The 70,697-nt window shown below is 50.4% G+C and overlaps 1 protein-coding gene across 1 annotated transcript; it reads left to right on the forward strand.

The window, feature by feature from the left end:
• Window positions 1–1,409: 1,409 nt before the first annotated feature.
• VDR (vitamin D receptor) lies at window positions 1,410–59,461 on the forward strand. The gene is made up of 11 exons (XM_066368848.1): window positions 1,410–1,523; window positions 12,836–12,958; window positions 21,851–21,932; window positions 25,291–25,438; window positions 36,113–36,243; window positions 44,544–44,728; window positions 44,978–45,098; window positions 48,322–48,499; window positions 54,886–55,037; window positions 55,233–55,349; window positions 56,674–59,461. Exons 4-11 carry the CDS (start codon window positions 25,293–25,295, stop codon window positions 56,931–56,933), a joined length of 1,290 nt encoding a protein of 429 aa, XP_066224945.1. The 5' UTR covers window positions 1,410–1,523; window positions 12,836–12,958; window positions 21,851–21,932; window positions 25,291–25,292; the 3' UTR covers window positions 56,934–59,461.
• The last annotated feature ends 11,236 nt before the right edge of the window (window positions 59,462–70,697 follow it).

A 70,697-nucleotide genomic window follows, 5' to 3' on the forward strand; every position in this document is an offset into this window, starting at 1 on the left:
AATTCTTTGGGCAAGAAGATTCTTTTACTTTCATCACAGATGAAAATCCATCCAGCAGACTGGCAGGACCTCCAAAGGGGCACATTCTTCTGTTTCTCCAGATAGATGGCCCATTCCGTAGTTCAATCAAACAATGTGTCTCTCTTCTATTTTGTTAAACCTTTCAAGAGAGAAAGTTTACAGGATACTCCCTTAATCAACTATTTCAGTGCTTAGCAATCTTCACTATTTGAAGGTTCTTCCCTCTGTTTAGACTCAGTCCATTTTTCTTGATCCAATTATTGAGAGTTTGAGAGGGGTTGGTTATCATACAGTCTAGCATAGCTGTCCCAGAAACGGTTCAAAGGCCACTGCACCAGAATTGGTGGGCTATAGTACTGTCCTTCATCTGAGTGATGAAATCACTTAATCTCTCAATTTCCCACCAGCTCAGCTTGACCACCTAAGCCATTGTTAAAGGCAATAACTTCCCTGACTAGAGGAGGTCACCAGCTTTGATTCTGGGTGACTTGGTGGGCACCTTTATTATAGAACAGTATGTTGTAATTACTATTTATGTATACAATCTCCCACTGGACAGTGAACTCTAAGAAGGAGGGAACCACATGAAAAACAGATGTTTTTCATCTCTCCTCTAGCATCTGGAGCAGTGCCTACCTAACACATAGCCAAAATCTTCTATGGTGAATTTTCCGTATCCACCTACAATTCCAGGTTTCAGGATGCACTCTACCTCTGACCTTCTCTTCACGTCAATGTCAGATGGGATGGAAGGCGGGTGACCGGGGACCAGGGTCCGAGGAAGCTAAGGCTTAGTCGCTGGGTAGAGGTTCGCGACGAGCCAGGAATGTGGTCAGCTGGGGTCGCGAGTAGGAGACCATGTTGCAACTCCACTTCGGCCACGTTTTCCGTCGTTTGCTCTTTTATTTCAGCGTGTGCGGTCGGGCTGAGCTGCCCGGCGCTCTGCAGAAGTAACACAAAGGCGAGCGGCGTCCAGGATTTCCCAGAAGCGCGTTGAGAACGTTTGGTGCCGGTGGCAGGCGCCCCCCAGCGCCCCAAAGACAACGAAGTTTTGGCGGGGCCAGCCCAGGTGGGGGTGACGCACCTGAAGAGACGTCGCAGCAGGCTGGGTAGAACCAACAGCAGCAAGGAATGGGGGGACAAATCGCAGAGGGTCGCAGGCAGAAGCGTTCATCTACACACACATAAACATCGAAAACTCTCACGCACGGAGGACAGGAGCATGCTTTGCTCTGTGGACCGCAGTCGTGGAGGGCTACACCGGGCAGAGTCTCACAAACCACAGTGCAGTGGTTGATTCCAAGTCCAAGATGGTTGCAGCACGGATGGAGCTCTCGGCAAGCTAGAACTGGACCTGTGGGCGGGGCCTAGGGCGGGGCGGGTCTGTGGGCGGAGCCCCGTGGGGGCGGGGCCAGGTGCCGGGCTGTCTCTGCTTGTCAAAAGGCAGCAGCCGCTCCGGAGGCGCCGGGAGCGCCGAGCTTCGCGCCCACCCGCCAGACCAGGTGCGGACCCGGGAGCGGCGGGGAATGGGGTCCGAGGATCGGAAGTAGACCCGGGGTGGTGGCGTTGGGGATACCAGGCCGGAGAGCCCAGGTGCAAGCACTAGTGTCTAAGTCTCAGGGGCAAACTTGGCGACTAAGATCCGGGCTGTCGTGCCATGAGGCTGGGGCACTGAGAGGACAGTGTGGTCCGAGAAAGAGCAGAAGTTCGTGCCAGGCTAGCAAGGAAGCAGGGACGTCTTCGGTGTTCAAGCAGCTTAACTCAGAAATGCTCTGCTAGCACAGTGCTAAGCACTTGGGCAACAAGAAGCATTTGCTTCCTTCCTCTGTCCGGGCACCTTGGCATGGAGTGGAGGAATAAAGGCGGAGACTGGCAGCTGATGGTGCTAAGGTCTCTTGGGAGTGGAGTGTGTGTAGTCTTATTATCTTGTAGGACCCAGGTATGGTCACCTGTCTTGGTGGAGCTGGATCTTTTAAGCAGAGTTATTTTTCTTTTCTTGACTTTTTTTTTTTTATTTTAAACCACCAATGATTTTAGACGTAGTTGACCCAAGGACACTAAATTTATTTTTCAAGAGATGTCCATACATGTCCAGCAGAACTCAGGGGCAAGCGTCTAATAGAGGAGGGGGCTCTGGGGGTGGTTTCTGTGTGGGCAGTTAGGAGCAGCGGCTGAGCAGGATTCAGGAGAAGTATCTAGGAGGAAACATGTGGTCTCAAGGGAGCAGTGGACACTGCCCACCTCCCCCATGGGCCACGGAGGCTGAGGCCCAGGCTGCCTGGGCTGGGAGAGCCCTCGGTCTCTGAGCCCAAGCCCTTCCCGCATCTCCTCCTCCTTCTTCTCCTCCTCTTCCTCCTCCTCCGTGTGGTGAGTGAGTCAGCCTCCTGTCTGGGCTCAGTTGCAGCCAGAAGGGCCAGAGCCCAGGCAAGCAGTTGGGCAAGCATTTTCGGAGCATTGCTGGAGCTCTCCTGGGCAGAGTTCAGCTCTGCTCCAGCTCCCTGCTGGAAGGCTGTCTTCCTCATGGCCAGTGGCGGCCACTCCTGTAGGAAACACCCAACACAGCAATGATTACGGGATGGCTATGATATGATTCCAGAAGGGATTGACAGGGAAAGGATTATGACCTTGTGGTAAATCCATATCTCTTCTAGGATCAGGAGGTACATCCAAGTACTGCAGACTTTTCCAGCCCCTCATTCCATTTCTGCCTACTGATCTGATTAGCTGCCCACCTCAGTTAATGAGGTGGGTGTGCACAAGACAACTGGAAGGTTCTGGGACTAGGGAAGCCATGATGTTGGCAAAGAAGGTTTTAAGTTAGGTTGGGAAGTGGGGGTGGTTTGCTGAGGCAGAAATGAATTATCTGGACACTGGAGCCTCAACTCTATGAACCAAAAGTGTTGTATAGTGGAGGGCTTTCTTAATCCATGCCTTGTCCAAGTGTTGGAAGGGATTGTGGGTCCTTCCTGAATGGTGTCAGGACCTGCATGCAGTCAGACCTGGAGGTAATAAGACTGTAAAAATTTCTCTGGCTGCTGTTTTGGGTGCTTCATTCCTTGAGCACAAACAGAGGCCCCAGAGCCCATTGCCCCTCACTCATCTGGCCTTTCTGGACCCATGTGAGAAGATTCCACAACCAGACTGGGGCTGTGGAGCTGACTCAAGCTACAAAAAGCTGGGGAATTCGCAGTCTGTACTCTGGCTGGTCCTATGGCTTCTGTTTGTCTGGTCCCTCATAGCCACAACTTACCTTTCCATGGTAAAGGATAAGAAAAGAGGGGAGAGAAAAACGATAAGGAAAGAGGAGAGTGGGGTAAGGAGGGAAGGAAAGGAAAAGAGTTAGGAAGTTTTCCTGACCCCTCACAGCTCTTCAGCCAAGACTTTATATATAAGTATTGTGAAAGATCTGACGCTGTTCGGGGTGCACTGGTTGTTGGTGTTTAGAGTTTCTCAGTCTTGTTCCCCTATTCAACCTCAGGACTGATATCCTTTTGGGACCAAATCCCAGAGGAAGCACCGAGAGGGCCTCCAGGACCCCCAGCCCTCACTCCCAGAGCAGCTAGTGTCTGAAGCCAGTGTGTTCCATGTTTGGAGAAAGGCCTGGGACTCAGTGGACCAGATCAAATGGTTATCCAAAACAGGAGAAGGCATTCCAGTTGTTCAGTTCTTTACCCCACATCGTAAGGAAGCCATGACCATTCTGGCCGAGATCTGCCTCTGCTAGGAACTTGCTGTTTCCAACATGTAGCAGTGGGTTCTAGTGGCCAGAGAGCCCGAGTCAGGAGTTATGATGGCATTCTGGTTTGTTACTGGACAGGATGAAGCATAGGACTTCAGGTTTTTATTTGTCACTGCTGCAAGTCTGTTTTAGATGCAGGTAGAGACAAGTAAGGAAATGTCAGGATTTGATTCAGAGCCCCTTATATGCCCAGCATGGTGCCAGGCCCTCTGAGAGGGGAGAGAAAGCAGAACCTACCAGACCAGGCCTTCTTCTGGAATGGTCTGAGTCCAGGATGGGCAGCCCTCTCGCCACTACTCTCCAGTTCTGAGGGGATCCAGCTGGGCAGAAGCAGCCTGGCTGCTGCTCTGGACCCCCAGGGCCTCACTTCTAGTTTGGCTTTTCTCTGATTCCCCCTTGACCATCCTGTGGCAGTGCCTCCTAGACGTGCTAGGGAGTGACCGTGTAGTGCATTGTCCAAACTGGGAGACTGTTGAGTGAAAGGAGGTGCTGTTACTAGTTATGTCGGGACAATAAACCAAAATTGTCATTCTAGTGAACATCACTGGAGACCTAGTGGAGGTCACAGAGGTGAAGATGGGTGGGAATGCGCTTAATGAGGAAGAGAAAATGGGGGTGGTGCTTAATGAGGAGGGACATATGGAGTAGCTTAATTCTGAGGGCAGCCTCAGCCTCCCTCTCCCATCCCAGCCTGACCCTTGTGTTAGCAGCCAACTCAACTCACCTCTCTGAGGGCAGCACTGCTTCCCGCCACCCTCTCCCAGGACCCAGCCTGCCGCTCATCCTGGTGGCTTCCTTTCACCCTTGACTTGTGACCAGCTTCACCTTCGGTTTTCCTGCCAGACCTCTACTTCAGACAGGGACAGGAAGGCCTGCCAGTTCCCCTTCACCTGCCCCTGCGGGAATCGGATTTATAAGAGCCAAGACTCAGCCCCATGCTTCCTCTTCCTCTTCCCCATTTCTGCTTCCCAGATCCCTGGGAACCGCACCATTCCATGGGAAAGTCCAGCTCTAAATCAGGTAAACAGGCAAGAAGGGAAGGGTCGTCAAACCTTGCCCGTGTGGAGAAAGGGCACAGGTCACTTGTAATCAGGTTCCGGGGAAATGGTAAGCAAAGTGTAAGCCAGAGTCAGAGAGAAGCTGTGTAGCAGGAATGGAGTCAGCTCCTTGGCCACTGGAGTTTGACTCTCTGGTCCAGTGTGACTATTGGGGAAATGGTCCAGGGTGGGGACAGGCTGTTCTTGCTCAACCCAAGCCATATGCGTTGGTGGCAGTGACTGCATCTTGCCCTGGTGACATGTGGAAAAGAAACTGCCCTCCCTGCTGTGTCCTTGGTCGTTGTGGTTCAGATGTTCAGGGTGAGCCCCCTGGAGAGTCCCCAGGGGAGTTGGAGGGATTGGGGCACAGTGCAGAGGGGTGGAGCATCCTTGATGACAGCAGTGATTCTATCTACCCTGGCAGGAAGGAAGTCATTGTCATCACCGACAAATGACAAGGGCAGGTGAAGACTTCTTGGGAAGTCCCACCCTTTGAAGTGACTTATGGGGAGGTGGGAAGAGGAGAGAGCCCCCTGGGCCGGCAGGGGGAGGATGCAGGGCTGGGCAGTAGATGGCAGGAGAGGTGAATGGCAGGAGTGAGAGGCAGAGCAGTAGGCTTCTGAGTGTGTGTCTGAGTGTGTGTCATGCCTTTGCAAACCTGCCCTGCAGGTCCTGTGCCAAAGAATAGACCAAGCAGTGTTCCCAGAACCAGATGCCACACAAAGTCCCCATTCTGCACAGGGGAGAGTCGTGATCCTGAGCAGGGCGTGGGCAGCTGCACCAGCGGGAAAGTGGAGTTTGGGCAGGACCCAGCAGCCAGTTCCTGGGAAGCTGCTGCCTCTCACTGGCCTGACAGCAGGTTGAAGCTCTGAGGTGTTATACAAGGTGTGACATTCAAGGCACTGTGGGGCACCCATGCGGCCTAAGGCTTTGCTGGTAACACATCCAGTGTGTGCCACCTGCTGGCACTGGAACTGTAGCTCCAGGAACAGCTATTCACTGAGCACTCAGAGCAGTTGTAGCAGGTGCTGTGCTAGGTATGTGGTGTGCACAGTCTCCCGGGCCTGCTACAACCTTGTGAGAGAGAACCACTGTTGTGATCTTTTTACAAATGGGCAGTGGAGTCTCAGTGAGGTTGAGAAACGTGCCAAGGTGACACAGCTGGTGATTGTGAGTGTCAGGACTCACACTTGGGTTTGTCTTAACCCCTTGGAGCCATACCACCGCTGCATTTATGGATAGCCACAGGGCATTCAGGGTCATGCCATGCACAGAATAGGCCTATACTAAATGTTTGTGCACAGCAGGGCTAGATTCACTAACTAGTTTGAACAAGCTGACCTCGGAACAAGCTTGGCTTGCCCAAAGGTTACTCTGGGGACAGTGGCCTCTCAGAAGGAGGCTCCCTGTGCCAGCACCCTCGGGCCTCCATGCCTCTCGAGCAGTCCTGGGTACATTTCTTGGATAAAAATAGCTGACAAGAACTAGAGAGAGAGAGCTCTGAGCAGAGTGGTTGCAGGGGAGCAAATAAGACTTGAATGGTCTGGAAGGCAAGTAAGAAATACTTTCAATTTCAAACAAGCCACTTAATTGATAATCTTCTATGAGCTAAATATACCAAGAAAGAAAAGGCCATTGTCCCATTGTCACCTGGGAGCTATTCTCACCTTGTTTACCTCTTCCTCTCCTGGCTATCCCTTAAGGAATTCTCTGGAACCTAGCCCACCTGGAGGGAGAAGTGGACTCTCCCTTCACCTGCTAGCCTCTGCTAGGCCTTGTGCTCATCATTTCGCTTGTCTCCTTCCATCATCACAGCTCCTCCTTGGAGTACGTTACTGTTATTACCTCCAGCCTACATATGGGGAAAACCAGGTTTAAAGAAATGCAGTAACCTGCTCATGGCTGCAGAATTAACCTGTGACCACTGCTCTGCAATGCTAGCTGGTGCTGGGCCAGGCCTTACAAACCACTCTAAGTGCCAGAGCCCAGACACAGAGGTCTGGAGAAGGAGGAGAAAATGCTCAGTACCGACCTCAGCTCTGGTTCCTGGGGTTCCCTGTATATGACTGAGATTTTAGTCAGTGCTGTTGGAAGCTGTGCCAGCTGTGCTGTAGGAAGCTGGTGGGATGGGAGAAACACAGGGTTTGCATTAGACACGCTTGGGGTTCAAATCCTGGCTTGATCACTTTCTAGCTTGTGACCTTGGGCAAGTGTCTTAATCTCTCTGAATCTCAGTTTTCTTATCTGTAAACCGAGGGTTATAATAACTCCCTTGTAGATTTATGTGTGAGGATTGAAGACAGTGTAAATCAAGTACCTGGCATGAAAAAGCCCTTGAAAAGCATGGGCAGACAGTCATTCAGTAGATATAAGTCGAGGGCCCACTGTATGCTAAGCACTATTCAAGACACTGGGAATTAAAGAGTGAAAAGAAAAAACTCTTATAACTGTTTTTTAAATGTACTAGACCAGAAACTCATCATTGTGAGAGGTCCCTTAGAATCCAGGAATGGCTGTCTTGGCTAAACTCAGATTCAGGAATTGATTTCTCTTTCTGTCATCCATTAGCTGATGAGCTTGGGAAAGTTATTTAGTTTCTCAGAATCTTCAATTCTTCTTGTTTATTTTTTTAACTGTGCAATATATCATACATACATGAGTATATAATATGCTTCTATATGGACCAAAGAATAATATAATAATATATCCTGTTCCCAACACCTAAGTTCAGAATGGAACATTTACAGTACCTTAAAAGCCCCCTTTCCCTGTCCATTTGCACCCCCTTCCTCACTCTTTACCTCATAGCAACTAATATTTTGAACTTTGGTTAACTACTTCCTTGCTTTTCTTTCTAAGTTATCATCTATCTATGTTTTATAAAACAATATGTTTAGTTCTACCTGTCTTTGGAGTTTACATGCATTATGTCCTCTGTGGTTTTTTTTGCTCAATATCATCTTTCTGAGCTTCATCCATGTTGATACACACAACTGTAGCTCATTAGTTTTCACCAGGGTGTAGCATCCCATTGTGAGAATACATTTGTATGTCTTCCCTCTTGTTGATGGACTTTTGGGGTGTTCCCACTTGGGTGCTATTATGATGAAAGAATACTGCTGAGAATACATTGCTTGTCTCCTGACGCATGTGTAGGCATTCTCTAGGGCACATGCCTAGGAATGGAATTGTTCACATGAAATTCTATGTTTGGCATTGCTCTATAATGCCAAACTGTTTTTCCACAGTGGTTGTACCAAAACAAACAAACAAACAAAAAACACTCCTATAGTAGTGACTAAAAGTTCTCACTGTTTTCCATCCTTTCAATACTTGATACAGATGTCTTTTTTTTTTTAATATATTCATTTTATAGAGGAGAGAGAAAGAAGGGGAGGAGCAGGAAGCATCAACTCCCATATGTGCCTTGGCTGGGCAAGCCTGGGGTTTCAAACTGGCGACCTTATCATTCCAGGTCGACACTTTATCCACTGCGCCACCACAGGTCAGGCCAGACTTCATTTCTAAAAGGTGTACTAGATGAGTTTCTGAAGTCCCTGTCAACTAAATAATTGTATCATCCTCACCTTAAGGACCTGGTTCTGGCTTATGTCTCTGCCTGTCTGATGTGTTGTACTCAGGTGGCCCCAGACATGCCACAGCCTGATTGAGAGAGCCCTGTGCAGGGTCTCAGGGCAGAGTTGAAGCCCTTCTTCACTGGGTTTCCACCAGAAGTGGGTGAGGGATCTCATAACTCCACAGCCTCCCTCACACTTGGTGGTCTGTTCCATTTACCCAAGAGTCTGGTGTCAGTGCTGAGCACATACTAGGTGCTCAGTTAATACTCACTGGATTGCATTTTTTCAAATGCATTGAGAGGGATGTATATTTTCCCTAAGCATCAATTTTGTGAATAGGACATGGAAGTAACAGAACCACGTGTGGGCTAGCTAATCAAAGCGTGTGGGGCTGGGGATGGTGATGGGATTTATGTTTGTCCAGGGTTTCTTGATCATTTCAAGGCTCCAGGTGAGATAAACCAAAGTTTAATAGTCTCCACTGACTGATTGTTCAGAGACTGGCCTTGTTCTTTGACCGTCTAGCTTGTTCAATCTGAGATGCAGGGAGTGGCTGGAGGATAGGGATGGGTGGATATCAGAGGCAGTGCCATGTGGACGGAGCAGAGTGCCCACAGATAACCCCTTTTCCTTCCAAGGGTTAAACACTGTTCCTGGCGGTGCTGGGTTTAAGAGGCGTTAGATATACCCAGTGTCCTAGCAGCCAAGCTGTCCACTCACGGGACAGAAGAATGTGGCTGGCTGGGCAGTTGCATGTGCCACCCCAGTCCACAATCCTGTGATTACTCATCTAGTCTGTGCCTGTCAGCTCCAGGGCAAGGGAGCACCTCTACTCGGGGCCTCATCTTGGTCACCAGGCTCATGCTGGGCTCAGTGGCAGGACCCCACCACCTCTTCAGCCATCCCTCACTCCCAACACTGTCCTAGTGTCTCTCTCTGTATCAACCTTTGACCCTCATGAAATTTGTATATCATATAGTAGCTGACGGTCATAATAAAATAATGATGATTCTAACTACATTCTAGACACTGTGTTAAATGTTTTCATGCATTTCTCTTTTATGCCTCTCAATAATCTTACGAGGTAGATGGTATTAGTTTCCCCATTTTACAAAAGAGGAAGCTGAAGTTCAAAGAAGTTAAGTGGCTGAATTTCTTGTCCAAAGCCATCGAGCTCCTAAATCAGAACCAGAGCTTACGTTCAGATCTTCCGAAGTCCTGGATGTACGTCCGTTCTTTGCCTACTCACTACCTTTCCGACACAGTGTCCAGTTCAGTGTCCCCCCCCCCCCCCCCCCCCCCCCCGTCTAAGGAGGACTGGAGAAGAGGCAACAGCCGCTGCCAGTGGAGGCGAGTGGGACCGTTCCAGGCTGGCCCCGATGATACTGGAAAACACCTGTGGGGCAAAGTTCTTTGTTCCAAATGGCCCTGAATTTCCTGGCCTCTGCCAGGGGAGGGGAGTTACTTCTGTCCAGCCTATTTGGCAAGCACACCAGCATCTTGGGTGCCATAATGTTAAGAAGTGGGGGATGGGTTGCCTCAGGTAAAATTCCATTATAATGAACTTCATCTGAGATCTAAACAGCTTTGTTGAAATGAAATTATGTTCACCTGTACACAGTGGAAGAACCCGATTATGCAGTCTGAGACTCTGGAGGTGAAATGGAACTAATGTGCCATTGAGTGTCTCTTAGTGAAGCTCAAGAGCCAGGGACATCCCCAGTTTCTTCTTGAACACTAAGCTCCTGGTCAGGGCAGGGAGAAGAGAGCTTTGTGCTTAACTTCATCTGACAGGGCTGTGATTATCCAACCTCTGCTCTGCTGTGCACCCCTAAGAATAGGTCTAAAACCCATCTGTCAAGTGTCACCAGTCAACACAATACCTAACCCATCACAGAAATGCACAAGAGGTATTTATTGGAATCAAATATGTATTTAGGTAGACTGAGTCCCCTGAGCTAGAAAGGGCATTTGAAAACAATTGCTTCGCTTGGCTGAAACATCTTTTTTTTTTTTTTTTTTTCATCTTTCTGAAGCTGGAAACGGGGAGAGACAGTCAGACAGACTCCCGCATGCGCCCGACCGGGATCCACCCGGCACGCCCACCATGGGGCGACGCTCTGCCCACCAGGGGGCGATGCTCTGCCCATCCTGGGCGTCGCCATATTGCGACCAGAGCCACTCTAGCGCCTGGGGCAGAGGCCACAGAGCCATCCCCAGCGCCCGGGCCATCTTTGCTCCAATGGAGCCTTGGCTGCGGGAGGGGAAGAGAGAGACAGAGAGGAAAGTGCGGCGGAGGGGTGGAGAAGCAAATGGGCGCTTCTCCTGTGTGCCCTGGCCGGGAATCGAACCCGGGTCCTCCGCACGCTAGGCCGACGCTCTACCGCTGAGCCAACCGGCCAGGGCTGAAACATCTTTTTTTAAGAGAGGCAGGGAGAGAGAGAGAGAGAGAGAGAGGGAGAGAGAGAGAGAGAGGAACATCGAGCTGTTCTGTGACTGGGGAATCAAACTGACCACGTCCACACTCCAGGAGGATGCTGCAGCCAACCGAGCTATCGGGCCAGGGCTTTATTGATTTTTAGTCAATAGAGAGGAAGGGAGAAAAAAGGGAAGGGAAACATTTGTTGTTTCACTCAGTCGTGCATTTTTTGGTTGCTCCCGTGTATGCCCTGCCCGGGGATTGAACCCACAAACTTGTTTCGGGACAACGCTCTTAACCGACTGAGCTAACCGACAAGGGTTGCTAAAACATCTTTAAAAAGCTGGACTGCAACTCAGAGGAGTTCTCCCCAGTTACTGAACCAATGGTGCATAATAACAAGCACTCACCTTTACTGAGCAGGTACCTGGTACCGGGCACTAAGCTAAGCACTTTACACGCACTATCCCATTTAATCCTCAGACCTATGAGGTATTTGTTATTTTTCTCATTTTACAGGTGAGGAAACAGAACCTTGGGGAGCCCAGATCATTGGTTCTGTTCACACAATGGAGAGGGAGGGAAGGTGGGGTTCACACCCAGGCAGTCTGTTCTCTTCACCGTGTTTCTGTGACCACAGAGCTCCACTGTCACTGTGGGCTGGTTCTGTGGGGTCGGGCCAGGGGCTGGAGGGATGCAAACCCGGGGGGGGGGGCCAGAGGCACAGCTGGTCTAGGGGGCAGCCCTATCTCAGGCCAGCAGGCTTGCCACCAGAACTATAGCCCAGTGTGGCCAAATTATCTAATATTTTTTAAATAGGAAACTAGACATCTAGATATTTTTTAAAAGTGCATTATCTCTACTTATTAAACAGTGACAACTAATTTAAAAATGTATAATTACTGGTGGTGATTGCGGGGGTGGGGGTGGCAAAGGGAACACATCCTAGTGGGGTTCAGCCAGCAGGCCTCTGGGGCATCCTCTGGTCCTTTCTTTCTTTTTTTTTTTTGTTTTTGTTTTTGTTTTTGTTTTTTACAGAGACAGAGAGAGAATCAGAGAGAGGGATAGACAGGGACAGACAGACAGGAACGGAGAGAGATGAGAAGCATCAATCATTAGTTTTTCGTTGCGCATTGCAACACCTTAATTGTTCATTGATTGCCTTCTCATACGTGCCTTGACAGCGGGCCTTCAGCAGACCAAGTAACCCCTCGCTCGAGCCAGAGACCTTGGGCTCAAGCTGGTGAGCTTTTGCTCAAACCAGATGAGCCCTCGCTCAAGCTGGCGACCTCGGGGTCTTGAACCTGGGTCTTCCACATCCCAGTCCAACGCTCTATCTACTGCGCCACCGCCCGATCAGGCCTTTCTTTCTTTTAACAGGTGTCTTTACATAGAATGGCATCAGCGATCACTGTCCCTGGGTACTTTATAATGCAGAGTGTTATTTTCTCTGGAGAATTAGAGTGAAATCTTTCAGTCTAATGATAGTTTGTAAATGTATCCTCCCCTTTCTTCCTTCCTTCCCATCCAATCTCCCTCCCTCCCTCCCTCCTTCCCTCTTTCCTCCCCACTCTGTTTTCCCAGTCAGTTATTTTCTCATATTTATCAGAAGAAAATTCTTAATAGAGAACTCAAAAGGTGGCTAACAGTCTAATAGTAAGGAAAGGATCTCTAGGTAAAAAAAATAAGAATAAAAAGTAGAATGTGTTGAGGGCTGGGGGCAATGAATGGCACTTCCCAGCAGGTCTGCGCTCGGGCCTCCCGCTGTCAGGACCTCAGCTGTCAGGGAAACCAGGCTCCGTGGCATATTCAGAATGTTTTCCCTCACCCTCTCCACCTGATTCTAGTCCTCCTCCTTCTCTTAAATAGCTGCGAGAATAACAGTAAACTCATCACTAATATTTTTATGGAGTGTTTCAGTTTCTATAATATACTTTAACTATTTCATCTCCGCTAATACAAAGCCCCGTGAGACCGCACATGGTGCAGAGTCCCCTTTCGAGGCTTGGTGAAGCAGCAGGGCTTTCCTCCTCTTCCATAGGTTCTGTAAGAGACCAGCAGGCGTGGAGGATTGAAGCCCCTGGTGCAGGGAGCACCGGGCGCCCTCAGGCCTTCCCTCACCTTCCAGGCCAGCCTCGCTCCTCATCTGGGCCCACAGGTGGAGGTAGGTGGGGCAGCCGCAAATGGAGCCCCTGACTGAGGTCCCCACCTCCCTGAAAATCCCGATCAGGGGGAGTATGGGTGGCCCTGGGAATGCACGTGCAGGCACAGGCCAGCCCACAGTCTGGGCCTTTCCTGGGAAAGGCCCTAAACTGACACTGGGCGGCCAGTGGCCTGCCTTCTCCCAGGCCTTCCCCTGCCGCCTGTCCCCCTGAGCTATTGTTCCCAAAGCTGGGCAGAAAATAGCTCACTAGGGAATTATTTTTGCCTCTGTTAAACTTCAATCCCAGGCTCCCGAAGGGCCTGGCTGTACAGTTGTTTTTCAGGTCAGGGGGAGTTCTGGGAAAAGTAAGGAGGGGAGGGAGCAAAGGGGAAGTGGTGGGTGGAGGGGCTGTCACCTCTCCCCGCAGGGTGGCAATGGGCCACGGCCCCTGGCCTCTTCCCTGCTCATCAGGCTGCCTGACTGGCTGCCACTCCAGCTGACAGAGTGCAGCCCGACCAGCCGGCTGGAGTGCAGTTTCACTCCCAGCTCCTTCTACTGAGCAGGCTCTGAGCTGGTGCATGGGGTCCCTTCCCCTGGAGAGGGAAGGGAAAGAGTTGAGTGAAGGGAGTAGGAAGTCTGTTGCCCCATAAGAGGGCCCAGGTGGGCAGCGAGGGTGGGGGAGGGGGCAGGCAGCGGGCTGTTGAGGAAGCAGAGAGGAGCTCCTCTGAGACCCTGCTGTCTTGCTCCCTAAGGCAGCGCTGAATGCTGCTCTGTGTAGCAAATCTGTGCCATCTTTGCCCCTGGGCACCAAAGAGACACAAGGAAGAGGAAGATGGCCAATGGATAGGGCCGGAGAGGGGGTTTATAGTTTGGAGAGAGTTCACAGATTACCACAAAGGCAGTTATATCATACCACTTGGTGGCCCTGGGGAAGGATTCTCCTGACACATAGGACGTTTTGTCCTGAGACACTGAAAAGAAAGGTTATCTTCTGTCATAGCTGAGGGGAAGGCTGGGCTTGTAATCCACTGGCCAGCAGTGAGTGTGGACACCCTGACTCAGACTGTGGGCTGGCCTGTGCCTGCACGTGTAGGGGACTTCCCACGTGTGTCCATGATGCAAGTTGTTTGTGACCATTGTGCATTTGTAGCTGAAGCCCTTCCTTAGAGCGATTCCTGGAAACGAGGAAGTGACCTTGTTGACCGGGAGAGAGGAGTGGGCCCTGTGGATCTGTGGAATCAGGTTTGGGATTGGTCGGCTGTGTGGTCGCTCAGGTCTCCCTGTGCCCAGCAACCGTGTCTGGTCACCCTTGACAGAGTGATGCATTCAGTAAGGATTGAACTGCTGGTGATGTGTAGCCGAGCTATTCACCAACTTCCTTCTGCCCTGTTGAACCTTTTGTTCTTTCTTTTGATTTTCTCTCAAAGAACATAGTTTTTCCTATTCAGCAGGGCTGTATTTTCCGGAACTCTCTTCTACACCTGTCTTCCAATTCAATTACTGATGGCCCTATTGCCAGGGTGAAGGATGCCCCCCCACGGAGGACGGGGTGGTGGTGCCGGGTATGCAGCCGGGACCTGCCTGTGCTGCTGCAGAGGGGCGCTGCTTTGCTGACCTTGGTTCCCTTTCCAAGTGAGCTGATGGGAGAGGGACCCATTTTCATTTTCTTTTCTTTTTTTTTTTTTGTATTTTTCTGAAGCTGGAAATGGGGAGAGTCAGACAGACTCCCGCATACACCCGACTGGGATCCACCCAGCACGCCCACCAGGGGCGACGCTCTGCCCACCAGGGGGCGATGCTCTGCCGCGACCAGAGCCACTCTAGCGCCTGGGGCAGAGGCCAAGGAGCCATCCCCAGTGCCCGGGCCATCTTTGCTCCAATGGAGCCTTGGCTGCGGGAGGGGAAGAGAGAGACAGAGAGGAAGGAGAGGGGGTGGAGAAGCAAATGGGCACTTCTCCTATGTGCCCTGGCTGGGAATCGAACCCGGGTCCCCGGCACACCAGGCTGACGCTCTACCGCTGAGCCAACCGGCCAGGGCCCCCATTTTCATTTTCTTTACGACACTCAAGGCTGACTCAGGTTGGAGTGAGGATATGAATGGCGTCTGAGAGTCTTTAGTTTCAAAATATTATTACAGTAATTTAAAATTCCTGGTATTCAAGATTCAATGGGTTTACTAAGTACTCAGTAGAAGAAAGAATAAAATACACTTCCTGTAAAAATGGTTGGTTGATTCATCTCTTCCTGGTGCCCTCCCCCCCCCCCCCAGTCATGTGGAGTTAATTTCTGTGCCTCGAATACACTCTTTCCTTTTTGCTGCTTAGCCTTTGCCATGTACTGTCTCCCCGGGACCTCTGTTACCCTTCTTACCACTGCCATGGTAAGCTTTGATCCTTCCTGTCTCAGTCGAGAAGCTGAGGAGTCACCTTCCCTAACAAACCTTCTTTACCTGCCAACACAAAGCCAGGTGCTCTCCTGCCTGCCCCGTTCACACCTGTGCTTACCTGTATCATAGCATGGACTATACTGAATTGTAGTTTCAGTTGATCGCCTCCTGGTAGACTGTACCCTTTAAGAGGGCAAGGTTGTGTGGTACTCGCCACTGTGTCTGTGATTTCTAGTACAAGGCTTGCCACATAGTCAAGCGCTTAAAACCAGGCAGGGGTCACTGTCCACAATAAGGTATCAGAAGCCAGAGCCAATGCCCACCACTCTGGGTCCAAGAAGAAATGCTGTCGCTGCCCTGGCCTTCTGAGGGGGTTCTCGAGAGGAAATCTACACAAAGGATGCTGGAACCTGACAAAACAGAAGCTCTAGAAAAGCTCTCGAGGGGGAGGAGTACTGGTGTCACCGTGGGGGACTGCTCTGGTCTCTAACGTGAGTGGGGACCTCCCTGTTTGGCCTAGACCCTAAAAGTGTCATGAATACATAAGGAGTGCCCACCCCTTACTAATAACCGAGAAGATAGAGAGGATGCCTTTGGGTACCTCAACCCCTATGGGACAGAAGCTGCCTGGTAGGAGTTATCCCAGCCCTGCCCATCTCAGAGGACCCAGGTTCCTGTACTGATTCTGATATAGGCTTCAGAATCGATCCTATAATAAGTGAATGGCCTCCAAAAGCTTCTAAGAGCTCAAGGCAACCAGGAGTCCAGACCTGCTGGGCCAGAGCCAGTGCCAGCCCAGAGTCTAGGTTAGGGGCCACAGCAAGGCCACCCTCGTGCCAGGGCAGCTTCAGCTCTCACTGCCACCTCTGGGTTCCAGCCCCCTGGGACTCTCCCTTTGAGGCACCCCACCATGGCCTCCCCAGTGCTCTACCTTCTGCGGCCTGTGTTGATCAGTGGGAGTGGGGGGGGCACTGCCCTGATGACAGGGGAACATCACGGGATTGCTGAGCTTCAGGCCCCATTAGCAGAAGAACAGATGCGTGACAGATGTAAGACAAGCTCTGGGTGACGTAGGAGGTAGGAGAGAGATGGCACTGGACTAGAGAGGGAAAGGAAGGGTGACGATCACAGGAAGCGCTTGTTATCAGTGACGCCTCAGGAGCCACAGCCTTATCTTCCCTGTAGAGGAAAAGTCCAGATGTGTGACTCAGCTTCTCTGCTTGTTGGAGAGACAGTGGAACGATCCATTTCTCCCCACCCCGAGCAACCAGATTTTTGGAAGCCACAGGCAGTGGGTGGGGCGGTCAGTTTCTTCCCAGTTCAGCAGAAAGGTGGCTCTCTGGGCCATGTTGTTTAGGGTGGAGTGTGTGGGACTGAAAGCAAGCTTCCCGGCTCCACAGCACCTCTCTGGGCCTGTAAGTCTTCTCATTACCTAGGCCCTGAACTCACTGCCTATTGTACCAACAGCAGCTATCGTTCTAATGAGAGCTACAGTGTGCCAGGAGCTGTGCTGAGAGCAACCCGGATATCTTGGTCCCTACAATAGCCCTGTGATCGGGGCACTCTCATGTCTCAGGGATGGAATTTGGGGAAAGCTGGGCAGTGGTCAGGTAGCCCAGGGCGTCAGCTGGCCATGCTGGTTGTGACGTAAGCAAGGGATATGATGCCAAGGACCTCGTGTATCTCAGAGCTGATGGGACCGGGGGGGAGGGCTGGGCACAGGCTGTCACACAGTGCAGGAAAAGTCTGCGTGAGTCAGAGATTGCATTGGTCCCAGAAGAAAGATGAGGAAAAGAAGGCTGGCCAGGGTGGATGTGGGTGGGGTGGGCCTCAACATCATCTGTCTGAGAAGGGTTGGGCTTGGGCCAGGCGGAAGTGGGCTGGGGGATGCTTAGCCTGGGAAGAGGCCCCCAGGGGGCTAAAAACTGGGCTTGGCAATCACTTGGAAAAAAGAAGCAGCTCTCTCCGTTCTTCTGAGGTCACTGGGTTTTTTGGGGGAGAGAAACCCATTTGGCCATCAGCTGCATCAACAATAGCAGGGGTGCAGGTCTCCGCAGAGGAGGACTGGACCCATTCTCCCTGTATTCCTGGTGCTCTACAGGCTGCCTTGCTTTCCATTCCTTGGTCTCCAAGTTACTGGACATGGAGCTTCCCTGTCCCATCAACTTTTGCTTATAGCAGATAACCCAGGGAAGTACCCTCATCCTAGTATCCCAGGAAAGCAGCCTAGAAGAGGGAGAGAGCGGCTGGGCATATTCTACTTCCCTCTAAAATATTCCCTGTCTTGAGTCCTAGTCCAGTTCCTCAGGCCACTGAGGCTGGAGCTGGTCAGGCAGGGTGAGGGGAACCCTCAGCCCCTCTTTCTTTCTCTGTATTGCTTGTAAGGATGGAGTCCATGTTGGGTGGTCCCACTACAGTCAAGGCCTCTTCTGTGGCCACCCACAGATCCCCTCCTCTGAAGAATGAAATTCCCCCACTCCCAGTGGCTTCTCTCCTGCCCTGCTCTCTGTTCCCCGGAAACTGCTCAGGCTGGTGATGAGAAGTCTTGGGATTTGGCCAGGGTGGAGGAGGAGAATCACTCTTCCTTGTGAGGCTTTGGACTAGTGGCTTCCCCTCAGTTTCTTCAGTTGTGAAACCAGAGATATTGGGCTGCAGCTTATGAATGGGCTGATTTCTATGCTTCACTGGCCACTGTCACTGCCCACACTTTCCAGCAGGGCCAGGCAATGGCTGTTACCTGGAGAGCAGTAATCAACCCAGAAATCTTGTTGACAAAGCTCAGGGCAGAGTTTCCATTGGAAAAAAAGCAGCTTGCAAGAATAATTGTTGAAGATAAGAAATGGAAATATATGAAAGTAAGCCATGTATCTCCTGCCCCGTGGCCTGGGGCCTCGTGGGTTCCTGCCTGTGGCTGCTGCTCAGCTCCAAGAAGCTGTCTTGCTCCCAAGAGTGTCATGTCAGGACAGTCGGCCAAGAAAGAGTTCTGGTGAATGGCCTATAGGGTGGGAGTTTGTAGCCTGGTTTCTTGGCAGTATGGGGCATTTATCAGGTTCTCCAAGGTGATGTCTTAAGAAGCACCTTCAGGGCTAAACCCCTCTGTGCAGCTGCTGGATCATCGGCCATTTCCTTTCCCATCATTCAGTCAGTCACTGGATACTTTGGCACACCTTGTGCGTGTCCTTAGTGCTGCAGCCCTGGGGCCAGCCTACCGTGGAAACGGTGGAGCTGAAGATGGAGGGCAAGAAACGGTTTGGGCAAGTTTGGTTTATACAGAACCCTTCTTCTCCCCTTGCCCTCATTTCTGCTCTATTCCTCCTCAGCTTCTGCTAGGAGGTAATGCTGCGATTATTCTGGAAAAAGAATGGGGGTACATGTTGGGGCTAGTGGCGCAGGAAAAAAGGACACCAGCCTAGCTGGCCATGATATTGCAGTGTCTAAGTTACACTAGTATAGAAAGATGACAGATAAAAAGTAAGATGGCTCATGCAGTGTTCCACACTCTACAAGCAGAACCGAAGGGATGTTGAAATGAGAAACAGCCCGGAAAGGGCGTGCGTGCACATGTGCAGCGTGGCTGGCATCCACCCAGGTCAACCTACTCCAGAGAGAGCCCCACGTGTGGTTGATTCTGTGTGTACCAGTGAAGCAGAAGAATTTTCTCCCTTTCTGCTGGGAAATCATTCAGCTTTCCATTTCTTTCTAGAAGGAAGGGGAGCTTTGGAATCAATGTCAACAATTGGAAAGTCCAGTTTTGGTCACTCTAGTCCCAACCTCTGGACGAGAGTCCAGTGAATGTGGTGGAGGTAACCTGAGCCCAGCAGCCCTTTGAGCCTTGTCTTGCCGGGACTCTGCCTGGGACACCCTGCAGCCACCACTCCGTGAGGCTGTCTGGGTTGAGACTGCCGGGGGATGCCCATTTACCGCAAGCCGCTGGTAGATGGGGTGCCTGTTGTGTGAGCCTACAGGCAGCTGTGTAGGAGAGGCAGTGGTTTGGGCTTGGATGACTGGAAGGAAACATGTTATCTATTTCTTGCTAAGGCAAGGTCAGGCCTGGGGTCAAGTTCAGGCAGGGGTTTGATGTGGGTAGGATGCGGACACTGGAGGAATGGAAGCCAGGGCCTTTCTGCAGGGCTGAGCTCCGCCCCCTCTGCTTCTCTGGGGCTCTGTACTGGGGCTTCGGGTATTTCTAAAGCAGAGACAGGAGGGGTTGCTCTGGGGACAGCCCCAGCAAAAGCAGTGGGATGTTCTGTGTACTCAGAACATGAATTGGGGGCGGGGGTTATGACATGACAAAGGACACTGGTATTAAGTGGTGTTTTTCCACTTGCCCTTTTTTTACCCTGGGTCTTTGCCGCACTTTCCATTCCCTTGGACCTATAGGCTACATCTAAGGTGATCACTCTGACAAGGGCTATCAGTAGTGCACAATGTCATGGGGAGGGGAGGCCGGTATAGGGAATGTGGAGTATTTTCCCAAATAGGAGGAATTGGTTGACAGATTGGGGTCCTGGCTAAGGCCTGCCATGCCTGGGTTTTGGGAGCCATGGGAGGAAAGGACATTTTCCCCTCATGGCCTGGGGATTATTCTCTCCACTGCTTCCTGACTCAGTAGAAGTGAAAGGCGCCCAGGGTTTAGGGTTGGGGAAATGACAGGCATTTCCCTTTGGAAAAGTAGCAGAGCAGAGACTCGGGACTAAGATGCCTAGGTTCAAAGCTGAGCTCCAGAGACAACTGACTTCTCTGTGCCTTGGTTTCCCACTCCTAAAATAGGAATAACAGTACCCGCCTGCGCGGTTGTTGTGAGGATTAAGTGAGTGAGTGTACATGAGGAACTTGGAGCAGGGCCCGGCTCAGAGTGATAGTGTCTGTGCCGATGGTTATCGCTGGAATGGGAGGCGTCAGTGGGAGGTAAGGGACGCACTGGGGCATGACAGTCAGCCTGTCCTCGTTTGGCCCCGGCACCACCGGTTGCCTGGCCATGGAACCCTTGAAAAGTCACTCAAAGTGCTCTGGACTTTGCTGTTGCCATTCGCAAAAGGAGGCTTCTGCTCATCTCACAGGGTGTTACCAGGCTCACGTGAGATCATATGTGTGAGTTTATCAAGCTGGAACATAGGACGGAATCCATACTCATTATTTTTTGAATTCAAGACTGGTGTTGTACTTGGATCTCATGTCTGACTTCTGGAAACCTTAGAGGTGGAGGACAGGAAACAGTGGTCCTTTCTCTTCCCACTTGGCTCTCACCGTAGCCTCTGGGACCAAGCAGGGTTGGTCAGGCCATGGGGGAGGGTTCTGAGGAGTGCGGGGCCTTGGGCAATACAAGCAGACAGAGCAAAGGAGAACTTAGCTCGGGGGTAAGTGACGTGTCTGTCCCCAGCAGGTATGCGTCCTCCCACCTAAGGTCCTTGGGAGCGAGCCAGCCTAGCTCAGGCTACCTCAGCTCAGAATTCCCTAGCATTCTCCTCAGATATTCGGTGGAGGCTGGCTGTGCCCGAGAGGGTGGCAAGTGGACTCAGTAGGCTGGCAGTCCTAGGACTGGGCCCAGGTCTCAGAAACCCCTTCCCTGTCTAGTTGAGCCACCAGGGGGCAGAGGAAAAAAAGCTGGGGGTCTGGATCTCCCTTATCTGGGGTGTGACTTAAAGGCCCTCACCAGGTTGCAGGGTCAGGTACCTGCATTATCTATGTATCTCCCCAGCCTCCTCCCCTTTGCATCAGTGAAGGGAGGGTGTGTGTGTGTGCGCGCGCGCAGATAAACAGGGCTGGGTGTGGGTGGCAGTAGGCAGGGTGAATTTCTGCCAGCCCCACCTTGGTGACCCATCATGTCACTGAAACCCAGAGTCTGGGCTGCAGAGTCACCTTCAGCCTTCAGTGAGGCCGGGGGTGTTGACAATGTCTGGGGAAGAGCTAAAAGTGGCAGAAAACATCCTGTTTGAAAGTACGTAGCTGTATTTAACCCTTAAAGCTCTGTTCCGCCTACACCAGGTCTCCAGACTGGAAATCCCAGACACCTGTCTTCCGAGCTCTCCAGGCCCCGGGCCGAACCCCAGGCCACACCGAATCCCAGCCCACACCGCCCCCCAGCTCCCCAGGCTCCTCTGCATCTTGCCTGGGGTGCCCATCTCCTTCTTGCTCTCAGTGGTAGGCCAGTCCACCCTGTGGCTCTGCTTCTCCAGCACCCCTCAAATCTGGGTGCTTCCCCCTTAGAAGGAAGCTCCCTTCCTTCCTGCTGCCTCTGCTGTGGAGAGAGACCCTCCGGCAGGGAGACTGTTTCCCTAGTCCTCACTGCTCCTTGCTACTCCCTGCCTCAAGGGAAGGGCCGCTCCTGGCTGCTGCCTGGCTCCCTGCCCCTCACCCCTGTCAGCTGAGGCATGGCCTGCCTGCCCTCAGCAAGGCACTTATGTCAAGATCTGGGAACTCATGTCCCTGGAAAGAGCCTTGTCACCCACTTGTTGGGCTCCTGAGAGCCCAGGCTGTGGGGTTAGTGCTGAGCTGCAGATAAAACGTTTCCCCTTTTTTCATTTCAGAGTCCTTTTGGCCAGAAGTGTCGGTGAGACCTCACAGAAGGGCCTCCCTGGGCTCGACTTAGCTGGCCCCCTGCTCCTTCAGGTGCGTGTTCCCTCATCACCACAGCCCTCCGCTTTCTGTTTCCCAGGGGCAGAGGTGGACCTTGGGAAGGCGGGGGCAGGGGAGGGAAGAGGATACCACCCTGGGCTTTGCACATGCGGGTTGGTCCTGTGTCAGCAGAATGTGAAGCAGCCTACAGCTGAGACCCAGGGCCCTGGTGGAGCGGCCGCGGGGGCTCAGAGGGGTGCGGAGGGATGCGGAGGGAGGGACTGACTCCCAGGCTGGGACCCCCAGGGGCCACCCAGCATGGTGATGTCTCCTGTCCAGCTCCCAGATCCCAGCTCCTCTTTCTCCAGCCCTCTAGTCTCTGCCTGTGTGCCATTCCTGGGACTGCCAGCTCCCAGACCATAGACACCTGCGCCTCTGGACTCCGGTCTTGGGCTCTAGCTTCTTGGCAACAGCAAATAACCCCAAGCAGGGCTGCATTTTTCTTTCCACTCGTTTGAAAATGGTCCTTTTCACAGTAGGCCTCTGACTGCCAGGCCCAGCCTTCTGTCCTGCCTCACCCAGTGCCTGGTCTCCACCCCCAGGCCCCCCGAGGTGTCCCAGCCCTCTTGTGTCATGACATCTCCTAATGAGTCCATTATGCTTGAACATTTCTTACACGAATGTGACTGATGTTCCCCCACCCCCACATTTGATTTCTCTTTACCACCAGATGTTGGGCTCCCAGATGACGCAGACTCTGTGGCAACGTCATGGTGACTGGGAGTTGCAACATCTCAGCCGACCTGGGGTTAAGCCACAGGCATCCTTGACAGTTTCTTCTATTGCCCCACTGTGCTGTTGGGCCTCTGGGATCCTTGCCCACATGTCAGATGTGTGTGACGCTCTAGAAGCTCAGGGGTCAGCTTAGACTTGGGATGGGTTATAGGGCCACTGTTGACAGACACACAGCTACTTTTTCTTTTCAATTGTTTTAAATTTGTGATATGTTTCATATATACAGACAGGCAAATAAAATGTAAACTAGTGTTTTAATAATAAGATACCATGCCTACCACTCAAAGAAGGAGAATGTGGCTATGACATCATGCCTCTGTGCGCCCTTTCCCATCTCAGCCCCTCAAAGGTTTCTGTTAATCATTGCATCACTCTTTTTGTAAAAGCTCTCTGTCTCTCTCTCTCTCTCTCTCATTTTCTCAGTATATAAAAAGTTATAGTTTAACAAGTGTCCATCTTGTTAGGGATGGGTAACAGTGCCACTATTATTGCATTAAAGTTCTCAGAAAAGAAGAGCTAAAGAAGAAAGTTAGGGGGTCTATTATGTCTATCTATGATCAGGGTCCCCTTCACCCCTTTGGGCTGAAAATGCCATATCCTTATCTGTCCCACTTCCTTCCCTTGGCTTGAAACTCTTTATGAAATTTTTAAAAATTTGAGTATTTGTTTTGTGCGTTTTATAATCATAGTTGCTAGAGATACATCGAGGTTGTGCTTCTCTGGCCTCATTTGTAAAGAGAGTGGTAACAGCACTGGGGTTATATGAAGATAAAACGAAATCAGACTCTCATGGGCTTCAATGTGCCAGACATGGAAAAGGTACTCAGAGCCTTCTAAGACCCCCAAACTTACCTCTCTCACCTTGGACTGGAGGACATGGTCCCATGTGTGGGAGGGACTAGGGTGCTCATCCCCTCATAACTGGTCTTTTCTCTTATTGCTCTTCATCCCTCCCGCGATGGGACCAAGGGGACACTTAAACTTGTAATGACCCTTGCGAGGACTCAGATAAAACTTGGAGGCAGCAGGGTCTGAAACCATTTTAGGGAAGCTTGAGGGACCCCAGAGGCAGCCCTGAGCCTGACAGCGCTTGGGACCAGAGGCAGCAGGACAAGCCGAGGGCCCAAGTTGCTTAATGGAAGAGTCAGGTTGGCTGCCTGCTGAGAAGGACTTCTCAAAGCTATTATATATATATATATATATATATTTTTTAAAAGCTATTATATTTTGTTGCCTGTCTCTCTTTTCCCCTTTTCTCAAGTATGAAATCTATCTCTAGATGATCATTCTTATTTATTTATTTATTTTCCCATTGATTGGGGGTGGGGGGAGAGAAGCATCAATTTGTTGTCTCACTTAGTCGTTCCATTTAGTTGTGCATTCATTGGTTGCTTCTCGTATGTTCCCTAATCAGAGATCAAACCCATGACCTCGGCCTGCCTGGATGGCTTTCTATCCACTGAGCCACCTGGCTAGGGCCAATAATTCTTATTTATAAAGTCACCTCTGAGAACAAAATCAGTTATTTGTATATGACACACATACTCAGAAGGACATTCAAAACAATGTGTTAAGCCTGACCAGGCAGTGGTACAGGGGATAGAGCATTGGACTGGGACGTGAAGGACTCAGGTTCGAGACCCCGAGGTCACCAGCTTGAGCGCGGGCTCATCTGGTTTGAGCAAGGCTCACCAGCTTGAGCCCAAGGTCGCTGGCTTGAGCAAGGGGTCACTTGCTCTGCTGTAGCCCCCCCCCCCCGGTCAAGGCACATATGAGAAAGCAATCAATAAACAACTAGGGTGCCGCAACAAAGAATTGATGCTTCTCATGTCCCTCTCTCTGAATCTCTCTGTCTCTGTCACAAAAAACAAACAAACAAAAAACCCACAATGTGTTAAATTTATACTGGGGGGTGGGAAGATTACTTTGATTACTTGGTACAGCACAGCAGGGGCACAAGGTCCAGATGGCTCTGAGGAGCTAGGACTAAAATGACAAAGGCTCTTATTTGGGCATGTAAGTCTTTTATTCCCTCACCTTAAAGCAGAGGGGCTGAGGGGTTCTCTCTGCATTAAGGAATGAAGCTGTTGGTGGTCTCCCCTTTCCCCTTGGAGGGAGCACGGGGCAACATAATGGCCTCTGACCTGCTGCTGATGCCAGTGGAGCTGGGGTCATATGTTCATTCATATAATCGTGCCTCCCACCCTGTAAAGTAAACTCCTTTTGTCAGAAGAGGACAGTGGAGCACAGAGAGGCTAATCATGTAACCCAAAGTAGCCCAGCTAGTAAGTGTCAGAGATAGCCTTTGATCCCAGGCAGTCTGATTCCAAGCCATGCTCTGAGTGGCTTCACCACAGTGCCCCCTACAGATTCACTCCAGACTTGGGAGAGGGAGCCCTGCTTCCGCTCGTGGCCAGCAGAGTGTCAGGAGGGTACACTGGGGTGTGGAGAGTCATATTGTGGGGGTACCAAAGAAATCCTGCCTAGGTTTGGGCCCTGGGGAGCTGCCCAGCTTTGCTGAGCTCCCGGGCAGATGGGGGCAAGGGGATGCAAAGGATGCCAGCTGGCCCTGGCAGTGACTTTGGCTCTGGCCATGGCATGCCTGCTGTTCTTGCAGGGATGGAGGCGATGGCGGCCAGCACTTCCCTGCCTGATCCTGGCGACTTTGACCGGAATGTGCCTCGTATCTGTGGAGTGTGCGGAGACCGAGCCACAGGCTTTCACTTCAATGCTATGACCTGTGAAGGCTGCAAAGGCTTCTTCAGGTGAGTCCTCCCCGAGGGCAAAAAGGACAGGAAGCAAGACTTTCCTTGAGGGGAGCCCTTGCAATTTCAGTGTCTCTTGCCTTACTGTGCCCATGGAATATGCCAGTGCTCACAGCCACCAGGCGCGGCAGGGGCTCAGAGGGGTATCTTGTTCCACCCCTCTCTCTCCATCTGTGTCCTCTGACCCTCTCAGAAAATACCTTCTCGAGGTCAGTAAGTAGGTCCCCATCCTTCCATCATCTCTTGGTCCACAGCTCCCTGCATGAACCCACGTGTCGGTCCTTCCAGAGTGAACTTTCCCCCCAGTTGACGTTAACAGCTTCCTAATCCTAGAGACAAACATGTCCTTGGGGAAGTCCAAGAACTCAACCTGGGCGCTTTCCCTCCCATCCAAATCAAACTAATTCTTGGCATGAGGGAAACGGTACCCTGGTTGGACCTCCCTACCTGCCCCTTGCCCATATCTTCCTTCACCGTAGCTTGCTCGCCCCGGTCGGAAAGCCAACCTCAGAATGCCCGGGCAGTGTGAGCAATGAGCCAGCATTCCTGTTTGGTCAGTGCCAGCTTCTCTACCAGCAGCCTCTTCTCTTCTATGAGCCCAACATTACCGGGGCAAACAGTATGGGGAAAGTACCAGAAAGGCAAGGCGGAGTGAAGGCGGTTCCCATCCAAAGCCAGGAGGGAGGATGGGAAAGTGCCAGATTACAGGACGGGACCGTGAGCCATGAGGAATCAGCACTGGGCATGTACTGAAGGGAGAGAGACCTGGAAGAAGGCATCCAGAAAAGAGCTCTAAACAGTCGTCTTGACTGGAGGTGGGCAGAGGGAAGGCCAGGGCTGTAGCCATCAAGAACGGAGAGAGCAAACTGAGGAAAAGGACATGGAGATCAGCCTGGCTCCCTATGAAGGGCTCTTGGCTTTGAGGACGGGGTGCATCCGAGGCTTCCGGACCTGTGTGGTACACCCCTCTGCTCAGGGGCTCCTGGGCTCTCTATAGACACAGGCTCCCTGCTCCCCGGCCCTCTGTCCCAGGAATCAGCAGGCCTGGAGTTTCATTGCCTTGAGCAATCGCTGGGCAGCAGGGTTTCTATGGGTGCTAATTGCCTGTTTGGCCTGGCACTGGTTGCCCGCTTGGCTTCCCGCAGCCTGCTCCCCAGCTCCGGGAACCAGACCAGCAGCATCGCTGGCTCTGGGTCTGTTGCCACGTCTCTTGTTCCTGCGGCTCGAAGCCTGCACTTCCTGCAGGGTGGGCCTTTTAACACCCAGGCCACGTGTTCCAGGGGCCACAGAGACCCCTTCCTACGAGGGCCTTGGAATGGGGAGCTGCTTCTGAGTGACAATGGAGGAGTCTGGGTGCACACTCAGGGCCTGCTTCCCATCATGAGACCCATTCAGGAATCTGTGGGCTGTACAGCTGGCCATTGGTTAATGGTGTGTCCTTGCTCGGATATCTTGACTTCTGTGTTCAGTTACCTCAGCTAACCACGCGGTACATTAATATCTAATCCCTCTACAAGAGTTAATCTGGTTGACAAGATTATATATAAAAGTGCTTTGAAAAACATAAAGTACAATATAGTATTTTTTAGTGTGATGGGTCAATGCTGATGTCCTTAGTAGAACCCTGCCCTAATTAAACAAAAGTTTCTCCAGCCATCTGCCCTCCTTTTGTGTTTTCTTTCACCGATTCCTCATCACATTTTAATAAGCATCTATGATCCAGACATTGGGCTAGGAGCTGGCAAGAGGGAGACTCTTACCAAAGGTCACATCTCACCAATCTGCAACCCAAAGGTCTCCAATAGCTCTTGGGGCTGTTTGATTAACTGATGGACCCCACCCCTAAGTTTCCTCTCTTCCCAGGCCACATACTGCTGGGTTCAGCTCTGGAAGATGGGACCCTTAGGTGGCTGCCAGTTGGATTATGGCACGTTGGAGGTCAGTTTTTCACTAGAGTAGCTCAAATCTCTGTGCACTTGGGCTTGCTGCGTTCAGACGCACCTTTAGGCTCTGGATCCTTGGGACAAGACTGTGTTAGGCATCTGGGTAGAGGGAGGACAGGTTTTTTCATGCCCAGGGCCGAGTGTGGGAGATGGCAAAATGGACGGGGAACGCACTTTGCATATCCACGTCACCACAGACCAACAGTGTAGCTGTGTTGCCTGTGGACACATTTTGTTACCGCAGCTCACCCTTACCCCCTCTCTCTAAGACCCCTTAGAGTCTGTTGCTGGCTGATGGCCAAAACCCCTGGCCGCGAGTCCTGGTATTATGGGCAGTGTGCTGCTTTTGTCTTGTTACCCTGCCCTCGGTCTGCTTGTATCTTTACTGTCCCTGTCTTGATGACGGAGCCTGGCTGCATGTTCTGAAGAGCCAGCATCTCTTTTGTGGTTTGGTTTGCATTTTGCTCGATACACACACACACACACACACACACACACACACACACACACACACACACGTGTCGACCCTCATTATTTGTGGATTCTGTATTTGCAAATTTACCCACCTGCTAAAATTTGCTTGTAATCCCCAAACCAATACTTGCAGCAATTTTTTGGTCATTTGTGGGCATCTGCAGAATGGTGAGAAATCAAGTCTCCCAGTGCACACATTCCCAGCTTAGGGCGATGTTCTGCCTTCTGTTTCAGCTCTTGTGCTATAGACAAATGTCCTTTTGCAGTCAACATAGCGACATGTCTTTTGCATTTTTGTACATTTTGCTGGTGATTTCACTGTGTCAGATGGCCCCCAAGCATGGTGTGAAGTGCTGTCAAGTGTTACTTGGTGCAAGAAAGCTGTGATGTGCTTTACAGGGAAAATACATGTGTTAGATAAGCTTTGTTTAAACATGAGTTCAATATTAACAAATCAACAGTATGTATGCATTAAGTTAGGTGTCTTTAAACAGCAAAAACATGCAAAGCAGTTATGTATTGATGGATGGATGAAAAGGCTGTGGTTGGAGGCTCACAGGAGCCTAACCCTCTATTCCCCTGGAAGCCATGGCTCAGTATTCGCTAATTCACTATTCCAGTTGACTTTATAGAGTGTAACTACTGCACATAACAAGAATGGACTGCTTTTATATAATTCATCTTGTTCTCTTTCCCTCTTTCCCTACTTCTCTTTTGCTTCATTCAAATTCTATTCGGTATTTTTCCATTTCAGTACAGTTTAAATAGTTGTTCAAGAATTCCCTTGTCACTTGTATCTGTGAAGTCCTGGTCCCAGTGTCAGTGCTGCGTACTGTCTCTGTGTGGAGCCCTGCAACCTTGGGAACACCAAGATAAGTGCAGCCAGGTTCTTTCTTTCAACTCAACCTTTTCAAGGCAGTTTGCAAAGAAGGAGCATCACTTTAGTGTTGGGTCACTGGCTATTTTCTAAGCTCTGGAGACCAGCGATCCTATTTGGCCATGTAGTGTTTAATTGACTTCTAAGATATCAAATTAAACTGCTCTAGGAGCTAATTGTGGTCATCCCAACAGGTCCAAAACTCATAATCAAGGCCCCAAGGGCAAATACAGAATTAGGTTCCAGTGAGCCTCTACTCACATTTTCATCAATTGGTCTATACATAACTTTGTTTTGTGTGTGTTTTCTGTTTAAAGACACCTTATTTAATACATATCATTGATTTATTAACATTGAACTCATGTCTGAAAAAAGCTTATCTAATACATGTATTTTCCCTGTACAAAATGTCACAGCTATCTTGCACTTAAAAACACTTAGGTCATCCCAGCAGGTCCAAGACTCATGGTGGGATTCAAATAATTTAACAACTGGTTCTCTGCCCTAATGACCGTTTTAAGTATAAAAATATATATACCAAAAGATGATTCATTATTTCATGCATTTAATACTTAAATGAGAACAACAAAAGAGGGACACAAAACTAGATTATATTATAAGAAAGAGTTTTAAAATATTACTGCAAAAATATTATATATTACCTGACAAAAAAAACAATAAAACTGTTATTTAAGATATTGCCATATTGCATCTTGATTGGCATCCTCACTTGCAATTTTTTTCACCTATCGATGGAATGAACATTACTATGGGCACTTAGAATACACTGTTGCACAGATGAACATTAAAAAAGAGTGAGGAATGTAAATTTGTGATTGCCACATTGAGCGGCTGCCGAGTTGCCCACCTTAGAGAGAACCCTGATTACAAGTGCCATTTTAACAACTGGTTTGCTGAACTCAACAAAAAATTAGGTATTGGTTCTGCTGAACCGGTAAGAACTGGATGAATCTCACCACTGCTCATAATGAAAGCAAAGTGTGATAATGCAAGCTGGACAGTTCTCTTACTGTATGGACGGGAATTAGAGACAGCTGTGAGCCAATCCTCCTCAAGCTAATTCGTGGTGCTCCTCCTTCCTGCTCCTCTGGAATGCATGGACATCCTCGCAGAAAGATGATATTTCCAGGGCACAGGCAGGCTTGTAGATTGCTATATGTCTTGGCTATATGTTAACAACCAGAGCATCAGTAAGGGCTGGTGGGGGGAGAATATGTAGGTCTACTACCAAGTATATCATGTAGTGGATAATCTATGGGGATAGCTGAATCTCTGGTCATGAATGGCTTTGCCCAGGCTCTAATATATATAAAGGAAAAGGTATAAAGTACAGAGAAGAAAATCAGAGGGACCCCTTGAGGAAGAGAATAAAGGTTATAGTGAAGTTTAAGAGGCGGTCCTGGAAGGCAAGACTGTGAAACAGTCACTCTTTGCTTCTCCATCTTGTCTCTGTCATCCCTGTTGACATCTCCTTAATCAGGCACTGTGAAGCTGTGTGTTGCAAAGTGCCAAACTAACAAAGGCAGCAGGGGGAGATGCCTTCTTGATTGCTAGCCCGAGGTTCTCAGGGACCTTGTTTTTACCGGTCTTGTGGAGCGCAGGAGGCAAAGGGGAGGCTGATGAGGATCCAGGAACACAAGGAATATTCTGGCTTTCAGGGTTTGCCCAGCTGATGGTTGTAGAAACTGTGATGTGTAAAGGAAGCAGAGAAATGGGGCAGATGTCCAATGACTTAAAACTCAAAAGTGCTTAAAAGGCAATAGTGTAAATAAATAGAGAGGAGGGAAGGAGCGGCCGCATGGGCCATTCAGTGGGCACAAGTGAATGAGTCACCAAAAAGTCAGTGTTGCTGGAGAGAACTTTGTCCGGGTCAGCTCGGCGTCGGCCTCGCACCGCAGCTGCTCAGGGATGTGAGTGGAAGAGAATGAGAGGGCCATGGATGGGCAAAGAGGAATGCTGGAGACTTGGGTAGAGAAGGTGGAACGCCTGGAGAGGGAGGATCTCTGGAATTGTCAGCCAAAGCAGCTGCAGAGATATGATGGGGATCTTACATTTCTTTTTGGCCACTGTTTTATTTCTTTAGGAGTTCAGCACTCATATCAGGGCTCACTGGCATGAACCCACTCTGCTGTGACCATGTAGGGCCCAGCACACAGGACGGCCAGATGTTAGCCCACACTTCCAAGCCATACAGCTCAGGTCTGCCTCTCTCCCAGTGGCTTGTTAGTTCAGAGGAGTCCTTTAAACAACCTCTGCTTCAGGCTCTTGGGCTGCTGGGGGCATATTTTTTGACTGCTGCTCTCTCCGGGACTGACATCTGGCAGATGCATGATAAGGGCCATATTATGTAAGAATCCCAGAAGCTTTGGAATCAAACAGTTTTTGACTCTAATCCCTACTTTCACATATATTAGCTGTGTGACACAAAGCAAAATATGTCGCTTGTGCCTTTTCTTATCACATGGAAAATGGGGATGATACCTATTCTGGAAGGGTGTTGAGAGCCTTGGAGATAATACGTGAAGGACTGGCATAAAAAGCTCTCAGCAAGTTGTAGGTGTTACCACTCTCCCTCTTTGGTGTCTTAATTTCTGAGAACAGATAATCCTTTTCTCTCCTCCATCATGGACTCTGGGATCCCTTTGACTGCGATCAAACATGGGGGTCAGACATGGGGGTCTCTAAGAAAAGATCCCTGAGCAACAGAAGTTAAACATCAGGTGTGAAAAAGGAAGGGCCAGGCCAGGAGGCTCTAAGTGACCTTTACTCCAGTCCGAGGCCCGTGGGAACTGGCTGGTGCGCAGAGAGCAGCCGACAGCAGGCACGGCAACTTGCACAGGGCTGTGGGGCTAGACGTCAGGGGAGACCACGTGAAAAGCAACAACATGTTCGAGCCTCTGCTGCCTGCAGAGCCCTGCACTAGGCACACGCAGGGCAAGTGTAGGACGAGGCATCGGCTTCCAGTTTCCCAGCTGCTCACTGGGATGGTTAAACACTGCCTCTCCAGCCCGCCTCAGCCCTCCCTCCCACGCCGCTCCCTGCCAGCATCTCTCCCTCCCCTTCACTGAGAGTTTTCTTTGTGCCCAGTCCTGCTTCCTTGACTTCTTCCTTACACCGACCTACTCTGTAGGGTTGCTTTCATTCTGCAGACATGGAAACTGAGGCATGGGGGAGAGTAAGTAACTTGCCCAAGGTTGTGTAATAGGATTCAAACCCAGCAGATCAATCTAACCAAAGTCTGTCATTCCTTTTAAATTGCTACATAGTTAGGGTAGGTGGTAGATACTTTTTCTGTGTATGGTTAAAAAGAAAAAGATGCAAACAGTTCAAAAGGACAAATAAGTGAAAAGCAAATCTCTTCCTCAACCCAATTCTTAGGACCCTGTCTCCTTCCCAGAAGCTGTCATTGTTACCAGCTCATTATGTTTGCTTTCAAATTCTTTATGTAACAGTGTGTGTGTGTGTGTGTGTGTGTGTGTGTGTGTGTGTGTAGCAGGGGCAGTGGTGGTAGGGGATGGAGTATATATTAAACGGGCCATCCTGTGTCTTGCCTTTATCTAGTAAAGAACGCTTCTTCCAACTTGTTCCCATTTCAGCATTCTTTCTATGTCCTGGTCACAGCCACGTCCTTTTGTGTGGCTGTACTCTGCCGTAGTGAACCAGGCCTCCACCAATGGGCATCTAGGTTCCTTCCTCTGCTTCTACAGACTTTGTGGCAGTAACCACTCTTATGCAGTGTCTTTGAGCCCATGGGCGGATTTACCCACAGGATGAATTCCTGGGAGTAGATTTACTGTGTTAAAGGCTCTACGCGTTTTACATGTTAGTAGAGATTGCCAAATTGCCCTCCAGAAAAGAGGCCTGTGCTCTCTACCACATTGTTAACCAATCTTCCATTAAAGTTGATTTTTTAAACTCACCTCCTGAGAACCCTTTGATGCCACCACATACAAATGGCTTTGTAGGTCCCCTTATCAGGCCACAGAGGTCTGTCATGTCAGGAGCTCCATCCATCAGGGTCCTGTGTCCAGGCCAGGCTCTGAGGTTTCTGTGACATCAGAGCAGCAGTGGAGACAAAGCACAGAGTTGATACTTGGCCCCAACTTGGGTTTTGCAAGGCGTGTCTCTGCTGGCACGGTCACCTACTGGCGAAGGGTCCTGCTGTCCCAGGCCTGGGACTCTTCTGGCCCCAGGCACTTTTTGCTTTTGTCTCTCATGTTTTGATGAATTGGTCTCTGGCATGAGATTTGGTCAATGTCCTCTCTCACCCCTGACTTTCTAGAAACTGCATCTATATTTAGCCTGTTGCACCGTCCCTACCCCCTTCCTGAGCAGGGGTATAATTGCCAACCGTCTACAGGATGACAGGGTCCAGGCTTGGAGCAGCAAAGGCAATGGGCTCCCATAGAATCCCAAGGCTCTTGTTTCTCAAAACCAAACCAGCTCATAGGCAATTAACGTGGAGAAGGCAGGGTAGGGTGTGGGTCTTCAGGACAAAGCACAGAGCTGGCCAGTCTGGCCGCCCCAACTCCTCATGGGAGACTCTAGAGGACAGCACACATGTGGAAGTGCCCTTAGAAGGCGGGAGAACAGGGAAGAGCTAGGCCTTGGACCCCATGGGACCTGTGTTCTGGAAAACACCATGCTGAGCCAGACACCCCTGAAAGGCAGCTCTGGGATCTGGGCTGCAGGAAGGACCTGGGTCTGCCTGCTGGAGCTGGCGAGAGAGCTCCATCCCCCCGATGCTGACCCTCACTCCAGAGCCTGGTGACGTTCCACGTGATGTGCAAACTCTATGTTGCCAGCTACAATTCCAGGGCCTTTCCTCTGCTTCTGCATTTAGAGGAGCCTTTTTTAAAAAATAATTATAATAATTTAAGAACTTCATAAATGTATAGGTTGCTTTCTGCATTGCCGAGACGATGTGGAGACTCACTGCAAGGTTGGTGGGCTTTGGGACGAGGTGTGGCAAAGGGTGAAAGCACAGGTGCCATTCTTACCACAGGCCTGGGCCCTGCTGTGAGGCAGTGCCTGGCTAGAGCACTGGTAACATTTCCCTTTTCTCCCTCACTCCCCTCTTCTCCTCCCCTTTCTCCTCCTCCTTCCTCTTCAGCTCCCTTTCTTCACCTCTTCTTCCTCCTGTTTTCTCAATACTCCTGGGCTTCATACTACAGCTCTGAAGTGAAATGAAAGCGAGAACACTGCTCTCTTTGCACAGCGGGGCTGGCGAGGGGCTTTGGCTCATGTGTCTGGAGATGCCCTCTGCCGGCCCTCTTGGTGCCCAGGGCCCTGGAGAACGAACAGGAAGACCTCTGAGCCAGACAGGACAGTGGGTGGGAGGACGTAGCAGCCCCTGAGCCCCTGGGGAAAATGCCTGGTTGTAAAGAAAAGACAAAAAAAAAAAAAGGAAATGAGAGTTTGCTCTGAATTAGAAACTTCAGTCTTTGAGTAGGTTTAAAGAATTATGGGCATTCTGGGCCTGAGCATTTTTGTGGTAACAGGTGGAGCCTCAAGAACCACAAAGTGGAAAGGAGCAGGGGAACCAATCTGGCGTCCTGGAGTGGATAGGCCTGGCCTGTGGTGAGGATAGTATGTCATTTCAGGGTAGCGCTAAGAGTGCCCAGAGCACTGCCACACTCTCCTGTCCCCTGGAAAGCTGCAGTCAGGTATGGAAGCTCAAGGAGAGGGCTTTCTCTTTTCATAAAGGTGGGCAAAAGCCTGGTATAGGTCCCTCCCCAGGGAGTCACTGCAGAGGCAGGACAGCGCCTTCAGGGGCCTGGACTCCGGGCTAGACCACCCCCAACAGCCTAGGCTATTCTACCTCCCTGTGTGGTCCCGTCTGCTTGTTGGCCCCTTGGGTACTGAAAGCTGTGACAGGAGGGGACAGGGGCCAAGCTCCAAAACCAACAGCAGCTACTTCCTGGACCACTGGGTTGTCCTTCACCTTGAACTGTGCTCAAGAGCCAGCTGCCTGCAGCTGTTTCCTGGGAGTTCAGCTTCATTGAACACATTGAATTTCTGGGGATAGAGCAGTACCAATCCGGGAAGCTAATAGCTGAGCCTCACATCCCTAAGGGTTCCAACTTGGGAGCCTCTACTTCTTGCTGAATCACCTTGCTAATAAGATTCTTTTTATACCGGTGGTCCCTTCCATAAAAGAAGGGGCACACTAACAATCTCTCGGGTCCTCTGGAGCCTGACTCCCTGTGACGGCCAGCAGAGCTGTCCCTCTGGTTGCTGCTCCCCTAGCCCATAGGTCAAGTTGGGTTAGTCCCCCTGTGTCCATGTCGACTGATGAGTGTGTTTGTCCTGAACCCCACGTCTGTTCTAGTGAATGTGAACGGTGAGTCATTTTTTTACCAAAAAAACATAAGGAGTGTGTGACATCTGGAGGAGATGATAATATCATCAGCTCATCTCCCAGAGAGGGAAGAGGTCAGGCCTGGGCCTTTGCTTCTAAAGCTTGGGCATCTCCACAGCTCCTTGGCAGATGCTGCTACTCAGGGAGAAAATAATTCTGCCACCTTCTTTCCCCAGCTAAATCCTGTCACCTGTCCTGGGGCAAAAAAGTGAGGCCTCCCCTTACTGGGGCTGGGGACAGTAAGAAGAGTCCCTAAGACACTGAGGACGGAGAGCCTCTAGGGAGGTGGCCCTTGTGCAGCCTCTCAGGGTCCCAGGTGGTGTGGTCAGCAGCAGGAGGGGAAGCAGAATTAGGAAAATGAGCTTACACACACAGAGACACACTTTTACAGTGGATACCAGGTAGGTGCTGGCTTCCTACCTAAGAACCTTTGACAGTTTCCTGTTCTTACTTCCTCCGCCTTTCAGAAAGCCAAGAACCTTAGGGCTCCCGCCTGCTTATCTGGCCTCTCCTTCTGGGCAGTTTGTCTTGCTGTCTAAAGCTGTGGTTGGATCTTTTCTCCCTTCTCCTGGCACCTGTGCACACATCTGTCTCCAGAACAGGGATGCCCTAGCCACAGATCTCTGGACTCTAGAAAGCTAAGGCTGAGACTAGCATCTTAGCCTCTTATAATGGCTCTTTGCAGATTTCAGTATTCTAAAACATTTTTGCTAGGCTAATTCACTTGTGTACTTCCTGTATAATTAACACAACAAGTGGAGAGTCAAGTCCTGTAAATGACAGCAATGACAGGAGCAGAGCAGGTGGGGGGGGGGGGAGGGGAGCACTGCTGTCATGGCGGGGGCACTGAGCGGGGCCCAGGGCTTGCCTGAGCCCTGTCCCCTGTGGGAGACATGGAGATCTGGGGGCCCAGGGGGCAGGTCCCTGTGGCCACAGCAGCGAGGACTAAAGAGTTGGAAGGTGAGTGACCCAATGGAGGACGTGTCCTCTCTTGACAGACGCAGCATGAAGCGGAAGGCGCTGTTCACGTGTCCCTTCAATGGGGACTGCCGCATCACCAAGGACAACCGCCGCCACTGTCAGGCCTGCCGGCTCAAGCGCTGCGTAGACATCGGCATGATGAAGGAGTGTGAGTGTCCAGGGGCCAGGGCTGGGGTGGGACAGGGGGCAGGGGAGGCTCTGGCTGCCGTTCATGCAGGCTTGGCCAGAGAGCTGTGCCTGCCCTTCCTCTGTAGCTGCTAGCATCCGGGGCCAGCAGCCCAGGGGGCGTGGCCAGAACCCCAGGGGCAGAGGCACCAAGGGTCCTAAGAGCCTCTGTAGGATCTGTGTATGGTCGCAGAGGCCAGGAAGGGTCCCTCCAGCGTGAGGCCAGGCACTGCTTTCATGAGTCCCAGATCAGTCTTCCTGCAAAGTGTCAGTACTGTGCTCACAGCTCCCTCTACCTGAGGATAAAGACTGAGGCTCAGGACCCCAGGGTACTTAGGCCTTTAGGGAGCAGACTGCTGTGGTTGTGGAGGGGAAGGTGACGGGAGAATAAGTGTTCAGAGTCTGCCAGGCATTCGAGTTCCACCCTGCCCCTGCCTTCTAGCCACTCTGGCCCAGGAGCAAGTCTGAAGGCTGGTGCCCATGGCACACTGGGGGGTGGGGGGGTTGTGAGGGGGGCACTGCACTCTTGGATGACCCTCTAGATCCAGATGGAGAAAGAGAAGTGATCCTTTAGGACTCCTGCCCAGCTCTGTGGCTGGAGAAGGCCAGCGGGCAGTTTCATGTGTTTTGAACCCTGGACTTTGCATCTGAGCTCCAGTACCAGTTACTTGGTAACCAGAGAAGCCATTGAATTTAGTAGATCCTGAGAGGGGCTAGCCAGGCCCTTCAGGGGCTCAAGGCAAGGGCACTGGGCTGGGCTGGGCGTGGGTGCCCTCTGTGCTTTGCCCTTGGCGCACTCCTGTCTGCAGTCTGCAACCCAGTGCCCTCCTCGCAGGGGACAGGGTCTAAAGGGGTCTTCAAACTTTTTTTTTTTTTTTTTTTCATTTTTCTGAAGCTGGAAACAGGGAGAGACAGTCAGACAGACTCCCGCATGCGCCCGACCGGGATCCACCCCGGCACACCCACCAGAAGTGACGCTCTGCCCACCAGGGGGCGATGCTCTGCCCATCCTGGGCGTCGCCATGTTGCGACCAGAGCCACACTAGCGCCTGAGGCAGAGGCCACAGAGCCATCCCCAGCGCCCGGGCCATCTTTGCTCCAATGGAGCCTTGGCTGTGGGAGGGGAAGAGAGAGACAGAGAGGAAAGCGCGGCGGAGGGGTGGAGAAGCAAATGGGCGCTTCTCCTGTGTGCCCTGGCCGGGAATCGAACCCGGGTCCTCCGCACGCTAGGCCGACGCTCTACCGCTGAGCCAACCGGCCAGGGCGGGGTCTTCAAACTTTTTATAAAAACCGCCCACTTTTGCAGTGCTGGTCAATGTGGTCCCTACCGTGCAACCAAACAGCGCTGCGATTGGCCCACCATGAAAGCTGGACCGCCCACTAGTGGGCGGTAGGGTCCAGGTTGACCAGCACTGCAAAAGTGGGCGGTTTTTATAAAAAGTTTGACGACCCTGCCGAGGCAGACATGCTCAGAGGCAGGCACCCCTGAAGGCTCTCCTGGCTACGAAGGGACTGTTTTGTTCTACAAGTGGGGAGTGGGGAGGGAGGACAGTTACAACGAAGATGTACCCAGAACAAGAAGACAAGTCACAGGACAGGGCTAACAAGATGAGAAGTTTCTTCCTGGATGGGAAAGTAAATCTCTCTTGGGAAACAGATGCGGAGTGGAAGCCCTCACCTGGGGTTTCCTCAGGCCTTGACCAGGGCCCCTCTGACAGTCTCAGCCCCTCACTCCTGATCCCAGCTCCCCAGCCAACACTGGCAGCCTGGAAGAAGTTTCCAGGCCAGGTTCCTCCTCGCCCCCACGAGAGCACGCAGGCCTGGACATGCTCACCGCTCCGCGCCGGTCCCCTGCCCCGCCTGCTTGCTGTGTTTATCCTGGAGCAGTGGAGGCTCGAGACCTGGGTGCCTCCTGGGGCTTCTCCCACGTTGGCTTAGTGCAGCCTGCTCTGCGTGCCACGCTGGGCTGGACGCAAGCCAGACACAGCGCACACAGCCACTGTCCTGGCCCGTGGAGCGGCACGCACTGCCTCCCAGGGGCAGGGAGCCTGGGTCCTGAGGCTCCGGCCAAGCAAGAATAGCGCAGAGTAACACTGCTGGGACTCAGTAAGACCCAGAGGCAGGAGTTCCAGTCAGGGCCAGCCTCACTGATGTCCCAGGGGCCCCCTCTCCTGTATGTCAGAGGGAAGATGGTTTATCAACTTGAAACAGAAAGAACACTTAGAAATATCTGAGACCCAGAAAGGTAAAAATATCAGGGTTGGAGTCAGAAAGCAAGTTGAAGCTAGAACCCAACTCTGTGTCCCCACCTAGGTCCCTCCTGGTCCCCACAGAAAGCATTGCACCCATGGTGATGAGCCAGCCTGGAGTGTGTCAGGGTCTCTGCCCCAAGAACACCACATGGTAGGGGGCCAGCCATCCAGAAGTGGATGCCTCGCCCCCGCCACAGCTCCCAACCAGCTTTGTGACTCAGCCACTCCAACCGCGGCCTCAGTCCTCCCCAACAAAACCCCGTGTCCCCCGTTCTGCTATGTGCCTGTGCCCACACTGTCAGATGCCAGTGCAGGGAATTATACTGACTCAGGGATAGGCCCCAGAGATCCACTTAAAATAAAAACCTTGGTCCAGCACGAAGCTCTTAGTCCATTGCCCCAAAGGGAAGGTTTCCCAGGGACAACTGTGGTTCCGCACCTTGGGTCAGCCCAGCTTTGGGAGGCCTGTCAGTGTGTGTGGGCCTGGAGCTCCCTAGGACTGCTGCTCATTTGTCACCAGGGCTGGCTGTTGTCCCTAAGGCCTAGCCTCCTAGAGACAACTGAGTGTCAACATTTGTTTTGTTGTTGTTGTTTTTCAGAGAGAGTCAGAGAGAGGGATAGATAGGGACAGACAGACAGGAACAGAGAGAGATGAGAAGCATCAATCATTAGTTTTTCCTTGTGACACCTTAGTTATTCATTGATTGCTTTCTCATATGTGTCTTGACCAGGGGGCAGACCTAGTTACCTCTTGCTCAAGCCAGTGACCTTGGGCTCAAGCTGGTGAGCCTTGCTCAAACCAGATGAGCCTGTGCTCAAGCTGGCGACCTCAGGGTCTCGAACCTGGGTCCTCCGCTTCCCAGTTCGACGCTCTATCCACTGCGCCACTGCCTGGTCAGGCCTCAGTGTCAACATTTGTAAACCACAGGACACCCAGGACTCTCTTGGAAGGGAGCTACAAACCCAGGGCGCTTCTAGAGCAGCAACTGAGGTAGCCCTTCCTTGGATGCTAAGAAGGGGCTAAGGATGAGCCTGGGAATGAATGCTTACTGACCACTTACCGCATGAGACATATGTGTCAGGCACATGTGTTTCCTTGTTAAACTCTTACAATTCCTAAGTATGTAAATCCTTTGTAAGATTCAATACATGAGAAAACTCAGAAGAATTTAAATAACATACCTCCAAGCTAATAAAATGATGGTATGGGCATTCTAAGCTAGGCCTGTTTCCAAAGACCAAGCCTACGGGCTCCACGCCAGCACTGCCCCTCAGGGGCCGCCTGTGGGCCACAGCTCCTCCACTGTGCATTTCCAGGCACTGCCTGGGGTTCCACTGGATGAGCTGAAGAGAACTTTGTCCCAGTAAAGACTCCCTTTCTCTCTCTTCAAGTCCTAGTTGACTTTATGACCTTGGAGCCCAATAAATTTTATAGCTGAGTTCTTGCTTCTTATAGACCTGTCTTGCAAAGCGCTTGTTTAACATTCTTGTAGTTGTACATCTTTTCTACCTAGCATTAGTGCAGAACCTGGCACATAGTAGGTGCTCAATAAATGTGTGTTAAATGATTGAATGTTAGCTTCTTTGTATTGCTACATGCCCCACTGGTCTATGGATCAGGAAGATCCTCCAAACCTGATGTAATCTGTGCCGTTCATTTGGAAACTTTTATGTCTGCTTCCCTGACGTTGTCCTTAGGCTACCAGTGACAATTTGAGTTGTTTTTAAGTTGCTTGTTCTTTTGGATCTTGCCTCCCTAACTTGATTCTCCAGAATGGGAATAACTTGCCCAAAGCCATTTTCTCACTCGGCAAGGAACTTAGAAAGAATGAGAAAAACTACCAGGTAGCCATACAGGTTTCACAAAGTCCACGTACCGCAGATTTTTGAATAATGTTTTATTCAACGTTGTTTTATTATAACATGGATGAGATGCAGTGGGAACCAACTCTTGTTTGTATCATTTAGCCTATGGTAAAATTGTTTTCATTATATATCCTTTTGCTTCAAGTCATAGAACTTATCAAAGACATTAAATGAGGACTTAATTGTGCACAGCTCATACGCTTTGTTCTTTGGAGAGCCATCAAATGCTTTTTCAGAACCTATTTGTTCTTATTCTAGGTCAATGGCTTTTAACTTCAAAACACGTGTTCTCTTACATGATAGTACTGGCATTTTTAGTGCCAATTCATTGAGAGAATGACAATCTATGAAATTAATAAGCCCTTTAAGCAAATTACTTATTTCATAAATCACAACAGCATCTGCATATGTGAGAAACTTATGACGTATTCCGTCCTCAGACAATGTGGCCTGGAGGGAGCCTTGTGGCCCCATTTGAAACCAGCAGAGCCCAGCATTGCTTCCCCTGGCACTGCACACAGGACGGGATCCCTGTTTGATACCAGTGACTCAGAGGAACAATGTCATAATGCTAAACTTGAATCTTTTTAACTTTGTCCTTTCAAAGTAAATCATTTACAAACCTTGCTACGTTATTTAATTTTTCACGCTCTTCAGATGGATTGGAACACTTTGTGTGTTCAATACTGAACACCCAGGTCCTGAGAAGTCATAGCTAATTCTACTCAGAGGCATCATGGGGTCATGGTTATAACCATGGACTCTAGAACCACCCTGGCCTGTCCTGAATACCAGCTCCACTACTTGTTAGCTGTGTGACTTTGAGCAAGGTATATAGCCTCTGGGTCTCAGTTTCCTCATCTGAAAAATGGGGATAATAGCACCTGCCTTAAGTGATTGTTATGAAGACTAAATCTATGTGAGTTAATATAGAAGCAACACTTAGAATTTTTCCCAGTACATAAAAATCTCTATTTATTTTATCCATTTCTATTAACAGGGTTTTTTTTAGTACATAAAACTTGATCAGTAGGATTTGAAGTAATTCTCTCTTTTTTTTTTTTTTTTTTGCATTTTTCCGAAGCTGGAATCAGGGAGGCAGTCAGACAGACTCCCGCATGTGCCCAACCGGGATCCACCTGGCATGCCCACCAGGGGGCGATGCTCTGCCCCTCTGGGGCTTTGCTCTGTTGCATCCAGAGCCATTCCAGTGCCTGAGGCAGAGGCCACAGAGCCATCCTCAGTGCCCGGACCATCTTTGCTCCAAAGGAGCCTTAGCTGCAGGAGGGAAAGAGAGAGACAGAGAGGAAGGAGAGAGGGAAGGGTGGAGAAGCAGATGGGCGCTACTCCTGTGTGCCCTGGCTGGGAATCGAACCCGGGACTCCTGCATGCCAGGCCGACGCTCTACCACTGAGCCAACTGGCCAGGGCGGATTTGAAGTAATTCTTAATGGGAGAAAGGGTACATTTCCAGGGGCAGGCACCAATAGGAAGAGCAACACATAGCTTAACAGAGGAAGGGAGACTAAAAGCCAGGAAATGTAGCACAAGAACTCAAAACCGTGGCAGGCTGAGTCATGCCATGTAGGGAAACAGCCCTTTTTAATTCGTAGGTCATAACCTTGTTTCTGCAAAGTCCAGTACTTGTTCAGAATGATGCCTCTGAATCATCAAGAAAAGGTTACATGATATGACAGGTGTTCTGTTAACAAGGTATTCTGTGCTGAAAATATTTCAGTAATAATTATTTAAATAAAAAAGTAAGTATCAGTTATCCAGTGGACTGGCATCCAGGGTGTGCTATTCCCGACATTGGAGAGTACATGTAGTATTGGCTCACCTCTCACTGCCCTTCCTGAGCCCAGGTCAAGGTCTTGCACATAGTAGGTACAATCATGTTGATGTGTTGAAAGTTCAATATATCAGACTACTGAGCAAGTATCATGGCCAGGAACTCCACTGGGCTAGCCTTTGTGGGGGAAATAGGAATCATAAGATGTGGACCCTTCCCTGAAGTAGTCTTTAGTTCTAGTGAAGGAGAGCTTGCATTTCTTAGGCTCTGTCTGTACAGGCATTTATAAGAAACTGAGCTAACCATAAATATTACACAGTGGGAGGCAGTTGGGTGCCAATGTGTGTAAGGAAAACTAGGCATGCCGCAGAATTAAGAAAGGAGAGTTCAGGGCATATCTGGGCAACCAAGAAAGGCTTCATGGTAAAAGAGAGCCAGCTGGAAGCTGGGTGCTGGAGAATAGATGGAACTAGCACAGCTGCTGGGGAGAGAAGACCCAGCTGGACAGGCATCCAGCAGGAATGGAACTATGGTGGCAAGAGCGAGCATGTCACATTCACAAGTCAGCAATCCCAACATGACCAGAGCAGAAGCTACATCCACAGACACTGGGATGTGACATTGGAAAGTTAGGAGGAAGCGAAATCATGGAGAATCTTGACTTTAGTTTGGATGGTGAGCAGTAAGGACCCAGGAAATGTTTCTGAGCAGGAGAGTGACATCATGGAACAACAAGGCATGGTTCAAGCCTGTGGACACTCGTGGTGTGACTGGCAGAGCCAGCTCCCTCTAGCTCCAATCTCCTCGCCTCTTCTGTCCACCCCTTGGGTGAGCAGGAAAGACCAGACACCTAACCTTGGGTTCTCCGGCCAGAGCCGTGCACCATGACTTGACTGGGATGCTCCGTGCTCCTTCCTCTCTCAGCTCACTTCACCTCCTGGGGTCTGAGCAGACACCCTCTGTGGGAGGAGGGTTGGCAGCAATTTGGGCAGGTGAGTCAGTAACCTGGGCGTGGCCTCCTCCCAGTCCTCCTCTTAGAATGGCTTACCTCAGCTGTGGAGGCAACACACCATCTTTTGCTGCCGGCGTCCCATTTCTGCGGTGCCCGAGGCTCCAGTTGCCCACTCCTACCCCCAGAGGCTCTCCCTCACCCTCTTCCAACTTTCATCCTCACCCCACCTGACATGCCTGAGCCAATGGGCCTTTCTTGAAGCCTGGAACCTACCCATTCTGAGGTTCTGGTTCCTTTCCCGACTCTTGTGAAACTCCTCAGTTCTGTGGGCAGAAGCCTTGGCAACACCAGCACAGAGCAAGTAGCTACAGGCTGAGGGCCCCAGTGCCCACTCCTGCCGTCAGCTCGGCAAGCCCCGGCCAGGAGGTCTGTTTGCCCAGCTTCCGTGCCAGGCATCCCTGCTCCCTGCCTCACCCTCCCAGGCAGCTGCCCCAGCACCACCGGAAGCCCCTGCACAGCATGAAGGGGGCATAAAGTCTCCCTATCTTCACACACCTGGCTAGCAGGTGGAGAGAACTTCCCAGATTAGAGCGGTGCGGTGTGATCGTCAGGAACTCCTAGAGGACTTGAAAACTTCCGTAGGCAGAAATTTCAAGACTGGACAGGCTGAAGGAGGTATTGTTTTGTAGAGAACCACAGATGAAAAGTCTTTCTATGTTGATTAGAATAGATCAGATGCCTGAGTTCCATGCCTGGACAGCTGGACATGGGAATGGCCACATAGAGGGGTCTTCTTAGCATCTCCTAGCTTCCAACACAGCGACTGTCTACACGGTGTCTCATTCACCCTCGCTTCCCCTAATGTCTCCCTCAGGATAGGAAACATGGGGAGGGGGAAGAGGGGGAAGAGAGGGAGAATTCATGTTAAATGAGCAGCTGCTTTGTGCCAGTAGGTGTAGCGTTCAGTTCTCAGAACAGTCTATCTCTCAAGGGAGATATTTTACTTCGCCACCCCGCATAGACACACTCTGTGGAGGAAGGAACAAAAAGGGACCTTAGGAGAGATTATGTGGTCCAAATGTGTCGTTCTGGAAGTGAGAGAACAAAAGCCCAGGGAGTTCACACAGGTTGCCTACATTCTCACAGCCTGTCTCCCTGATGTCCAGCCCCCTAATGCCCCACCCCCACCTCTCAGATTTTCTTCCTCTCTCATGTGCCTGACTTTTAATATGGAAAATCCAATTTTCCATCCATAGAGTGTATTTGGCCTCCCCTGAGGCAGGAAGCCCCTCTTCTACCTTTCCCATGGATTTGGGGTGTGGGGAGGGAGAGCCCTCCCATCTTGTGTCTTTAGCAACCAAAGGAAGGTTTCTCGGAGGAGCTGCCGGCCCAGCCCTCCGGATGCCCCCTTGCCACCCACAGTCATCCTGACAGACGAGGAGGTACAGCGGAAGCGGGAGATGATCCTGAAGAGGAAGGAGGAGGAGGCCTTGAAGGACAGCCAGCGACCCAGGCTGTCGGAGGAGCAGCAGCGCATCATCACCACCCTGCTGGACGCCCACCACAAGACCTACGACCCCACCTATGCCGACTTCTGCCACTTCCGGGTATGTCTGCCCGCTGCCCTGAGCACGTGGAGTGGGACAGGGGGCAGGGCAGGGCGGGGCGGGGCGGCGCAGGGCATCCCAGACCAGTGTGGGGGGGGGGCAATGGAGGCTGCTTCATCCCTCTCCCTTGGAGGAGGCCTCCCCCTTCTGTGGGACTTCCTTAAAGCTGCTCCTGTTCAGAGATCAGGGCCAAAGTGGGAAGATGGCCCCAAAACGTGAGCTTCTGGATACCCCATCTTTCCCTTCCAGCCTCCGATTCGAGGGTATGGGGGTGACGGCAGCTCCATATCAAATCCGTTCGTGCAACATCTGGCCAGCTTCTCCGGAGACTCGTCCTCCTCCTGCTCAGATCATTACACCATCTCCCCAGGTACGCGGGACTGGACGCACACTTCCCTAGTGAGCAGGGAGAGGAGGCCAGAGCAGAGCTTCCCTGGCTACCAATGGAGGAGTGGCACTGTCACACTGTGGGCCACAGTGTGTCCTCAAAACAACCCCTTTTTACAGAAGAGGTAGAACTTGCCCAAGGGTCCCACACTGGGAAAGAGGCCAAGCTGGGGCCCCAGGCAAGATCTGCCTGTGGAGCCTCTTGCTTTCCTCTCTGAGCTGGGCTTCTCCCTCCCAGAGGCAACCTGGTTCCTCTAGTCTAAATGATGTTTGGAACCTGGGCTCTTTAAGGGGGGGGGGGGGGCTGTTTAGTGTTTTCAGTTTTATTCATTTTTAACTAACAGATACCATTGCTAAGTTTAAGGTGTACAACATAGTGAAAAAATGAACATCTATCACCTCACATAGTTACAAAGATTTTTGTGTGTGATGAAAACTTTTAAGATTTGTTCTCTTAGCAACTTTCAAATATACAGAACAGTATTGTTAAGTATATTCACCAGAGCCTGAGCCTTTGGAAGGGGAACACGTGGGTCCCTTTGCAGCCCACTTTATCCTCTGAGGCCCTAACGGACTGTCCCTTCAGCTCTTCCTCGCTCTTCTCTTATGCTCTTTTTCTGCCTTCCCCTTTATCTTCCTGCCTCACCCTCCCCGCCCTTGTCCTTCATCCCTCACCGCTCATCCTACCCCGCTGCCCTCTGCTTGGGGAACTAGAATCCTTCAGACTCACTGATGGACCTGTGCCCAGAGCCAGAATAGGTGGCCAGAGTCCCCATGCCAACTGGACGGAGAGGGCAGCGGAGCCAGACATTGTGTCTCCCACCCTCACCGGTCACTGCATGGGGCCCCTCACCTGGGAATTCCTCCCTCTCACTTGACGGCATATTCATTTGCATCAGTGAGAGCCAATGTATATTATACATTGGCCTATACTTCAGTTTTTAATAATAATTTTATGTTATTTAGGAGTTTTGATACCTTCTGATAGGTTAATTGATTTGACATGCTCACCCCAAGCAATGGTATGATCAGTATAGCACAGTCGTATTCAACCTTTTTATACTTGGGAACCGGTGAAAACAAGAGAATTATTTCAGGGACCACTAAGGCAGAAATCACCCTGAGCATAAGCGAATTCGACTAAGATCAGCAGGTCTATAATCTTCATACAACATCATTTCATGGATCAGCACAAAATTTCTAGTAGACCAGTCTGCATACCAGGGGTTGAAAACATTGGTATATATTTATTTGAAAATTCAAGCTAGTTAACATTTTTTATTTTTAAAAAATTTATCATACAAAAGTAATACATGTTCATTATAGACATTAAGAAAATAAAAAGCTAGCCTGACCTGTGGTATCACAGTGGATAGAACTTTGACCTGGAATGCTGAGATCGCCAGTTTGAAACCCCAGGCTTGCCTGGTCAAGGCTCATACAGGAGGCAGCTACTATCTATAGTAGATAGTAGCTTCCCACTTCTCTCTCTCCTCTCTATAAGAATCAATAAATAAAATCTTTAAATAAAAAATAAATTATATATAAAATCTTTAATCCTACTACTCAAAGGTGATCACTGTTAGCACTGTGGGATAGCCCTTTCCCATTTTTTTAAACACATATATATTCAGAAATGGGATTGTGCCACACATAGTCTGCAATTTGCTCTTTTTAAAAAAAAATACATTGTATCATTTTTTTTTTTTTTTTACAGGTTTGAATGGTCTTTCTTCTCCTTCAAGTCTGTAAAACTCCTTTGGAGAAAGGGTTTAATTTTCCCTTCTGGGAGCAGACCATCCTTATTTTTATTTTATTTATTCATTTTTAGAGAAGAGAGAGAGAGAGGGAGAGAGAGAGAAAGAGAGAGAGGAGAGAGAGACAGAGAGAGAGAAGGGGGGAGGAGCTGGAAGCATCAACTCCCATATGTGCCTTGACCAGGCAAGCCCAGGGTTTTGAACCGGCGATCTCAGCATTTCCAGGTCGACGTTTTATCCACTGCGCCACCACAGGTCAGGCCATTGTATCATATTTTCATGTCATTCAGTATGCATCTAGAGTATTATTTTTAAAGAGTCCAAGATAGTCCAGCGTGTGAATGCACAATAATGTACCTAAATCCCCTATCGTTGGATATCTAGATTGTTTCCCAGATTTTTATTAAGATAACAGTATGCTTGTCATTAAATATTTGTACTTACTCAGAATCTTTTCCTTGTGATGAATTCCTGGAAGTGGGATTACTGGTTAAAGAGTAGGCATAACTGTAGGATTATTTTTTTTTTCTGTATTTTTCTGAAGCCAGAAACGGGGAGAGACAGACAGACTCCCGCATGCGCCCGACCGGGATCCACCCGGCACGCCCACCAGGGGCGACGCTCTGCCCACCAGGAGGCGATGCTCTTCCCCTCCGGGGCGTCGCTCTGTCGCGACCAGAGCCACTCTAGCGCCTGGGGCAGAGGCCAAGGAACCATCCCCAGCGCCCGGGCCATCTTTGCTCCAGTGGAGCCTCCGCTACGGGAGGGGAAGAGAGAGACAGAGAGGAAGGAGAGGGGGAGGGGTGGAGAAGCAGATGGGCGCTTCTCCTGTGTGCCCTGGCCAGGAATCGAACCCGGGACTTCTGCACGCCAGGCCAATGCTCTACCACTGAGCCAACCGGCCAGGGCCCATAACTGTAGGATTTTAACCCCTGTGGTCAAATAGCTTCCTGGCTGACTTGTGAAGATTTGTGCCTCCTTTGGCACCCAGCACTGCGCAAGTATTGCCTAGTTCCCTGCGTCTTTGTAAATACTGGCATCAGCATTTAAACATGTTTGCTTCTAGTTTATAGGTGAAAAGTGTAGATGTTTTACTTGGCAATTTTTTTATCACTAGTGAGGTTAAACATTGTGTCCCACAAGTTTATTGGTTTCAAATTCATTTTTAACTTGAGATCAATAGGAACAACACGCAGCAACGTGAAATCACGGCTCAAGGAAGTCTCACTTTCTGAGTATCTGTGATCTTTGGTTTTACTGCCTCACTCTGCTGAAAGAAGAGACAGGGGAATCCTAGAAGGGATCCTGGGCCAAAGAGTGACCTTGAAGAGAGGTGGTCACTGTGGGATTTCCAGCTAGCCCAGCTGCCAGTGCATGGAGGTCCTCACAGGGCCGAGCAGGAAGAAGGCTGGCTCAAGTATCCTTAAGAAGTTCCTCTTCTCCCTTCAGCCTCAGACATGATGGAGACGACCAGCTTCTCCAACCTGGATCTGAGCGAAGAAGACTCAGATGACTCTTCTGTGACCCTAGACCTGTCCCAGCTCTCCATGCTGCCCCACCTGGCTGACTTGGTCAGTTACAGCATCCAAAAGGTCATTGGCTTTGCCAAGAATATCCCAGGGTTCAGGTAAGAAGCTTTGGAAGGACACCTGGGGAACAGAGTTAGAATCCTAGAATGAGTTGGAAGGAGGCTTAGAGATCACAAATCCACTACTTCTCAAAATAGAGTGAGGCCCTATCCCAGCCCTTCTAAATCCGAATCTCTGGGCTGAGCCCAGGAGTCTGTATTTTAGGAAGTGCAGCCCACCCAGCATTACATGGGAGGCCACACCAGCAAGCTCTTCATCCCTCACACTTTCTAGATGATGAAACAGAAGCCAGAAAGGTTCAGTGGCCAATACCAGGATTTCTAATGTTGGAGCCATTGTGTTCAAACCAGGTCTGGAACTCTTAGTTCATGGCTGTGTCCATTCCAGCTGGCTTGGTTTTAACTCTCATGTTAGGTCTTTAACCCTCCACACCCAACTCTGAACCAAGATGAAGTGGTAGAGGGGGGAAAGGCTTGGGCATTAAGACTTGTGAAGTGATTTAGGAATCCTAGAGGGAGACAGATTTACTGGCATATATGACCTGGGCATCCTTGGCCCCGTTTGTCCTTCCCTAACCATGCTGGGATCTTCTTGCCCTAAAGGATAAGTATAAGCGTTCTACTGGAGTAGAGGTCCTCTGTTATAGATTCATTCATACAAATTTCATTCACTCATTTATGTGTTTTATTGTCTTAGTAATAGCATGTATAATACTTATATTTAAAGGGTCATGCAGTATTAAATAGTCTTAAAAGAGTTAAAAGTTGAGCCTGACCAGGCAATAGTACAGTGGATAGAGCATCAGACAGGGACGTGGAGGACCCAGGTTCGAAACCCTGAGATTGCCAGCTTGCGCACAGGCTCATCTGATTTGAGCAAGGCTCACCAACTTGAGCCCAAGGTCGCTGGCTTGAGCAAGGGGTCACTCGCTCTGCTATAGCCCCCTGGTCAAGACACATATGAGAAATCAATCAATGAACAATTGTGGTGCTGCAACAAAGAATTGATGCTTCTCATCTCTCTCCCTTCCTGTCTGTCTGTCCATCTCTGTCCCTCTCTGTATCTCTCTCTTTCTTTGTCACACACAAAAAAGAGTTAACAGTTGACATTTTAGTAGCTATGTCAGGAGATTGTATATATATATTTTGTCATTCTTTCTATAAGTTTACTATATTTAGAACATTGTCCTAAAATACATATACAGTATGGTGAGAAATATACAGAAATAAATCAATATCAAGCAATACTATCATCATTTTAAATAGTGGCACAGTTGCAATTCTAGCAGCAGGAACAGAATGCTTCCTAGATACCGATGCTCAGATTCAGTGCTAGACAACCGGGAGAACAATTGGACGATAGCCAGTTCTGAATGGAAACTAAAACAAGGTACCATATATTGTTTTGTGAATTTCTCTGCTATCTAGGGAAGTTATCCATTACTGTCCATGTTACTGCATTACTATCTAGATCAGTGGTAGTCAACCTGGTCCCTACCGCCCACTAGTGGGCATTCCAGCTTTCATGGTGGGTGGTAGTGGAGCAACCAAAGTATAAATAAAAAGATAGATTTAACTATCGTAAGTTGTTTTATAAGGATTTATTCTGCCAAACTTAGCGAAACTCTGACATAAAGTACTTGGTAAGTAATTATTATTATATGCTTTAACTTGCTATAACTCTGCTTTATAAATTTTATAAAGTTACTTCCCTACTTTATAAATCACCATTACTGTGGAACTGGCAGGCAGTTAGAAAATTTTACTACTAACAGAGATACAAAAGTGAGCAGTAGGTATAAAAAGGTTGACTACCCCTGATCTAGATAATGATAATTCACAAAGCTAAACTCAACACTTCCCAGTTTGTTTCTGCCCTGAGACAGCTAGCTCTGGGTTATTTTATGCCTCTCACCACTCCAAATACCAGAATTAATGTGAAAATTGTAAAGAAGAAGAAAACATCAGACAGGGTTGAGACACTTACTGCACTGTACATTTTGTTGTAGCAAATGCAGTAAGGGCCACTCTGGCCGGCAGGCCACAGCAAGCTGCTGAGTGTTACCTGTGAGCTCAGCAGTGCGCTGGACTTGGGATTTAGCCTCTCCTTGGAACAGACAAGGCATTCCGCATAGTACAAGTTCCAACTCTCTCCTCAACTCTTCATGTTATTGTTTGCAAACTCCCTGTGTTCCAGAGTCTTGTTTTATGTAAACAGCTAGAGAAAAAACACTTCAAGGTGCCAATGGATACACAGTAGCACTGGCTTTCATCCTGATTCAAGGGAGCAGTTCTCCTGCCTAGTGTGGGGAGTAGCAGGAAAGGACACCTAATTCCCTGTCCAGATGCTAAGGTTTGGTGATTCTAAGAGGTGGCTGGGGTGGTATACAAGGGAAACCTGTCCTAAAAATAAAGTCACTCATTTAACCAGATTGCAGCTCCCTGCATTAAATAACTCAAACCCCCATTTGTCTCCTATGCCCTTGACCCCTATCCCTTAATCTCGGCACATAGACCTTTACACAAATATCACTGCCAGGCCTTCAATTTCTTTCCCCAAGGATAAGCCAAAGTCTTCCCCTTTCCTTCCCTTTCAAGCCTCATCTTCCAGAGTTCTTTCATCTAGCCCTGCAGCCATGGGCAAAGTGACATGAACAGAAGCACATACTGGAGATCTCCATTTATTGAGGCAAAACCACTTAACTTGGTCCTGAACATGCTTGGGTTGACCTCTCTCTCTCCAGCGTGGCTTGAGAAGTCCCAGAGCAGAATGTATTCTCATAGAAATGGAGCAGGCCTTGGCAAGAGCTCTTGGGAAGGGAGAGGACACTGATGCGGATATTCTCTGTGACTGGACAGAGGTGATATTGAACCTGGACTGGGGCCAGAGCCCAGGTTCCAGTGGGACCCAGGTGGGGCCAGCCCATCAACTCTCTGGTTCTGCCGGTTTCTGCACTTGGGGTTCTGTTTTTCCAAGACGTGAAGGAACAGTGGCTACGTCCCTGGTGGCTTTGATCTTGCTGCCTGTAGGCGGGGGTGGAGGGTGTGGGGAGGGCAGGATGAGACTTACGTGTGGGTGAGTAGGGGGTGGGGGAACAAGGTGAGACTCCAATGCAGGCAGGGGACCAAAGTGGGGTAGGACTGGAGGGACTGTCTTGGGTGTGCACTGTGCTGTGGTGTGGCCAGGCCCTGCTCCTGACTCCCGCCTCCCCGCCCTCAGGCTCTCAGTCTGCACCCCACAAATCTCCTTCCCTCAGTGTTGCAAGATAATTGCATGGAGGAAATGGGGCCGGAAGCAGTTTGGGGTCTGAGAGCCAGGGGTCCCAGGTTTCACTGCCAAGCGGGGTGCGTGAGAGACCAGGGCAGTCAGCTGAGCCCAGCCCTGTGGGCTGCTGCCTTCGGCCTCGCTGCCTCTTCCGCTTCCAGGGGCTCCATCCTGGGCCTGAGGTCTGGGGGTCATAGTGCTTCTTATGCCCTTTCCTCTGTATTCACTTGCTCATATATCCAACCCACTGCTTTCTTACATAAACTGAGAGATAAAAGTTGACAGGGACCGTCTCCATCCTCCCAGGGCTCGGTGTCTGATGGAAGAGATAGACGTGTGAACAACTGCTGGGAAGAGATGAGGGCCCTAGGGAGGCCTGCCAGAGGGACCATGGGAATTCAGGTGGGAGGGGCCGGATTCTGCATTTCCAGAGCACATTGCAGGTGCCTGGAAGCGGCCACACATGTGAAAACTGATCAGGGTATATAACAGTATGCAGGCCCAGGGAGGAGGACAGAGCCAGAGCTGGTGTCTGTCACAGCAGGAACACAGTCCCGTGAGGGTTTCTGCACCCCTACCCCTCTGCCCCACCGCGGCCCCAGCCTGGCTGTGTGCTGCGCTGAGACATGCCCTGTATTTCCAGGCCGGGGTGGTAACCCAGGGCCGTTCCAGGTTTGCTTCCATGGAAGTAGCATGTCCGGATCACAACAGGCAGTGGTCCCCTGCAGTCTCTCTGCCCAAACCCCCACGGGATGTTTGACCACCTCTGAACATTCAGTTTTAGTGGGCCGTTAAACAAGGGTTATGTGCTAAGATGATCCTCACAAAATTACTTATACAGTAACAGCAAAAATTAGAAGCAACCATAATGTCCCAAAATCGGTGGATAGGAGACTGATTAAATAACCTATAGTATGTTGATATAATGTACCATTATGCAACCCTCTATGACCTGGGCTAAAGAAATGTTTGTAATGTAAGGAAGTGGGACACAGAATTACTCTATTTTTTTAAAAGATATTTGCATAGAAAAAAAGATAAGGAAATATACCAAAATGTTCATTGTGTTTATGAGTAGTTTTTATTTGCTTTTGTATTCTTCTGTATTTTCCAAAGATGTCATGGTGAACATGTCTTACTTGTTTAATGAATTAAAACCCAGTGAGGGTTAGTTCTTTTTTTTTTTAAATGTGGATTGAGAGTCTAGAGAAAAGTGACAAGGGTGGTGACATGCCTAGATACTGTGTCATCAGGGCTGTCTGCCCTGGAGAAGCTGGGAGAGGTGCACGGTGTCTTGCTTTACATGGTTAAAAAGATGCCCGTGCCTCATGGAGAGGTCTGACTCTGGGTTTCTTCAGAGGACAGAGTCCAGCAATGGATGAGTCTGTCATCATGTGAGCTACAGATCAATAGAATAAGAGGCTGTTACTGAAGGGCCAACAACTTCATGGCTGTATCCGGAGGCCATGAGCTCCTTGGCACTAGGAGAATCCTTCAGGGCTGTGTGGGACCCATGTGTCAGGAATGCTAAAGAAATTGGACCACATCGCCTCTAAAAGGGATCTTGCACCTCTAGCACTTTGTGATTCTCTTTTTTTTCAATGAAGACTCTTTTTTTTTTTTAAGATTTTATTTATTGATTTTAGCAAGAGGAGAGAGAGAGAAAGGCAAAGGGGATGAGGAGTGGGAAGCATCAACTTGTAGTTGGTTCTCATCTGTGCCTTAACCAGGCAAGCCTGGGTCTTTGAACTGTCCACCTCAGCATTTCAGGCCGACGCCTCACCTAATGCCCCACCACAGGTCAAGCTCAATACAGACTCTTTGCTAGTCATCCTTATCATCTTTTTATGAACCAAAGTGTAACCATAGAGAGGATGACAGCATGTCTATAGAATATCCATGCAGAAATATACAGTCAGGAAGAGAAGGGAGGAAAAACCAGAAGCAAGTTGCTCTGCTCTTACTTATCCCATGCCATTGTCCAGACAAGCCCAGCTCGTGACCCGGAATAGTGGAACTAGTCATTGGACTTTTGACTCATTAGCACATATTTGTTGACCCTCTTTTGTGCTCAGGGCTAAGTGATCGATCAGTGTGTGGGCAATAGTAAGGTAATTAAGAGGTGGTGCTGGCTTTCAAGTAGCTTACAGTTAAGGTCCAAACGGGCATATAAAAAACAGAGCCAAGGGAGAATGGGAAAAATAGGAATACAAGCAATGTGCAGCGGGTTGTAAAGGAACGGCTCCAATTCTACTGCAGAGAATCGGAGGTGGGAGGGTGCTTCAAGGGAGACCTCATCAAATCAGGATCAGAAGGACAAGACTGAGGAGAAAAAGGGTATTTTCAGTGCAGCTGTCACGTGCTCAAAGGTCTGGTGGTGTGAGAACACAGCATCTGAATGTGGCATAGTCCACAGTTGCTAGAATGGAGAGTGAGTGGAGTTTTCAATGGAAAGGGGGACTGGAAGGACAGGTCAGAACCAATTTATAGAGTACGAGCTTGATCCAGGGGTGTTTGATAATCAGCAAGGATTTCTGAGCACAGGAGTGTGACACTTCCCTGTAGCAGTGGTAAGAAAAATGAATGAAAGACCCCAGAGGTTTGCCTCCAGGATCCTAAAAGGACGCAACTCAAGAAGATGATGGAGCTCTAACCAGAGGAGTCCTGGTGGGAGTGGGAGTGAAGTCAAGGGTTCCAGAGATGTCCTGGAGACAGAGTTGGCTGAGCTTTACCACTAAGAAGGACTGGAGGATGGGAGAAGGGAGAGGGGAAGAGCATGGGAGCTGCTGAAGACAACTCTGACCACACGTTTGCTGACTACCAAATAGTGCCATAACCCTGGGAGCTTCCTCAGGCTCTATATTCCTGTGCCTAAAATACCTCTGACTGCTTAGAACTAGAAGAGACTGGAAGTCGTTGGGTTTTCCTTGTCTTAAAGCTGAGCTACTTCATTTCTTACCCTGACATACAGTCTTGAGTAGTTCTGCCTAAAGAAACAGTCTTGTTCTTTCCAACTAGGCTTCAAGCTCCTCAGTGAAGGATCCCGGGCACATACTGGTCACAAGGCAGGTGTAGACCTGTCAAAACACTACAGTGATTTGCATAACTTGAAGGTCTTAACTAATAATAACCTGGCCCTTACCTCTGCCCTCCCCGGCAGAGACCTCACCTCTGAGGACCAGATTGTGCTACTGAAGTCAAGTGCCATTGAGGTCATCATGTTGCGCTCCAACCAGTCCTTCATGATGGATGACATGTCTTGGACCTGTGGGAATGAGGACTACAAGTACCGCATCAGTGATGTGACCAAAGGTGTGTCTGGCCTCTGCCTGCACCTGCTCAAGCTCCTAGACTCTGGCTCCACCCATCCTGGGGCCATGGGCCCTGATCGGGCAGTAACAGGGAGAGAAGGGCAAAGGTCAGGCCCAGGCAGGGTTGGAGGTGGGGTGGGGCACAATGGGTGGCTCCTCAATTCTGCCCACAGCATCTGGCTGTTCTCTCTCACAGCCGGACACAATCTGGAGCTGATTGAGCCACTCATAAAGTTCCAGGTGGGGCTGAAGAAGCTGAACTTGCATGAGGAAGAGCATGTCCTGCTCATGGCCATCTGCATTGTCTCCCCAGGTACGAGGCCTAGCGGTGAGGAACTCAGGGACTTGGGATGAGGAGAGTATGAAAAATGAAGCCCTGCTAAGGGCCAGCAGAGAAGTCTTAAGGGAGAAGCGAGCAAAAGGACAGTCAGACCAGGAAACACCCACTTTGCTGGGTTTGCAAAGCCCATATGGTAGGTGTGTGCTAAGGGGTGTATGCTTGGCCTTCAAGGTGATTCACAGGTGGGATTCTTGGGATCCAGATAGATGGGCTTTTCAGGCCACAGTCAGGCCTGGGTATTCCCAATATTTAGGCTTTTCTCTTGTGTGAACTGGACTGAACTTCCTTGACACTTGTGGTCCCCTGGGAGGCAAGTAGAAAAACCGTGGGTCCTGATGCATGGTTCTGCCTAGACAGTTTACCTGACTAACTTTGGAGGCAGTATGATGTGATCCATGAGCTAGCTCTTCTACCTGTATGGGGTGGGAAGAGGGAGAGAGGCTGAGGTGGAGGCTGCTGTGGCCCTGTAATGCTGTGTTGGTGATGAGGTCCAAAGTGAGGCAGCCCTGCCTCAGCGTGGGCTGTACTTGGGGAACAAGTCAGTGGCCCCTACCCAGGCATACTTTCTAGGCTGGGGAACCAAGGAATAGGCATGGGCTTTCCTCTCCTTTCAGCCAGCATTCACTTACTCATTTATGCATTCACTCCACAATAATTTATTGAGCACCTACTAGGTTCCAGGCACTGTGCTGGGCATAGGGATTCAGCAGCAAAAAGGACTTCTCTCTCATAAAGTCTAAGATGATACATTAAACAAATACTCTTTAACAACTAATTTCTAATATGATGAGAGTTTAAAAAAAAAAAAAAGAAGTATGTGATACTATAGCTGGGTATAATAGAAGGAAGGAACCTGACCTAGTCTGGGGCATAGAGGTGGGGAGTTGTCAGGAGTGACCTTCTTGAAGGTCTTTTGAGCTGTTACTTGAAGGATCCATAAGAGTCAGACAACTATAAAGAGCTGAGTTTCAAGCAGAGGGAACGTAAATGTGTATCTGGAAGCCAGAGAGCATGGTGCATCAGGATCCCGCTACAAAGATGGACCATAGAGATAGAGGGAGAGAGGGAGAGTGGGCCCATAAAAGGACCTGGGGCTTGATCCTAAATACATGGGAAGTGGTTGAGGACCTTTAAGAAGGACTGTGATGTCACAGGTCAGCAGCTATCCAGGGGTCCCTTAAGAGATTGCTGAAGCTGGGTATCTGTCTGTGTGGACTGAGGAGTGGTGGGGATATTGAACAGTGAGAACCCAGCTCAGGTCTCCTGTGCCTCCTCCCCTGCCTCCCTGTGCCCACAGACCGTCCTGGAGTGCAGGATGCGGCGCTGATAGAGGCCATACAGGACCGCCTGTCCAACACACTGCAGACCTACATCCGCTGCCGCCACCCACCCCCCGGCAGCCACCTGCTCTATGCCAAGATGATCCAGAAGCTGGCTGACCTGCGTAGCCTCAACGAGGAGCACTCCAAGCAGTACCGCTGCCTCTCCTTCCAGCCTGAGTGCAGCATGAAGCTCACACCCCTGGTGCTGGAGGTGTTTGGCAACGAGATCTCCTGACTGTAGCACCGGTGGTGGTGCCTGGGCGGGGCAGCTCCTCTGGGGCCGTGTGCCTGGGCCTGGGGCTGGCTGCTTCCCAGCAGCCTTTCCCACCCACTCTCGAGCATAGCCCTCCTCTCCCACCTCTTCTCCCTACCCTGTCCGTTCTCTCTCCTGCCTAATCTAATACCAGGTCCCCACTACCTGCAGGCCACAGGCTGATCCCTGTGCCTCAAGACCTCAGTCATGAGGACTTGCTGTTAATTCGACAGAGAGACGCAAGTGAGCGCGGAGGGCAAAGGCTGAAGGCAGGGTCTCCCCTGGGAATGCCCCCTCCCCTCCAGAAGTGGCTGCTGGCTGGTGCCCAGGCAACAGGCAGGTAGGAAAAACACATCCATTCCTCAGGGACACATACCTGTACCTCCCCCCCAATTCAGGGACACATGTCCAGAGTCTGGTGGGGATTTCCCTCCCCATGCCCCATGCATGATAAAGAACTGGCCGCAACCCCCACTTTTTCTGATCTTGTCCTGCCACTAGTCTGTGCAGTTCTGTCCCAGGGCGGTATGCCATGATGGGTCCTTCTCCCTCTGCCTTTCCATCCCTGGCCTGTCCAGGATACTTACTGCCAAGGATGACCAAAAAAGAGGGTGACTAAGGCCACAAGTCCTCCCTTACCCACCTCTGCTGACCAAAGTGTACCTACTTAACCCTGAGAGCTCACCTTCATCTCATTGCCATGGTAACATTCTCCTTGGAAGTAGCTATGGTGAGGGGACTTTCTCTCCATGGCTGGGGCCACTGGCCCCAACCCATCTGTTGAGAGACCCAAGGAGAGAAGAAAGCTGGGCCCAGGTAGTGGGGCACTGGCAAACCCAGCCTCACAGAAGAGTAATAGATGGTAGCCACAGCTGTTCCTGTCACCAATCCTATGGCTCCTCAACCTGGATCTAAGAGGTTCATTGGGGGAGGCAGGAGCTCTCCTTCCTGCTGACCATGTGGTAGGACTGAGTTGGCCCCAGGTTACAGGGAAGCACTGGGCACCACCCCTCCCCTCCCCTCTCCCCTGCCAGGGCCTTAGCTCCCATCCAGAGAGAGAACCTGCCACGGACTCCTGGGCCCTTCCACTGTGGCCGTGGCTGCTCACCCTACGATAGCCAAGGGGGACCCAGAGATCAGCCCACTCTCCCAAATACCCACTCTGCTTAACAGTGGGGGATCACGTTTTTTCCACCTGGTGGGGTGGGATGAGGTGAAGAATGTCCAGATGCCAACAGCCTAAGTCACACACTCCCTGCCGATCTAGGTGGAGTTCTAAGATAGCCCTTCCCTCGGGAGACCCAGGAGCTGGCGCTCCAAGACCTCGGGGGGTGGGCAGAGGGTGAACAGATTGGACTCTGGTGGCCACTCAGAGAGCGTTTAAGGGGTAGAGTCACGTGGGGCTGGTTCCCTTCTTATTCTCGCCCCACCACCCCAAAGTCAGAAGGAGACTGGGGCAGAGCAGGGAATGGAGTACATAACTTCAGACTTCATGTTCTTCGTAGCCAGACCAGCCTAGAAGGTGGGAACTCTGGGTCCGTTTACTCGGGGGTGGGCTTCCTCGATGAGTGAATTGTCGGTATGTGGGACCAATGGAGAGAGGGTTCTTCCAGGAGTCCCAGGGGGCCCTTCAGATTGTTACTTGAGTTTTGATGTTTCAACATAGAGGAGTTCATGTCAGTAGGATCTACCCTCCACCTGCATCTGTAGCCCCCTGAAAACCCAGGGGGCAATCTGACTTACCACTGCCAGACAATCAGCGTCCACCTGACCATGTTTGCTCAGGTGGGAAAGCTTCTGACAGCCACGTCCTCGGTAAGAGGTATTGCAGAATACTGTCCCCGTGGCTGAATCTTATGTTTATTAGATATGAGTTGTTTTTAAAATCAGACTCCATTTTGTACGACATTCTAATATAGCGGGTAGTAAGCACCACTGATTAAGAGATATTTATGGGGGGGAGAACTTATATTGTGAAAATTCTATACATTAATTATTGTTATTTTAAAAATTAGAGAGAGACCCTTGTTATTTGATTTTAGCTGCAAAACACATTGGTCTAGCTTGCTACTCAGTGGGAGAAAAGGCTTGACAATCAGTTACGTTGTTCAACCCCCTTATTAAAGAAAACTGACATAGTGGAGGGGATGGCTCACCCTAACCCACATAACTAGTTAGAAGTAGCGCCAGGACTGGACCCAGACTGTAGACTTACGGTCCAGTGCTCTTGTCACCACACCGCGCTTGAGCTCAGACCCCATTTCCCATCCCCCAGTGGCCACTGGGGGAAGTGCTGGATTTTAGACAGAGCAAGTCTAGATCCCTGAACCCTTGCCTTCCTTCCCTGGGTTGTCACCCCGCTGACCCATCAGGAGGGCGAGGGCCGCCTCAGCCTGTGTCTCAATGTGAATCCCACTTCCTACCCGCAACGTGGAGCTGGCCAGATGGGGTCTCTGCGTCAGCCCTTATAATGCTGTTGCCTTATCAATAAAGTGCATTTGTTTTTGTAATGTCTCCACCTTCCCAGTGCTCCTTCCGGCCCTCCCTGCCTCCTCCAGGGACCCGACTGGACACAGAGAACAGCAGCTCCCAGCCCCGGGCCCACCGCAGCCCAGCCTGCTCCTGAAGGGGAGTCTCGGAGCTGGGAGAGGGGGCAAAAGAGGGAAAGTCTGGTTTCATGGGGCTGAACTGGGAGGAAATGTGATTATCATCTATTTTGCTTTAGAATGAGAGAAGGTGAAGATAGATGTTTACAAGTCTAGAACTTTTAAAGCATATTATTGGAAACTCTGGGAAGAGTGTGCACCAAAATGCCAAGTGAACAGAAGTCCAGGAGTTAGCTGCCCCGCTGTCTAAGCGGGAAGAAGCGGAGAGCCCAGCGGAGCCAGCGGAGAAGGCTGGGATGTCTGGCAGACTCGGTGAGAGCAGGGACGGGGCAGCAAGAGCAGCTCCACCGAGTGCCTCCTGAGTTATTTCCAAAGAGAAAAAATGTTTGCCAGAAATGAAGAAAGCTTTGCTAATGGTAATAAAAATGGCTCATACTTACACAGCACTAGTTACTTGGTGGCAAGTACTGCTATAAATAAATGCTTTATACAAACCAACTTGCTTTTATACTTACCTGGCAGGGGAGATACCATGATCACAAATCAACTTGCTTTATGCTTGTAAGGACCCCAGGGGAGAATGAGCTACCATTATTACCTCCCATTGGACAGAGGGGATACTCGCCCAAAGCCACACTAGCGGAGAGATGGGATTTGAACCCTGGACAGCTGGCTCCAGAAGCCTTTAATGAACTGCTACACTGTGCTGCTTGCTACTGAGTTGAGTGACCAGACAAGTCAGTCTTGATGACTCTCTACTAAAGTAGCATGTAAGGAGGTTCCCGTTCCTAAAGGAGGCCCTGAGGTGGGACAGTTGGAGGGGCTGGACCAACCAGTGTTTAACTCTCAGAAGCGTTCAGTCACATGTACTGGATCCCAGCAAGTGTGGCCCTTCCCTGAGAACTTCAAGAAGGAAAACCAGGCGACTGTTGACTGAAATGTGCTTTGTCTTTGAAAGGGCTGTTGTGCCAGTGACGGAGAATTGCAAACGACTCCTCTGCATAAACAGGACTCCCAAGGGACCCAGAGGAGCCCAGCTCAGTTTCCCAAGGAAGGGGCGTTTGTGATAAAGGGCAGCATCGCTGAGCACGGCAAGCAAAAATAACTCCCCCAAGCGCAGCATGGTGATCTGCAGAGGGGGAAATCATGCCCACCCAGTGTGCCTATTTAGGATAAGTTGGCCTGGGAACCTGCAGATGTGGTTTCCTTTCATTTTTCCGAAGCATCTACAAAGATTTCCAACCAAACGTGTCACTGGGGTGGGGTAGGAGGAGAGGAATTGCTGATTGGGCTTGGGGGCTGTTCTGTCATGAAAAAGTGAATGGACTTAGAAACAGCTGCTGAAACGTGCATGGCCCTGGCTGGAGAAGTATGAAGATGAGGTTCTCAGAAACTTCGGAGAACCTTATTTGGCATCTTGTAGATGATCTAGAACAACACAAAATCTCCAAGCCTGCGTGTTACAATAAAATTTTCCAGGTAAACGGAGAAGAATGCGCTCGGGTAACCTTACAGTTAGAATGAAGTGATTTTAAGTTTTGACATTTCAAGCTCTGGTTATACACGCTTGCTGTTCAATAAAGCAGCCATGTGTGACTTTTTCAATTAAAATGAAATGAAAGCAGACGTTTAGTTCTTCAGCTGCACTGGCCCATTTCCAGTGCTCAGCGGCCCCGGGCAGACGCGGAACATTTCTGTCGTGGCAGCAAGTTCTGTTGGGCAGCTCTGGTCTACACATCACATTTTTAGCTGGAATTGTTACCCGTGGGCGACATGTCTCTGTGGATCTGTGAGGCAGAGAGCCGCTGGGCTCTTTGACATCACAGGTACTTAGGGAATGGCCTCCCTTCACATCCAGCGGTGCTGCTACTGAATGCTGTGCGCAAGCCCCGCAGAAGAGACATGAAGGAAAAACCTCTCACTGTGGGGTGGATAACGTCAGAGCTTCACACGGCAGAAATAGGTCAGCAGTGTGCTGGGATATAGTAATTCTTTCGTCTGGGGGGCAAACACCCAGGGCCAGAGCCCTCAGGCCGGTGTGTCTAAGCTTCTGCTGAAACTCCCTGCAGGCTGTCTGTGCAGTGTGGGGTCTCACTGGCTGCCCTCTGCTAAAGCAGATGATTGACATCTGGCATTCTCAGCACGGCCAAGGGGATGCCTGCCGACACCCATTCAGATATTAGCACACAGGTGGTCAAAGAGCCTGTGCTCCACGTGACCAAGAAACACAGCGGGGTGTGGAGCAGTTGCTGACGAGGAGATTCGGGACATAGGGGTCCCTGCTCTGAATCTCTAGTCAGACGTGTCATGTTATGATACGTGAGGTAGTGTTGAAAGGTGGATTCCAGGGAAGCTGACTCTGAAATGGGGGTGGAAGTGCTGGGAGTTCACTGGGGAGAGGCCTCAGGGTCACAGCTCTGGTGGCAGGGAAGGAAGCAGGCCCAGGAGAGGGAGAAGTTGGGCTGCAATGCCGTCTCCACAGAGGTCTCTACCAGCCCTCCCGGGGAACTCACTGGGCTGGCCTTTGCCGGGTTTATATAAATACATTCCTTCATCAGCTAGTCATTGGATGTCAGTTGTCCCCACAAAGAGTGTGACCATCATGTGACCTTGAGCTAAGTGGCTCTTTTCGGCCAAGGGCAGGTTTTTCGGGAAAGGTTGTTTCTTCACATTGTGTACAACCAAGTGGCCTTTGCAGAATGGGCTGCTCTGCCTTGGGGAGGGGCCCGAAGGGTTTCAGGTCCTTGGGCTCTAGGTAATGGGACACCAGAAGTCCCAGGAGCTCCCTCTAGAGGAGGGTGTTCCCAGCTTCTCCCCAGCGCCGTACTGTTCTTTTCCTAAATTATCTTGACCTTCACCACTAGGTGGTGCTACTGCCCTGTAGGGACAGCTCTGAGCTGTGGGCTTGGCCTCTCTCCCCAACTCCTTCCTCTATCCCCCACTCGGGCCATTTCTCAGAGTCCCTGACTCTGCAGGCACTTGGTGGTGTTCATCTCTCCTCACACCAGCAACCAAGCAGAATGCATAAGGGACCTGCTCTGTGCCGTTTCAGGCCACCTCTGGAGTCACAGCAAGGGAAGAATCGGACACTCGCACCTTAGCCAAGGGCCCTCTAAGGCTGAGCTCTGGTACCTAGGGCCTCTGAGCACCTTTCATGCTGGGCCAGGTTCCCTCCGAGGTCCAGCCTGCTTTGTGCAGTCCTGGTGTTTCCAAGCACAGACACAGCTCCGAACTCAGTGCTGAGGCTACAGCGATGAATGAAACAGTCATTGCCTCCAAGAAAGGCACAATTTAGTGGGAGAAGACAGACCTACAAACAGACCATGACCAAGCAGTACCAGCAGAAGCCACAAAGTATAACATTTAACAGCATAAACCGCTGGGTCCTTATCCAGGCTCTGCCACTTGTTACCTGTGTGACCTTGGACAATTTACTTAATGTTTTGAACCTCATAATCTTCATCTATATAACAACAACAGTAATCGTACTTACTTCCAGGTTTGTTGTTGTGATATAATCTGTGTAAAACACATATCACATTACCTGGACATAGCCATGAATCATAAATGCTGGTCAACATCATGATTACGTTGCAGAGTGGAGGGATGGTCAAATAATTTTCACTGGGAATTGACATTACTCTCATCCTCTGACCACTGATCCTTGCTGGACCCTCCAGACTGGCCCCAGATGATCTCTTGGGCCTCTACTTCATCTCTACCGGAGCTGGAAGAAGGTGTCGTTGTGCCATCTGGCCACCAGAGGGCAGGCGTGCAACTTAATAAACTAAATGGGCCCCGACTGAAACAGCCCGGCTTGGAAAGAAAAGTGTGGGAGAGAGATGGTCAAGTAGGCACATAAATCTGAAACACATGGAATTCTAGTTAATACTGTCCCCAACTTCTTTCAATTATGGTCTTTCTTTGCCAGCTTTACGCCCCTCAATGACCACCGCCACCCGACTTCACTGCACACATAACCAACCCATAATTAATGTCAGTATTCTCTGGAAAGAAGTGGAGCATGCCCAGTGAAGGAATCAAAATGAGCTTCAGATATCAGGTTTACTCCATGTGTTGGTTGTGTCATTGCTTCTTATTTTTACCCAAGTGCTCCTGTGGTGAGATACAAAGCTCACCATGACCAGGTCTGTCAGCTTCTCTAGAGTCCCATGTCACTCACTGTCCAGATGTTGAAACTCAAGCCACCGCCACCTCCAACCACTTGCAGGTTTCCAACCGTGTGCCTTGGCGGCCTGCCTCCACGAACCAGCGATTCTCAAATGAAAAATAAGCATTCTAAAGAGCTTTTGTTTCTGTGGAGTATGTCCATCAACATTTACCATGTCAGATATTTAAATTAAGAAATTTGAAAAATATTTTTTCAAACAACAGTAATGAATCTATTACAAGGTAACATAATTTTGATTAAAACAACCTTTTTCCCCAAACAGAACAAATTTAGTGACAAGAGGGTATGCGTTTACAGTCCTGCAAACCTCTTTAATGCCTGGCTCACAGGAAGGCCACTGGATCCTCGTACCTGGTTCTGCATTCCATCCGTTAGGAGAACACACAGCACGGAGCCTCTGGAATCCTCTGCGCATCAGTGAGGGAATGAAAGTTCAAGGCAAATGATGTCATAGTATTAGTGTGAAAATAGTTTTGACCTTGAAGAACCCCTACATGGGGTTCAAGGACCCACTGGGGTCCCCAGACTACACTTTGAGACCCACACTGTACACCTCTTTATGTGTTGCTTCCTTGGCCTGACACGCCCTCCGCTGACTTTCTCTGCCCTGGTTTTCTCCAACTTCTCCTTCAATTTCCAGCTCAGACTTCATGTCTTCCATAAGTTCTTCCCTGAGCTTCACTGTGCAGTACCCCCACTTGCCCTGTTTGGGTAGAATTGTCCACCCACTCTCCTGTAGAATGAAGTGTACATTGTAGTGGGTTTTAAATTTCTGTTTTGCTTTTGAGGCTCCCTTCCAGATTGGAATGAAGCAGGGAGGGATTCCATAAATGTAGCTGAATAACTGGATGAATGAATGAATGAATACAAGGCCACGTGCTACCCACTTCTGATAGCATCTAAAAGATCTGATCTTCACAAGAGATGTCAAGTTTAAAGAATTCTGCTTGGGTCTCTACTAGAAAATGAGATGCAAACAGACTTATGCAAATTTAAACACCTTCCCCTGAACTTTGGAAACTGAGAAGTTAAGTCCCTGTGGCTTCAGAACTCACATGCTAACTACTCTCCATAAAGCCTCTGCCACATCTCACTCATACTGTATGTGGATAGTTTGCTTTTTGGACCAAAATGCAGAATTAGCATTTTTTCCCTTTCACGTTTATCTGATTTGATTTATCTCACATCTTAGCCTGCTCAAATGTTTTAATCCTCATTTCATCATCCAATTTTATTTTTTCTTTTGAAAGAGAGTCAGGAAAAGAGAGAGATGAGAAGCATTATCTCGTAGTTGCAGCGCTTTAGTTGTTCTTTGGTTGCTTCTCATATGTGCCTTGATGAGGGGCAGGGGGCTCCAGTTGAGCCAGTGGTCCCTTGCTCGAGCCAGTGATCTTATGCTCAAGCCAACGACCTTGGGCTTCAAACCAGCGACCTTTGGGCTCAAGCCAGTGACTTTGGGATCATGTTTATGATCCCACACTCAAGCCAACAACCCAGCACTCAAGCTGATGAGCCCGCGCTCGAGTTGGTGACCTTGGGTTTTCCAACCTGGGTTCTCAGCATGCTAGGTCAACAATCTATCCACTGTGCCACCAATAGTCAGGCTCATCATCCAATATTCTGATGATTTCTCCTGATCTGGAATTTTCCAAAACTTAGGTCTGCAGACCATGTACAGAGATGACTGATACGGAGCCATAGACTGTGCTCTCCTTCAGGTTGATACCAATGCACTTCGGTTCAGTTCATGACCTCACTGGGAGGCAGGGAACGAATGGGGTGTGTAATGAGAGATTGACTCACAGAAGGAAATAGCTGCAAAGACCCAGGCATCCATGGGAATTTGGGGGAACTTGTCAATGCTTCCACAACCCCTACTTTCTTGGGAACCAATAGTCTCATCCCAAGTCTGAACAGATCCTTAGAGAATTAAACCCTTTCTGAGCCAGTTATGGAGATCCAGTGATAACTGATGCAGGGAATAGAGAAAGGGGTGGATCAAGTATCAAATTCCAAGCTGGATCGGTCTGCAAATTCTGTCTGAGCCAGACTCCAAGAAGAAAGGCATAGTCTACTAAATAATGGTTGTTGAGAAGAGTGAGGCAACGGGCCGTGGGCAGAACTCTTCTTAGGGGCCCCTGTCTTGTGGGGGATGGAGAAATCGCATGGAGCTCAGCCTGGCAGTCCTCTTTTAGCTCCATGGGGCCTCCCCACTGCCCGTTTCACCCACACTCATAATACTACATTGCATCTGGAAAACCCTGTGCTACCCCATTTAATTAAAAATACTATAGCCCTGGCTGGCTGGCTCAGCGGTAAAGCATCTGCCCGGCGTGTGGAAGTCCCGGGTTTGATTCCCGGCCAGGGCACACAGGAGAGGCGCCCATCTGCTTCTCCACCCCTCCCCCTCTCCTTCCTTTCTGTCTCTCTCTTCCCTTCCCACAGCCAAGGCTCCATTGGAGTAAAGTTGGCAGAGGCGCTGAGGATGGCTCCATGGCCTCCGCCTCAGGCGCTGTAATAACTGGTTGCAAAGAAGCAACACTCCAAATGGGCAGAGCATTGCCCCCTGGTGGGCATGCTGGGGGGATCCCGGTCGGGCACATGCGGGAGTCTGTCTCTCTGCCTCCCAGCTTCTCACTTCAGAAAAATACCAAAAAAAAAAAGTGTAGATGTTTGTGAACATCTGTGGCAGCTGGCGTGGGGCTAGGGTGAGGGGAGGGCAGGGGCCCTAACTGGTTCCTGTTTCCCCATTTGCCTACCGATCAACCAGCCCGTCGGCAGGGCTCAGCCACCCGAGCCAGCCCCCCATGCGCTTGGCGGACTCTGGGCACCAGCGTCAGAGTGCTAGGGAAACTCCTTCCTGGGGTCCCCAGGCTCACCCCCAGTTCCACTGATTTAAATGTCTTCCCCTCTCCCACCCCAGAGCCCCAGGGGAAGTGGCAAGGAGGGGACGGTGGCAGAGCCTTGGGTGATAAAGTGGGGATGGGGAAAGGAGATAAAGGGGGTGGCAGAGAAGCCAGCCCCACTTCCGCTCTGATAGGACCCTGCCCCAAGGGGCTCAGCCTTCTGCTGCATTGACAGGAAAGCCTCGAGGTGGTGGAGGAGTGGGTGGGAGGGGACGGAACACTGTCCGTGGGCAGGCTATCAGTGGCCTTGGCAGGTGACTGTTAGTTGTAGGTTCGCTTAGTTTGTTAGCTCATTCTTTGAGCAAATGCTTACCAAAGCTCCTTCCACCAGGAGCCAGCAAGGTGCTAGGCTGTGAGGGCTGCGAAGGTGAGAGAGGTCAGGTGTGCAGGAGCCTCCCAGCGCCCTCTCCCTGCCAGTCTGCAGCCCAGGTAATGAATAAGAACATGGACTTTACAAGCAGGTCGTCTGAATCCTGCTCGCGTCTCTCACTAGCTGTGTAACTTGGGGGTCAGTTACTTGACCTCTCTGGACCTCGGTTTCCTCTTCTAATGATGGGGACATACAGTCTTTGGGACGATAACACAAACGAAGGCTTGCAGCATGGTACCTGGCAGGGCCTCGCCGAGGGTAGGAGGTAAGAACAGCAGAAACAGCACTGAGGGGGAGCAGGATCTGAACTCACTGTGGGGCTGCGGGCCGCTGGGCTTGTTCTGTCTCTCCCCTGAAGCGAAGATGACAACAGTATCCTCTGCGTAAGTGTCGTGAGGACTAAATGAGTTCATGTACAGTGTTTAGAATTGTGCCCGGCAAGTAGTAAATGCTTGATAACTATTAGCCTTTATTAGTATCTGGGGACTTCCTTCTAAACAGACATTCTCTTCCTTAAAAAGAGCGGCCTCCTCCCCTACATACACAGGTCCCAAGTCAGGGCTGGAGGAGGTGGGAGCTGGAACTCACAGGTGGGCCGTCTTGTTGAAGGACCAAGATGGCCCCACGATGCACACAGCCCTGCTCGACTCACAGGTGGGCCGTCTTGTTGAAGGACCAAGATGGCCCCACGATGCACACAGCCCTGCTCGCCATGCCCTCCCAGCTCCTCGGGCAGCAGGGCAGCTTCTGTCTTGAGTGGAGCCGCCCCAGTCAGGGGGCACTGGGGGAGGGGGCGTTGGTAGAGGGGCTCCTGGCCCTAGGGCCCCCTGTTCCAGGCCAGGGCTCTGCTCTGCCCCATTATCTCCTCCAGCAAAACCTCCTCCACCCGTCAACCCCCAACCGAGATTATGGACCCTCAACTGTCTCCAACTGCTCTGATTCGGGGATAAGGCTGGACCCTCAACCCCACTCCACACAGGCCCTGGCCACCCCCCTTCTGCCATGCAGTGTTGGGGGGAGGCTGCCTGCTTCTCTGGAGCTGGGGGTTTGGAGGAGCAGGTATCCTGAGGGCTGCGGAACCAAGAATCAGGGTGGCTGGGAGGACACTGCCCCCACCCGTGAGTGGCCTCCAGAGCTCCAGGAGGAGAGCCAGTCCCTGACCGGGAGGAATCTGGTCTCCCTTTGTCCCCCTTTCGGTTCAGTGGCGCTCAGGCTTTCTGGCCTGTGTCTCCTGGCCGCTCTGCCGTTTCTGCCTGGGTCTCAGGCGGCTCTTCCCCCACCCCCAGAGCGCACCTGGTTCCTCACATCAGATAACCCAACCACAGCAGCTCCCCTCGCCCCAGCCGCTTCTAGCAGCCCCCTCCCCTCCCCTTGCTCTCTTCCTCCCCTGCCTCCCCCACTTTACAGCTCCCCAGGTTCACCTAGATTCCCCTGGGGGAGTACTGGGGGCCCCCAAAGCCTTACAGCCTTACCGGGTAATGAAGGTGTGAAAGACAATTCTACACACACACACACACACACACACACACACACACACACACACACACACACACACACGGTGGAAACTTTATACCGCCCCCCACCCGTGCCCTATAGGAAACAGAGTGGGGGGAGGGGCTCAGGGACCAGCCAGAGCCCTGAGGTACCAGGAAAACCCAGCCTGAGGAAGTGAGGGGGAGGGTCCCAGAAAGGGGCTGCCTCTGGGGCTGGGGTTCCACAGCTTCCTACTTTTAGGCAAAGAGAAGCTTCTTCCCTTTTCCAGGGCTTCCTGCTTGCATGAAGACATCTCAAGTGCTCGGGCTAGAGCCCTTGCTTGGACCAGGGTCTGGGCTGGCAGAGCAGGTGGATGTGGTCCTGGCCACGCACAGCCCCAGACCCTGCCCCTCACCCCCCAGTAAAGGCCACATCAGGAGGAGCTTCCCCAGCATCCCCCAGTGCTGGGCTCAGGGAGCAGGGAAGATGGTGAGAGCCCGGCCAGGGGCGTGGTGCCACCCAGGAGGGAGTCGGCAGGGACTGCTGGGTGCCTGGGAGCCGGGCTGGAGATTTTAATGCCTCTTGACAACAAATGAATCATAGGCAAATGATGTGGAAATGATGGCGTAAATAAAGACGTGTTATTTCAAGGCCCCAGTGTCACTGTAGGATGAGAACTGAGAGGGGAGGAGGAGCAGGAGGCTTCCCAGGCCGGATGGTGCCTGTAGCTGGGGGCCCAGGTAGAGTTCCTGTGGGGGGCGGTGGAGGTGATGGCCCACTTACATTTCATGTCGCCTTCAGGGTGACATGAAACAGCAGGTGGCCGACCACAGCCCACCAACCCCTCCCCCACCGCAGAGTGCCCTCACATCCCTCAGCTCCTTGGTGATCCCCCCAACCCTCCCTGAGCTCACTCGGCCACTGCCACACACACACACTCTCTCACACACACTCTCTCTCTCTCTCTCTCTCTCTCTCTCTCTCTCTCTTTCTCTCTCTTCCCTTCCCCGGTACCTGTTCTCGACTTCCCTTGGTTCTGCCCTCTGGGGGCTGCCCCTCCAGGACCAGCACGAGGTCCAGCACTTGCCCTCAGCAGAGGCACAGAAGCCAGTGGGACTACAGGAGCTTCCAGCGGACGGAGTACTTCTGGAAACCAGCCAGAAAATCGGGGCTTTTTCTACCAGGACAGTGCTGAGCTAATACCCCAAACAACAGCACTGGGCACATGGACAGAGCCCAGTACATACTTCCACCTGCTAAGTGAATAAATTCATGTCCTCTGGGAGGATGTCAGCACCCTCCTCGTAGCCCCGTCTGGGCTTCTGGTCAACCCTTATTCCCACTCGCCACACTTCTTTACAATGTTGACAATTATTAAATAACTAGAAAAATATGTATACTCATACCACCTTACATAATCATTACCTAATTGCACCAATTTCCTCTGAATCTTTTTCTCTATGCTTGTGTCATTCTTTTTTGTTTTGTTTTTTAATACAGTTGCCATCACAGGGCTTGCACAGATCCATATTTTCCTGTGATGCTATATGCATTTTTTAAAACAGCTTTATAGTTTTCTATTAAGTGGAAATATAATTTAGTTTCTAATTTTCCAGTTGTAGGTGTTCAACTTGTTTCTAATTTTCCACATTACAAATAGTGTGGTGGTGAACATCATTATGCACTTATTCCGCTCCTCGCTCCCTGAATTTTGGCTCTTGAAATCTAGTTTAGGTACATTGGGTGGAGTTATTGAGCCAAAGGGTAAAAACATTTTATAGCTCTTACTATATATTGCCAAACTGATTTCAAAAGAAGTTACACCACCAACAACAACATGTACATTTCACCATCCTCTCACTGGTGTCTGAGAGCGGCTTCTACCTTTGTCTTGTTTTAATTGGCGTTACTGTGAACATTTCCCTACCTTTGCTCACTAGCTATGTTTCCTCTTTCCCTAAAGAGTTGTTTCTGTGCTCTGAACTTTAGCCTACCACTGTTTTAATGTTTCTTATCAAATTCATGTGAGCTCTCTCTGTAAGAATGACTTTTTTTTGGAGGGGGGGAGAGACAGGAAGGGAGAAAAATGAGAATCATCAACTTGTGGCTGTGGCACCTTAATTGTTCATTGATTGCTTTCTCATGTGTGCCTTGACAGGGGAACTCCAGCTGAGCCAGTGACCCCTTGCTCAAGCCAGT

Source organism: Saccopteryx leptura, chromosome 2 (assembly GCF_036850995.1).
Source record: "Saccopteryx leptura isolate mSacLep1 chromosome 2, mSacLep1_pri_phased_curated, whole genome shotgun sequence".
Classification (NCBI taxonomy): Eukaryota; Metazoa; Chordata; class Mammalia; order Chiroptera; family Emballonuridae; genus Saccopteryx; species Saccopteryx leptura.

Excerpts from the sequence above, each read along its gene's own strand:
- VDR (XM_066368848.1), top strand. The coding sequence starts at position 25,293 with ATGGAGGCGATGGCGGCCAGCACTTCCCTGCCTGATCCTGGCGACTTT. Across the intron at positions 36,244-44,543 it reads CATCGGCATGATGAAGGAGT|TCATCCTGACAGACGAGGAG; the intron begins GTGAGTGTCCAG and ends TGCCACCCACAG. Across the intron at positions 44,729-44,977 it reads CCGACTTCTGCCACTTCCGG|CCTCCGATTCGAGGGTATGG; the intron begins GTATGTCTGCCC and ends TTTCCCTTCCAG.